Source organism: Pelophylax lessonae (genome assembly GCF_965119305.1).
Source record: "Pelophylax lessonae genome assembly, chromosome: 12".
Classification (NCBI taxonomy): domain Eukaryota; kingdom Metazoa; phylum Chordata; class Amphibia; order Anura; family Ranidae; genus Pelophylax; species Pelophylax lessonae.
The window spans coordinates 8,579,027-8,651,115 of record NC_138779.1 but is presented as its reverse complement, the minus strand read 5'-3'; the positions used below and the strand labels follow the sequence as shown (position 1 = coordinate 8,651,115).

Below are 72,089 nucleotides of genomic sequence, written 5' to 3'. Positions count from 1 at the left end.
TTCCTATGATCTGCCTTACCTGAACCCATTACTACTGAGAGGGGGTGTGACCGTCCAACCAGATCTGAGCTCTCACTATAGATACCAATTCATGTTTGATGGATGGTGGATACAGGAAACCTTCTGTATACATCCGTTGGATACATTTGAGGAGGGGATACAATACATTCTGCAACATATTTATGTGTTCATATATATATATACTGTATATATACACACACACTGTGATATCTTACTGTGAGCTCCGCAGCTAAAATATCCATGTGTATAACATTGAATAAAAGGTAATATAGACGATACAACAGCCTAATAAAATGTGCGAAATGTAGAAGATTGCAAATACATTGTCCAAAAAACAAGTGATATCAGACATAAGAATCCAATACTTGTGACCTCAGTGATGACCTCAGTGATGACCTCAGTAACTGACATGAACGATGTGTATCTAATATATAGTTCATATTCCTATCGCACACCTTCCTGGTTTGTAGGCTTGTGTATGTTGGGTGCTGAAGTGATCACCAGTTGGCAACTGGATTAGTTACAAGTAAATACATATTCGCCAGCACATGCACATTTGTCATCACATGCCTGACGAAGGGGTCCTGTGCGGCTCCGAAACCTTGCACTATTTTTCGATGTGTATCTAAGTGAAATGATAAAATAAAAATAAAAAATTAGGTAAGCAAAAGAAAAAAACAAGGTAGATCCCCAAAAAACGTAAATACAAAAGTCCGCTGTATATTGTGACAGTCTCTGTATCCCTTAGGCCCCTTTCTCACAGGCGGACCATTCAGATCCGGTCCCTGTCAGTTTTTTTGGCAGATCTGAACGGTCACCCCATGCATCTCTATGGGGCATTGGATGTCAGTGGAGACTGACATCCAATCCAATTCGTCTAATCTAGATGGATGGAAACCCTATTTTCCATCCATCTGGCGGGTTTGATTGGATGGGATCGGATGAGAACAGACAGGCGGTCCATTCTCATCCGATTCCCCCATAGAGAACAGCGGGGATCTGACAGCTCTGTCTCCGCACACAGCGCCTGACTGCTCAGCGGGGGATGGGGGGATCGATCCCCCGCTGAGAAAATTGGAGTCCGCCGATGGAGTGGCAAGTGTGAAAGCGGCCTAAACCAAGCTGTGCAAGATGCCCGCTCTTTTTCAAAAAATAAAATTCAGGGCTCCGCCACATGTAGATAATAAACGCACTCACCAGATCGCCCAGGGACAATATAAGCCTTCTGGAAATGCAACTTTGTATAGGAATTTAGAGTTCTTCCATAATTAAAGGCAGTCCACATGAAGGAGCGTCCTCCCCTCAGACAACCAATGGCAACTGGTATATAAACAAATGACAAGGTGATTGTGTGACACCGTATAATAAAATCTAAAAAAATTTAAAAACAACTCTGCAGTGGTTGTGCTCACATTTAAAAGTGCCCCGACTGGCACCAAGCTGGATAAACCCGCACAATGCCCCTAGGCAGCCAAGACCCGGGGATGATAGCTCTATAGGTGAAATGCGTAAAGATCGGGTTGCTGCCTAAATTCTATAGATGACCATCGGAGGTCATTTCCAGGAGTGGTGGAACACACGGGAGATGGGGAACCGCAGCTAGCGGCGAGGGGGAGTTCCTAATCCACCAGGTCTTGGCTGCCTAGGGGCATTGTGCGGGCTTATGGAGCTGGTGCCCGTCTGGGCACTTCCTTTTTTTTTTTTAAATCAGAAAGGGGCACTTTTAACCACTTTAGCCCCGGAGGATTTTGCTGCTGAAAGACCAGGGGGTATTTTGCGATTCGGCACTGCGTGACTTTAATGGACAATTGCGCGGTCGTGCGACGCTGTATCCAAATGAAATTGACGTCCTTTTTTTCCCACAAACAGAGCTTTCTTTTGGTGGTATTTGATCACCTGTGCGATTTTTACTTTTTACGCTATAAACAAAAAAAGAGCGTCAATTTTGCAAAAATAACAATATTTTTCACATTTTTTTATATGAAATTCCCCCCAAAAAATGTAAAAATCAAAATTTAACATTTTTGGCCAATTTGTTTTATGCTACATATGTTTGGTAAAAAAAAAAAAAAAATCGCAAAAAGCGTATTTTGATTGGTTTGCGCAAAAGTTATTGCGTTTACTAACAAAGGGAAAGATTTTTGTCATTTTTGTTGTTTTTTTTTTTAACGCGTAATGGCGGCGATCTGCGATTTTTTTGCGGGACTGCGACATTGCGGCGGACAGATCGGACCCTTGACTGACATTTTTGACACTTTTGGGGTTACCAGTGACTACAGTAATCAGTGCTATACATATGCGCTGTTACTGTAAAAATACACTGGCAGTGAAGGGGTTAACTTTATTTGAGAGGGAGGGGCTGTGTGTGTTCCTAGGGGTGTGATTCTAACTGTGATTGGCTGTGGCTTGAGCTGTAGGACCAATGATCAACGGTCCTACATAGTAGAACCGTATGATCACTATTCCTACACAGGGGAGAATGACAGGTGGCTTGTTTACATCAGCCGCCTGACTTTCTCCCTCTGCACCGACGATCGCTGAGTGAGCGGCGGACATTGAGTCCGCCGGTCACACGCGCGGGGGGGGGGGGGGAGGGGGGTCCGTGACCACGCGGGAGCGCTCACTCCCCAGAGCCTCACAGGCTAGTGACGTACCGGTACGTCGCTCTGCCTGTGAGGGGCTGACCGCCGCAGTATATGTACTTGCGGCGGTCGGCAAGTGGTTAAATGTGAGCACAACTACTGCAGATTTGTTTTTAAAATGCTTTAGATTTTATTATACGGTGTTGTAGCGGTGGTGTATTTAGGTTTTGTCAAAGACAGACAGAGGCGCCTCTAAGTGTAGACTTTATGCAACAGGTTTAGTGCCTGGTTCACACTTGTGCGATTTTACTGCGAATGCGATGCGTTATGAAAAGTCTAAAATCGCACGTATTCCCAAAATACATTGTATTCGCGACGGTCGTTCACATCTATGCGTTGCAATTCAGATGCTAATATAATGCGATAATGAAAAGGGTCTTGTGCGAGTTTACAGCGCTGCGTTGCAAATTTAGTCTCCATAGACATCAATGTAAATCGGTCTGGACTCGCATTATCAGTTCAGATATGTGCAAATTCTTATTTTTTGTTTTAGTTTTCCCCTCAGCTCCACCCCTCCTGAGCTTAATTAACATAATCAACGCAATCAGTTTTTCATTACAATCGCGCTGGTACTATTGAAAAATGCAAGGTAAACTCGCACTGCAAATTCGCATTGCAATAGCACCCGTTCGCAATCGCACAAGTGTGAACCGGCACTTAATGAATAAAATTATGCACTCACGTTAGTAAGCATATATTCATGCCCATAAAACAAGGTTCCAGTGTGGAGAAGTGTACATCATCCGGTCATGGACATCCGTCCTGCTGGAGCCGTAATCCTTTCGCCGTGGCCGGCTTGTACGGCAAGCTTGTCGGGTATTGCTGGAGGAAGCAGCGGCAGCAGTAGAGAGCAGAGCCACTGCTTCCTATATGGCTGTCACAGGCGGAGGAGGGGTGCGTTTCATATCACTCCGCCTGTGACAGAGCCGGAACTATACAGGAAGCAGCGGCTCTGTCACTGACTGCAGACATCCTAAGTCTCCCGCAGCAGCCGAGAGATCGCACGGCCCTTGCAGCCTAGTGCATGCCTATCCAATGCAGCCTAAACAGTGCCCATCAAATGCACCTTCACCAGTGCATACCCATCCAATGCAGCCCAAAACAGTGCCCATCCAATGCACCTTCACCAGTGCATGCCCATCCAATGCAGCCCGATCAGTGCCCATCCAATGCAGCCCAAAACAGTGCCCATCCAATGCACCTTCACCAGTGCATACCCATCCAATGCAGCCTAAACAGTGCCCATCCAATGCAGCCTCACCAGTGCATGCCCATCCAATGCAGCCTCACCAGTGCATGCCCATCAAATGCAGCCCAATCAGTGCCCATCCAATGCAGCCTCACTAGTGCGTGCCCATCCAATGCAGCCTCACCAGTGAGTGCCCATCCAATGCAGCCTCACCAGTGAGTGCCCATCCAATGCAGCCCGATCAGTGCCCATCCAATGCAGCCTCACTAGCGCGTGCCCATCCAATGCAGCCCGATCAGTGCCCATTCAATGCAGCCTCACTAGCGCGTGCCCATCCAATGCAGCCCGATCAGTGCCCATTCAATGCAGCCTCACCAGTGTATGCCCATCAAATGCAGCCCGATCAGTGTCCATCCAATGCAGCCTCACCAGTGCATGCCCATCCAATGCAGCCTCATCAGTGCTTGCCCATCCAATGCAGCCTCACCAGTGCATGCCCATCCAATGCAGCCTCATCAGTGCTTGCCCATCCAATGCAGCCTCACCAGTGCATGCCCATCCAATGCAGCCTCATCAGTGCGTGCCCATCCAATGCAGCCTCACCAATGCGTGCCCATCCAATGCAGCCTCACCAGTGCGTGCCCATCCAATGCAGTTGCAGCCTCTGCCTACAGTTGGTTGGAAGCCGCTGTGGCCTTGCCCCCGACTCGACTTCCTTCCTCCCCAGGAAAAAATAAAAATCGTCAGGGGGCAGTGGGCTGCATTGGCTGCAGTTCCGGGCCGCAGGTTGGACATGCCTGACGTGGAGTCTTAGGATGTCAAGGAATTTTGCCTGTTACATTTTATGTCAATCATGTACCTCTATATGTTTGGGCGGAGCTACACTCTGACGTCATCACGTCCCATCTGCCCCCCAGAAGTGCGGGTGATTTCATATCTGTTTGCCGGCAAACAAACATTTTATCAAGGCTCAAGTTGTTTGAATGTATTGTAAATAGTTTTTTGGCTTTTTAATCACTTGCCGGCCGCCGCACGACTATTTACTGCGCGGTCAGCCCCTCACAGGCAAAGCGACGTAGTACTACGTCCCTAGCCTGTGAGGGTCTAGGGAGCGAGCACGTGCCGCCGGAGGACCCCCCCCCGCGCGTGACCGGTCACACGCGATCGTCGGGTGGAGAGGGAGAAAGGCAGACGGCTGATGTAAACAAGCCGCCTGTCATTCTCCCCTGTGTATGAATGGTGATCATACGGTTATACTATGTAGGACCGTTGATCAGTGTTCCTACACCTCAAGCCACAGCAAATCACAGTTAGAATCACGCCCCTAGGGACACACTTAACCCCTCCCTCTCAAAAAAAAGTTAACCCCTTCACTGCCAGTGTAATTTTACAGTAACAATGCATATGTATAGAACTGATTACTGTAGTAATGTCACTGGTACCCCCAAAAGTGTCAAAAATGTCAGTCAAGGGTCCGATCTGTCCGCCGCAATGTCGCAGTACCGCAAAAAAAAAAAAAAAAAAAAAAAATCACAGATCGCCGCCATTACGTGTAGAAAAAAAAAAAAAAAATGACAAAAATCTTTCCCTTTGTTAGTAAACGCGATAACTTTTGCGCAAACCAATCAAAATACGCTTTTTGCGGTTTTTTTAACCAAACATATGTAGCAGAAGACAAATTGGCTGAAAATGTTAAAAAATTTTGATTTTTACATTTTTTTTGTGGAATTTCATATAAAAAAATGTGAAAAATATTATTTTTGCAAAACGGAGGCTCTTTTTTTGTTTATAGCGCATGATCAAAAAAAAAAAAAATCGCACAGGTGATCAAATACCACCAAAAGAAAGCTCTGTTTGTGGGGAAAAAAGGACGTCAAATTTGTTTAGGTACAGCGTCGCACGACCGCGCAATTGTCCGTTAAAGTAACGCAGTGCCGAATCGCAAAATACCCCCTGGTCTTTTAGCAGTCAAATCCTCCGGGTATTAAGTGGTTAAAAGTCAGCATCTATTAAATGTGGTTAATAAACTGGTGAATACAATATCACACTATTGGAGCTTTCGTTTTATATATTAGCCCTACACGGTTATGGCTGACTGGAACATCAGAAGTGGAGTTTAACTTCATTGGAAGAGGTCCCTTATTTCCAGCGTGTTCCAGTGTTAATTGAAGATCCGATCACATTACCCTGCAGAGGTCTTCAAGTGTTTGACCATTCTAGAAATAGATGGTCCACTATATCTCCAATACTAGGTGGTGGTGTCACAGGAGGATTCATTTGTCTTTGGTGACGGAATCTTTTGAAGCTTCTCCTTTTTTCGGATCTTTATACTCCACCTGGACTTTCTTTTACCATTTTTTTCCCAGAACTGATCGCCATTTATATGGGATGCCATGAGGACATTATGACTCGTAGATGGTTTATTACTATAAAGATTACCACATTGACTCACATTATTTTTAATATAATTTGTTTCACAATTTGATGGTTTATATTTAGACTAGCATTACTTTTTTGATTTATTTTATGTTTGCTACACTGAACAAAATTATAAACACAACATTTTTGTTTTTGCCCCCATTTTTCATGAGCTGAACTCAAAGATCTCAGACTTTTTCTATGTAGACAAAAGGCCGATTTCTCTCCAATATTCTTCACAAATCTGTGTAAATCTGTGTTAGGGCTCTTTCACACGGGCGGTCCGATCAGATCCGCCTGTCAGTTTTTTAGGCGGATCTGATCGGATCCTCCATGCAGCTCTATGGGGCAGCGGGTGTCAGCGGAGGTCACCTCCGCTGAAACCCGCTGCCATCCGCATCCGATCCTGTGCTGAAATCTGGACGGATGGAAACCCTATTTTTCCATCCGTTCAGTAATCGGAGCGGAGCGGATCTGATGAGAGCGGACAAGCGGTCCGCTCTCATCCGATCCCCCATAGAGGGCAGCGGGTGCTGAGACACCTCCCTCTCAGCTCTGCAAGCGGAGACGGAGCTGTCATCCGCCCGGCTCAGCAGGGATCGCGGATCGATCCCCGCTGAGCAACACGGATCCGCCTGCGGAGGCGGACCGTGTGAAAGAAGCCTAAGTGATCACTTCTCCTTTGCCGAGATAATCCGTCCACCTCACAGGTGTGACATATCAAGATGCTGATTAGGCTGGCCATACAGGTTCAATTTTCTCTTACAATTTTCTGTTAGATTTACCAAAAATCATATAATATGAGGTCAAAACTAAACAACACTTTCAATTGTATCCAATTAGGCAGGCCCTTGTACTACATAGTTGAAGGTAAATCTATAGAAAATTGTATAATGTATGGCCAGCCTTAAGCTGGATACACACTATACAACATTTGTTGTCAGATTTCCTTCAGATTTACCTTTCCTATGTAGTGCAAGGGCCGGCCAGATTGCATACAAATTGAAAGTGTTTAGGTTTGACCTCATATTATATGGTTCTGGTAAGTCTGAAGGAAAAAATCTAAAGAAAATTGTATAGTGTGTATGGCCCATTAGACAGCTTGATTATTGCACAGGTGGGCCTTAGTCTGGACAAAATAAAAGGCCACTCTAAAATGTGCAGTTTTATCACACAGCACAATGCCACAGATGGCGCAAGTTTTTAGGGAGCGTTCAATTGGCATGCTGACTGCAGGAATGTCCGCTGTTTGTACAGGGAGTGCAGAATTATTAGGCAAATGAGTATTTTGACCACATCATCCTCTTTATGCATGTTGTCTTACTCCAAGCTGTATAGGCTCAAAAGCCTACTACCAATTAAGCATATTAGGTGATGTGCATCTCTGTAATGAGAAGGGGTGTGGTCTAATGACATCAACACCCTATATCAGGTGTGCATAATTATTAGGCAACTTCCTTTCCTTGGGCAAAATGGGTGAAAAGAAGGACTTGACAGGCTCAGAAAAGTCAAAAATAGTGAGATATCTTGCAGAGGGATGCAGCACTCTTAAAATTGCAAAGCTTCTGAAGCGTGATCATCGAACAATCAAGCATTTCATTCAAAATAGTCAACAGGGTCGCAAGAAGCGTGTGGAAAAACCAAGGCGCAAAATAACAGCCCATGAACTGAGAAAAGTCAAGCGTGCAGCTGCCAAGATGCCACTTGCCACCAGTTTGGCCATATTTCAGAGCTGCAACATCACTGCAGTGCCCAAAAGCACGAGGTGTGCAATACTCAGAGACATGGCCAAGGTAAGAAAGGCTGAAAGATGACCACCACTGAACAAGACACACAAGCTGAAACGTCAAGACTGGGCCAAGAAATATCTCAAAGGTTTTATGGACTGATGAAATGAGAGTGAGTCTTGATGGGCCAGATGGATGGGCCCGTGGCTGGATTGGTAAAGGGCAGAGAGCTCCAGTCCGACTCAGACGCCAGCAAGGTGGAGGTGGAGTACTGGTTTGGGCTGGTATCATCAAAGATGAGCTTGTGGGGCTTTTTCGGGTTGAGGATGGAGTCAAGCTCAACTCCCAGTCCTACTGCCAGTTTCTGGAAGACCCCTTCTTCAAGCAGTGGTACAGGAAGAAGTCTGCATCCTTCAAGAAAAACATGATTTTCATGCAGGACAATGCTCCATCACACGCGTCCAACTACTCCACAGCGTGGCTGGCAAGAAAGGGTATAAAAGAAGAAAAGCAAATGACATGGCCTCCTTGTTCACCTGATCTAACCCCATTGAGAACCTGTGGTCCATCATCAAATGTGAGATTTACAAGGAGGGAAAACAGTACACCTCTCTGAACAGTGTCTGGGAGGCTGTGGTTGCTGCTGCACGCAATGTTGATGGTGAACAGATCAAAACACTGACAGAATCCATGGATGGCAGGCTTTTGAGTGTCCTTGCAAAGAAAGGTGGCTATATTGGTCACTGATTTGTTTTTGAATGTCAGAAATGTATATTTGTGAATGTTGAGATGTTATATTGGTTTCACTGGTAAAAATAATTGAAATGGTTATACTGTATATTTGATTTTTGTTAAGTTGCCTAATAATTATGCACAGTAATAGTCACCTGCACACACAGATATCCCCCTAAAATAGCTAAAACTAAAAACTACTTCCAAAAATAGTCAGCTTTGATATTAATGAGTTTTTTGGGTTCATTGAGAACATGGTTGTTGTTCAATAATAAAATTAATCCTCAAAAATACTCATTTGCCTAATAATTCTGCACTCCCTGTAAGTCCATAAAGCGCTTAGGCACTACTAACATGCTTAATACGCCGCCATTGTTCATCCACAATAGTATGAAACAATTCTGGGCAAGAGAACACCTTGCCCGGTTTACGGAAGCCAAAACACACATGCGTACCCGGTGCTGTGGGTTCATCAGCCAATTTTAAAGTTTCCCGCGGCTGATGAGGAAAGGGCCCTCTTCACCGTCAATATACGACGACACCAACCCCTCAGGGTGGTCTGCGTCAGCCATGTCTATCTTATGCCTCGTACACACGCACCGATTGTTGGCCGACCGATCGGCCGTCTTTTGTCCAGTGTTGTTGTGTTGGTTGGAATGTGCTCTAGACTGCACACGAATTTTGTCGGCCAACAACGACCAACTTCAGAAGTGATGTCATGTTCTGGTTTACTTTTCGTGTGTTTTTTCTTCTCTGAGCATGCCCAGTCTTGCTCATCTGATTTTTGTCTGCCGAAATCTGTACTGACTGAAGAACAATCGGCCGTTCTGGTGGCGGCCAACAAAAATTTTATAGCATGCACACCAGATTTTGTTCGGCCGAAAAGTCGCAGTCGGTTGTCGGAATCATCATACTAACAAGCCGACAATCGGCCGATCGGACGTTAGCCGAAATATCACGGCCAACAATCGGTGCGTGTGTACGAGGCATTAGAGTCCGAAGACCCTGCTGATGGAGGTGAGGGCGGAGGGTGTTTGTGGCTGGCAGCACTAGCAATGACAAAATCTACCTTAGACATCAGATTTTGCAAAAAATCTGCAATCTCTGGCTGAGACTGAACCATAAGGTCCCACAATCGCTCCCAGGGGATCTGAGGTGAATTATTATTCTGGGACTCCATGCTACAATTTTTAAAATATTTGGGCAGTGTCTCTTAAAGACCGCCAAAAATGCGGTCCCACCCCTATATATGCGGGTTCACAATCCATGGTTATTGTAAGATAATAGCAGAGAGAATGAAGAAAAACCCCACAGGGAACCCCAGGAAAACGTTACCAGACCACAGAGGAGACTTCCAGTACGATCTGTGCAAAAACTAAACTGACACTGACAGTACAGGAAGAGGAAGAGAAAACTCAGCCTCTATATTTAAGAAGTCATGTCGCATGCCTGTCCAGCCTATGGACCTCAGGAAAATGGCCGCTCATGCATTCTCAATGGGGAATTATAGAAAATGGCTGCCCATATAATCTAATGGGAATATAAAAATCATGATCCACAGCAAAATGGCAGCCCCCACGGCGCGCCATGCCCAAAAGGGGGCCCAGAACAATAGGCATCAGAAGGTCCCTGACCAGGGGCCCACTCAGGATAAATCACCTCCTCAAATGAGCGCCATAATGGCCGTATTACCACCGCCCCCCCAAGGTAAAAACCTGCTTGGGGTATAGGAATGCAGAGGGGTGCACAGGACCAATCCTCCGAGGTGCCAGGGGAACCGAGGGTGCCCCTAAGGTCCGACTATTCCAGAGCTCACGTCCGTTTCGAGACCGCCAGGGGTTTTCGGGAGGACAATTTACTCACCATACCATGGTATCAGGCGGGAGCCATTCCCAAACAGATCACCTCCCACCCGGAATGGGGGTGCTGTCAGCCAGGGGGAAGCTGCGACTCCAGGTCGTGTGCGTCCCAGCAAGACGGTCCACTCGCAGGCTCGTCCCCATCAGTCGGGACACTGTTGTGGCAAGGCCTAATTCTGGACTATAACCTGCTCACATTCGCTGGCCAGGCTGGAAGACCGTAAGGCTCTAGATTATCCAGTGCAAAACCTCAGCTGGCTATTGCTTGTAGTTCCTCTGGATCTTGGTCCTCAGGAACCAACAAGTGAAAATAAAAAATCACAAACAAACTTTTCCATAATAGCGAAGACCGAAGTCCCAGCAGGAAGCTAAGTCCTATTCCTTAAACTAGGCAGAAACAAAACTGCTTGATGATAGTAGAGTGTGTGGGGTTATGCAGGGACAGCCCCCATAGGTGTGGTTAAGCTTTTTTTCATGGCTAGTGCCTATGCCTGATGGGAGGAGCATAACCCTATAGTCTCTGAATGGATGGAGCTGCGTCTGTCAATGAACGATAGAGAAATAAGAAAGAAAAAAGGAAAAAAGTCCTTACTCCTGACTAGGCAGAAAAAAAACTGAAGTCCTACAGCAGGAAGTGATGGTATACCCTCTGGGACTGTCTCAGGGGCGTAACCAGAAAGGTTTCCGTCTAGTCCTACTGCTAAAGAGAGAACAGGATAAGCCTAAGGGTCTACAAGACATAGAGCTGTGTCTGTCAGTGAACGAAAGGGAAATATGAATTTTGAACGGAATATGTTTGGCGCTGTATTGTCACAATATTCAGAGCCCATCTCCGGGATCCACTTATAAGGCTCCAATAGCCTAATTTTTTTGGGCTTGGGCTCACCCCCCTCCTCAACCTCCATATGCAATTGCGCTTTTCACCTGCTCTGGGACATAAAATAGCAGCTAGACTCAAAATCAGTTTACTGCAGCAGATCAGGCAGCCATTGCGATTGGTTGCTAGAGGTTACAGCACATTATATCTGCTTGCTGATTGGCTGCTAGAGGTTACTGCTCACTAATTGGTTGCTAGTGGTTACTGCGCATCCTCACTGCTCAGTTGCTAGAGATTACTGCACATCCTAATTGCTCACTGATCGGTTGCTAGAGGTTATTGCACATCCTCACTACTCTCTGATCAGTTGGTTGCGATTACTGCACATCCTCACTGCTCGTATGCTAGAGATTACTGCACACTCACACTGATCGGTTGCTAGAGGTTACTGCACACCCTCACTACTTTCTGATAAGTTGATAGCAATTACCGCACATCCTCACTGATCGGTGGCTGGAGATCACTGCACATCCTCACTGATCGGTGGCTGGAGATCACTGCACATCCTCACTGATCGGTGGCTGGAGATCACTGCACATCCTCACTGATCGGTGGCTGGAGATCACTGCACATCCTCACTGATCGGTGGCTGGAGATCACTGCACATCCTCACTGATCGGTGGCTGGAGATTACTGCACATCCTCACTGATCGGTGGCTGGAGATTACTGCACATCCTCACTGATCGGTGGCTGAAGATTACTGCACATCCTTACCGCTCACTAATTGGTTGCTAGAGATTACTGCATATCCTTACCGCTCACTAATTGGCTGCTGGAGCTTACTGCACATCCTTACCGCTCACTCATTGGTTGCTAGAGACTATGATCATCATTACCGGTCACTGATTGGTTGCTAGCAGTTACCATGGGAATCTCTCTATGAAGGGTTCCCTGGACTGGAGGTTGAGAATCTCCATAAAGAGACTGCTACCTCCAGGCTAGGGGCCACTCCATAAGGAGACTTCCACCTCCAGTTCAGTGGCCGGTGGCCCCTTTATAGAGAGCCTGCTACCTCCAGTCTAGGGGCCCCTCCTTTAGGGTGACATTGAAATGAAAAGCCCCTGGGATAGTAAATCAATTCAGAGTGAAGTGACAGTAGTGCAGGAACACTGTGCTCCCCCCAGTAGTTTACAGGTTAAGGTGTCCACTCGGTGTGTGTCCTGTGTGTGGTCTCACCTGAGTTGATTCAGTTGAGCCCGATCCAGCTTTCCCCTCCTCCATAGCAGGCAGGCGCCAGTCAGGCCTGTGAGTGTGGCCATAGGGCGGCAGGCAGCGCTAGCTGTGTGATGAAGGAATCGGACACTGTCACAGTGGAACCTTGGGGTGGGTGGGTAAGGAAGCAGACAGCTGCAGACTCCCAGCATGCACTGGAACAAGAGCGGCAGCATCCCCAGTGGAAGTGAAGCTGTGCGAGGAAAAGAAGAGGACAGATTACTTGCTGTGACAGGGCTGCAGTCACCATTAGAGGCGGCAAATGTGGCCGACTGCCCCTTCTGTGGTCGGTGCCAGAAAGTCTGGGCAGCAAGAGAACCCAGCGGCTGTGGCTGCGCCCTAGTGGTAGCGCCGGCCCTGCTTCTGTGAGACAAATGGCTTGCTGTTTCTTATATTGTGACCCATGCTGAAACACAGCCATCCTGATCAACCAAGAAAGCACTGTGTCGAACTGTACTAGTGCGCTGGTTACCCCAGGAGATCTTCCTACAAGTCGCCACAAGGGGCAGTCAATATTGCCGACACCAGGGGGCTCTGAACTTATTTTGACAACACTGGTTGCACCGCAAACATACTCAGTCTCTTGCAGCTGGTGTTCTGAGCCTCCCAGACCGCTCCTTAGCACTGCTACTACTATGTAGTGCTGGGGCAGCTCGGGGGTTTCTTAAACAAGTTCAAATTGCAAAAAACGCACTGAAAGAAAAAGGGAAAATAGAAAGGAGAGTTCCTAGCTGGGTCACAAGAGCGCACACCCCAACATATACCTAACCAAGGGCCATTGCTTCTTTTACCATTCCAGAAGGGGAAGGGGGGCACCTGGCCTAAAAGGGTATAACCAGAAGGGCTACCATAGGGCACTCACCATTCCAACTGCAAGACTCTCCAGGGGGTCCAATCTTCACTCATCACAGCTGGCTTTGCCCAGAGGGCCTTCAGGGACCACAGCTGAAGATCACTGACCCACATCTTTATAGCACCCTGCTGGTTTACCAGGCAATATACCATGACACAGGGTTCTGTAACCTAGCATCAAGTGCCAACCGGCAACCTTACAGCCTGTCCTGGCATTTTTCTTGTGGGCTCCAGGTACCCCAATCCTCTGATCCTCCCCGGCTGGAGACCTTGAGAACCTGGATGAATTCATGCAGAGCTCTGCACAGTGGTGACCATCACCTTCAGACACTGGCAAGAAACTGAAGTCCTTCCTAGTGGGGGGTCAGACAACCTGGGAAATACAGCTGTCCCTGCTAGGTGGGGGGGATCCAACTGATCATACACACTGCAGTCCACAGGTCCCCGGTGTTTTTCAGGAGGTCTTGAAGCCCCCATAAATTGGGAGGTGACATTAGCAGCACCTCTCCTGATCACACCTCTTAATTCTGGGGGCTTAGACCTTTCTAGAAGCTGCAGATCACACACGGATTCCTGTGAACAGATCTAGTCTCATCCATACACCCCAGCACAAAAATCTTCATCCAGATTATAAAGAATACAAAAAGCAGACACAGCCAACAGCGTTTTTATTAGTAAATCTTGGCCGGAGTTCTCGTTTAACATTACTTTGGCATGGTGCTCCAATAAGAGACAAATCCTTCCTGAATCTCTCCAGGTCAGAGGTCACCTCGTCTGATTTCCAGCCCTCAGTGCACTGACTTCCACTGGAGAGCCAGGCCAGGTATGTACCTAAAGGCTAACACTCCATTTTCCTTGATTTAAAGGATTAGAACCCCTGGCAGCTAAGTGCCACCAGAAAGACTCCATCTCCATCTGTTCTAGGGAACTTCCCAACTTTACAGACCTCACCAGGACAGGAATAGAGGGGAAATCTGTCAGGAGGGGATTTTCTCTCACTTCCTGTTGTGTCTCCAGGCAAGGAACTAGAAGAAAATCTCCACAATGGAACACCAGCAGAAGAATTAAAAACCTAACAGGGATTTTAAATTGACTCTATAATAGATGTGGGCTGTCACTGACAGTCTCTTTGTGAAAATGCTCGCTGCCTGGCTGGCTTAACGTGGAGTTAAACCCATCGATTTATGGGTTTCCCAAAACAGTTACATTCAAGGCATGCTCTGTGAGTGATACCTGCCATGGTTGCTTGTGCTCTCAACTGAATTGTCAAGACACCTAAACGGTGTCATAACTGATCACATGTGCAACACCATGGCAACTGCAGATCAAACGGAGGCTAAGATGGCGGCTTCCTTGGAATGACCAGATGGGAGGGTTTAGTTCCCCCTTTAAGTACTCTGAATTGCAGTTCCAGGTCAAGCATGCTTCAGATGCGGGTCAGACATTATATTTATAGCTTGATCCAGGTCAGCCGCTCAGAGAACAAACGAGCCAAGTCAGCTACATAACAGCCAGGCAACGAGCATTCCTAAATGCAGGGTTTACCAATGGCAGCTCCAAGATCCTCTCGTGACCGAGTCCCGTTCACCAGCCGAAACTCCACCCAAACACAACAAAAATATGTTTGGGCTTTAAACTTTAAAATCTACAACAGACCAATTGAAGGAGAACTTTACTGATAGACCTCACTGCTGACCACCTGAAATCTCCATCAGCCAGTCAGACTTATCCGGTGTGTTGTGGGTGTAGCTTGGCCCCTCGGGGGGAGGGGGGCTGGCAGCTTGACAACTGGGTGTGTGTGGTGGCTGCACCGCGGGGGGGGGGGGGGGGGGGGTGTGGTGTCTGCAGTCTGTCACCTCGGGGGGGGGGGGGGGGGGGTGGTGGCTGCAGTCTGTCACCTCGGGGGGTGTGTGGTGGCTGATGCCTGTCACCTTGGGGGAGGGGGGTTGGTAGCTTGTCACCTCAGGGTTAGGAGGCATCTTATCTCTTGTGGTGGTTGCAGCCTGCCTCCTCGGGGGGGGGGGGGGGGGGGTTAGGAGCCTGCAGTGCACCAGTGCTGTTCGATCCTTTCCCTGGCCTGGCTCTCCTCCCTCCCATTCGTGACCGGGAAGGGAGTAGTGGTGCTAGAAGGGGAGTGGGAACTCTCTGGTGGTTGGATGAAGTTTATCACCTGCGGGGTGTCTGGTGGTTGCAGCCTTGAACCGTGGGGGCAGGGTTGTAGCCTGTCACTGCTGGGGGGTGGGTGCGATGGGGGAAGGGGTTGTGGTAGCTTGCATTCACAGGGGGAAGATGCAGCTTATCATCTGGGAAGGGGGGTAATGGTGGTTGCAGCTTGCCTCCCCAGGGGTGTGCAGCCTGGGTCTCACCAGTGCTATTAGATCTTGTCCCCGGCCTGGCTTTCCTCCCTCCTCCTTCTTTGTGACCGGAAAGGGAGTAGTGGTGCTAGAAGGGGAGTGGGAGCCCTCTGGTGGTAGGAGGGTGGCTGTGCAGGTTGTACCAAGTGGCTCCCAGCAGGCCACAGACCAGCACTGGTCCACAGCCTGGGGACCCCTGCTCTAGATAACCGGTATCAAACTGCGGCCCTCCAGCTGTTGTCAAAGGACCCATGAGACATTGCAAGGCTGACAGCTACAAACATGACTCACAAAGGCTGAGGCACGATGGGACTTGTAGTTCTGCAACAGCTGGAGGGCCGCAGTTTGACAGCCCCTGCTCTAGATTTTACACAGAGTCCAGACATCGCTTGCTGCTCACTTATCCTGGACTGGCTATAACTGTCCATATGACACGTTTTACCCGTCATCAGATAAGGGGTCCGACCACACGCAGCCCTCCGCTTAGCTGTGGAAGTCAATGAGTGCCAGGCTGGAGATCATAGAAATGGTTTCCAATCTTCCCTGGAGAACCTCAAAAACACAAAACTCAAAGCTTTATCCAGTACTGGACGGTTACAAACGATATTTACAACATCAACCCCCCCCCCCCCCCCCCCGGTCCGGTCAGCCCTCTCTGGCGGCAGGCGGAAATTCGGGGCCAACTTTCAATTACATTTAACAAGATGATTTTTCCCCAACAATCTCTATGAACAATATATAAAACAATTTAATATAAATTACATGTCACTGTGTCTGGGCTCCTCCTCCAGGCCTGACATCAGCAACAGATGGCACGATGCCCACAGATGGGAATGTCCCAAGGTTAAGGTTACGTTGGTGGTGGCAGCGTTATAGTGCAGATCCAGGATTCCCAAAACTAAACAATGAAACTTCTGGAAAACCATCCAGTGCAACGGGGGGTCTCCATGGAATATATAAAAGCACTTTGGTTTGGACCAATGATAGAGGTCGTATCAGAAGGCAAAGGCAGAAGGTCCACCCAATGTTCTCCTCCGGGAAGGCACAAACCTAAATCCTAAGGAGAAAAAGAAAACACACCTCAGTATTGATTGCTAACTTGTCAATAGAATCAACAGTCCATTTAAAGAAATATTAAAGGCTTGCTTTAAAAAAAAAAAAAAAACACATACTTGCCTGCTCTGTGTATTTGTTTTGCACAGAGCAGCCCCGATCCTCAGGCAGCTGTTTGCCGTGGGGGGGACGCCAGAGAAGGCAGCTGTTTGCCGTGGGGGGGGACGCCAGAGAAGGCAGCTGTTTGCCGTGGGGGGGACGCCAGAGAAGGCAGTTGTTTGCCGTGGGGGGGACGCCAGAGAAGGCAGCTGTTTGCCGTGGGGGGGACGCCAGAGAAGGCAGCTGTTTGCCGTGGGGGGGACGCCAGAGAAGGCAGCTGTTTGCCGTGGGGGGGACGCCAGAGAAGGCAGCTGTTTGCCGTGGGGGGACGCCAGAGAAGGCAGCTGTTTGCCGTGGGGGGACGCCAGAGAAGGCAGCTGTTTGCCGTGGGGGGACGCCAGAGAAGGCAGCTGTTTGCCGTGGGGGGACGCCAGAGAAGGCAGCTGTTTGCCGTGGGGGGGGACGCCAGAGAAGGCAGCTTGCCGTGGGGGGGGACGCCAGAGAAGGCAGCTTGCCGTGGGGGGGGACGCCAGAGAAGGCAGTTGTTTGCCGTGGGGGGACGCCAGAGAAGGCAGTTGTTTGCCGTGGGGGAACGCCAGAGAAGGCAGCTGTTTGCCGTGGGGGAACGCCAGAGAAGGCAGCTGTTTGCCGTGGGGGGGGACGCCAGAGAAGGCAGCTTGCCGTGGGGGGACGCCAGAGAAGGCAGTTGTTTGCCGTGGGGGGACGCCAGAGAAGGCAGTTGTTTGCCGTGGGGGGACGCCAGAGAAGGCAGTTGTTTGCCGTGGGGGGACGCCAGAGAAGGCAGTTGTTTGCCGTGGGGGGACGCCAGAGAAGGCAGTTGTTTGCCGTGGGGGGACGCCAGAGAAGGCAGTTGTTTGCCGTGGGGGGACGCCAGAGAAGGCAGTTGTTTGCCGTGGGGGGACGCCAGAGAAGGCAGTTGTTTGCCGTGGGGGGACGCCAGAGAAGGCAGCTGTTTGCCGTGGGGGGACGCCAGAGAAGGCAGCTGTTTGCCGTGGGGGGACGCCAGAGAAGGCAGCTGTTTGCCGTGGGGGGGACGCCAGAGAAGGCAGCTGTTTGCCGTGGGGGGGACGCCAGAGAAGGCAGCTGTTTGCCGTGGGGGGGACGCCAGAGAAGGCAGCTGTTTGCCGTGGGGGGGACGCCAGAGAAGGCAGCTGTTTGCCGTGGGGGGGACGCCAGAGAAGGCAGCTGTTTGCCGTGGGGGGGACGCCAGAGAAGGCAGCTGTTTGCCGTGGGGGGACGCCAGAGAAGGCAGCTGTTTGCCGTGGGGGGACGCCAGAGAAGGCAGCTGTTTGCCGTGGGGGGACGCCAGAGAAGGCAGCTGTTTGCCGTGGGGGGACGCCAGAGAAGGCAGCTGTTTGCCGTGGGGGGACGCCAGAGAAGGCAGCTGTTTGCCGTGGGGGGACGCCAGAGAAGGCAGCTGTTTGCCGTGGGGGGACGCCAGAGAAGGCAGCTGTTTGCCGTGGGGGGACGCCAGAGAAGGCAGCTGTTTGCCGTGGGGGGACGCCAGAGAAGGCAGCTGTTTGCCGTGGGGGGACGCCAGAGAAGGCAGCTGTTTGCCGTGGGGGGACGCCAGAGAAGGCAGCTTGCCGTGGGGGGGGGGACGCCAGAGAAGGCAGCTGTTTGCCATGGGGGGACGCCAGAGAAGGCAGCTTGCCGTGGGGGGGGGACGCCAGAGAAGGCAGCTTGGCCCCAAGCCACTACTAAGCATGTCAATTCACACACAGAGCCGCGGCTCCGCCCATCCCCTTTCTCTTCTCATTGGCTTATTGGCTGTGATTGACAGCTCCCGCTGCTACTTCAGTCAATGAGGAGTGAATCCTCGGACAGCCGAGGCAGGGATGCACATCACTGGATTAAGATGGGGCTCAGGTAAGTACTGCACAGAGAAAGTTTTTTACGTTCATGCATAGAATGACGGTAAATACCTTGATTTCTGTACAAACGCTTTAAATACTCATTGGGGCATTTCTAATTTTTAATTTTTTTTGCACATGTTAAAATCTGCATTATTTGCTGGAAAATACTTCAAACTCCCCCCCAAAAAAAAGAAAAAGTATATATTTTCTGTAAGCAGAGATCCTGGAGAACAAAATGGTGGTAGTTGCAATTTTTTAAGGTGCATTATATTTTCACAGCTGATTGTGCAACTCTGATGTCCAAAGTTGCATGACAAGTTGCCTTAGGCCCCTTTCACACTTGTGCAACTTGGGACTGCAAAGTCACATGAAAAGTCATACTCCAGGATTATCCAATGAGCTCCTTACATATCTGTGCGACTTCAAAGTTGTCCCTGCACTACTTTGGTCCGACTGATGCGTTTTGAGGTCCATAGACCTCCAGATTACACAGACATTGCTTCAAGTCCTGTCAAAGTCGCGTCAAAATCACATGACTTTTAGGCTGCACAAGTGTGAAAGGGGCCTTAAAGTCACACAGAGATGAATGGCACTCATTGGAAATCAGGGGGTAGGACTTGTCATGTGACTTTGCAGTCCTAAGTCACAGGACAATTCAAGAAAAAGTTTTCCCCTATTGGTGGGACTTTTTAGGCACTCACATGTACACAAAATTTTTTATAAAAAATTTAAGTTTTATTGAAAAATTACAATTTCATAGATATGCATAAAAACCACATCGTTATGTGGTTACGATACATAGATGATGTCTTCATGATCTGGCAGGGACCACCTGAACTTCTCACCCATTGCATAGTCAGGATGAACAGGAATGATTTTAATTTAACATTCACAGTAAGTTCCAGCAGGGATGTGATTACATTTCTGGACGTGGAGGTCAGGAGGGGGGAGGATGGTGTTCTCCGCAGTGGCCTTTTTCGGAAGCCCACTGCTGGAAACACCATCCTCCATGCATCCAGTTTTCACCCCCAGTCTCTTGTACACTCTATACCATATGGTGAATATTTAAGAGCTAGACGTAATTGTACAGACTTGGACAGTTTCCGCAAAGCAGCGGATGATTTGAGGACCAGACTCCTTGCGAGAGGATACACGAAAACAATTTTAAAAAAAGCCTATAAAAAAGCTGTTTCCAGCGACAGAGGCAAATTATTATCTCCTAAAGAAAATAAACAGGAAGATTCAGTCCTTAGAATAATAACAACATACTCAGAACAATATCCAACTATCAAAAAAATAGTATCAAAATACTGGCACGTGCTGGCCATGGATCCTACACTTGGCAGACACGTCCCAGAATACCCACACTTTACTTATAGGAAGGTACCGGCGCTAAAGGATAAACTAGTCCAGAGCGAATTTAAAGATGAAAAGAGACAAGATCCTTGTAAATACAGGGGGACCTATATGTGCGGTAGTTGCAGATATTGCAAATATATGCTGACTTCAAAAAATCCAATCTTGCCGAATGGCCAAACATTCAGGCCCAAGCACTTTGCCAACTGCCGCACTCACGGAGTGGTATATTTACTACTCTGTGAGTGCGGCTGCTTTTATGTCGGCAAGACAAAATTAGAATTTTTTAAACGTGCCAATAGACACATTAGAAGCATTGAGACATGCGACCCAGACTTGCCTCTTGGGCGGCATGCAGGACTTGTTCACCAAAGAAAATGTCCAAAAATCAGATTTCTTATCCTAGATAGAATCCACCCTAGCTCCAGAGGGGGAGACTGGAACAAGGTTCTCTTGCAAATGGAGCTACGGTGGATATATCTTCTCAGGGCCACTGAACCCCCAGGATTAAATGAAATGATATCCTTTAAACCTTTCTTAGAAGGTTTTACTTCAGGAGGAATGGAAGGATAGAATTCTTTTCAATTTTTCCTCCTTTAAATGATCCCATTCTTTTCCAATTAAAAAACAATTTGCCTTTACAGATTGTCAACAGTAGAGGTCTGCAACAATTAATATTCAAGACCACAAACATATATATATATATATATATATATATATATATATATATATATATATATGATACATGCAGGCAGGCTCTGATTCCTTTATTCCTTTTTCTTTTCTTTTCTTTTTTCCTTTTCTTTTCTTTGTTCCCAATCTCCCAGCAGATGCCTATATGCCTCCCTGAACCACCTCTAGGCTATAGGAAATGCCTTTCTTCCTCTGGCAAGCAAATTGATATTAAAGGTTAAATGATCTCGCAATGAGCCACAAGGGGGCGTTCACTTAGAAAATCCTTTCTGGATTTTATCCCCATACATTTTTCCTTTCTGCTCCATTCCTCTTTACTGGTTGAATATTTGTCAAGAAAATAGAGAAAGAACCTTATAATTTATATACACCTCATTTAAATTTCTATTTGCTCACAGCCAGACGAAACAATGACTAAATGCATGGCTACCCAGCTCGCTCCAGGTAAATAGCCCGGCACAGTAAGCGGCCGCCACCTAGTGGCGAGCCGCAACATGAGTCCTCGGCTCTGCACTAATCTCGCGAATTGCGAGACGTCCAGACGATGACTCACACTATGCCCCGCCTGCGTTCCACGCGAGCGGGTCATGTGACGTGCCGGTGGTGCGCAGGAGCCGACCGCACTTCCGCCATGCCCGATAGCCGAGCAGTGGACGAGGAGAGCGCCCGCCCCCCCCACACCAGGGACCCCACCAGGCAATCAACGGAAGGGAAACGCAAATCAATCCAGCTAAGTAAACACAGCTGTGAAGTCAATCTGACTTCACATTTAAACCCCCGAATCATAGCAGTGAGCCAATTGCTCGCTTGCTGTGAACACCGAGGGTTGTTTGTCTGGCATGATCCAGGCCGTTTACCATCTGAACAAGGTAACTGATAGGCTCTGTTCACATCTAGGCGTTTTGGGGCGTTTTTGGGGCGTTTTTCTGCTCTAGGATCAGCTCTCAAAACGCCCAACAAGACAAATCCTATTCATTTCAATGGCCCCTGTTCACATCTGAGCGTTTTGACGCTGTATACAAAACGCCCAACGCTCAAAAAAGTACATGAGCTTCTTTTTGGGCAGATTACAGGCGTTTTCCATTGATCTCTATTCAATCTAAAAACGCCTGCACAAAAATCGCGGTAAAAATCGCGGTAAAAAACGCCGCAAAAATCGCGGTAAAAAACGCGCGAAAAACGCTACGCTCAGGTGTGAATGTAGCCATATACTCCATTTTTATATTTGAAAAACCCCCCTTTTTTTTACCTTCTATCCTTGTGTTTTGGAGGTGATTATCTTATACTATTGGCTATGAAGTTACTTATTCCTTACAACCTCATATCTCCTCCTTCCAGCTGATCAGCCACTAATTTGGGATCCAGCTATCCTTACCTGGTGCTTCCTGAGAGCCACCCGCGAGAGAATGGCATAATTTTTTCCTCCACAACATATGTGTATGAGGTCTGAGTACCCCATTGTTTTGTTGTGATTCAGCCAGAGTGCAGGTTCGGAGGAGCATAAACAGCATCTGATTTTAATACATCCCGGCAGGTATATAGTGCCATTCATCACTGCATAGAATGTAAGTTACAACTCTTCTTTATCTTGAGGAAATGTCTTGTTCTACTAATTATTGTAATCTACATATGACTGCATTATTGTTATATTTGACTGATGTCTACCTAATTAATTATCTACAGACCACCACCCAGGGTCTCGTCTCCCCCCTGAAGAAGGAGTAATTGTGTAGCTCCGAAACTAGTCGGGTTTTGAGCCTTCACCCTGTACTTGTGTGGTCACTTCCTAAATGCACATGTGATGTATCTTACTTTACTTGCTTTTTATGCATATCTATGAAATTGTAATTTTTCAATAAAACTTATATTTTTTTATAAAAAATTTTGTGTACATGTGAGTGCCTAAAAAGTCCCACCAATAGGGGAAAACTTTTTCTTGAATTGTTATAGGGATGTGGCACCACCAATAGCACCCAACACAGGTACCTCTTTTTTGATAAGTCACAGGACACGTTGCACAAGGGGGGCCTTAAAGTTGCAGTGACTTCAAAGGTGTTCCTGCACCACTTTTGTCCGACTTTCATGCAACTTAAGGGCCATAGACTTCAATGTAACCCTCAAAAGTCGCTTGAGGCCCCTTTCACACTTGTGCGACTTGTCCTGCGACTTGGGACTGCAAAGTCACATGACAAGTCATACCCCACGATTTCCAATGAGTACCGTCCATATTTGTGCGACTTCAAAGTAGTCCCTGTACTACTTTGGTCCAGCTTTGATGCGTTTTGGAGGTCCAGAGACCTCCAGATTAAACCGGCATTGCTTTAAGTCCAGTTAAAGTCGTGTCAAAATCGTGCGACTTTCAGGTCGCAGAATTGGAAACGGCCTTAATGTGATGACTTCTTACCTAAAGAGCATCTTCATTATTCAGGTCCTCTTCTTCATCCTCGTCATCTTCTTTAGCTCTGAAGTGGAGGTTCCGTAGTTCTCTGCGACTCATGGAAGCGCAGGAAGTGGCCACTGGTGGGAAGTCCTAAACAGGAAAACAAAGCCAATGAGAGGTCTTCATACAAACAATACTCCAAATAAATCACAAATCCAGGGACACGCCTCATCCTTTACCTCCAAATCCCTCCCCTCCCAGACACTGCAGCTCAGTGGGGGGAGTGTCAGTGCTGTGATTCTAGGAAGCAGGGGGCGGGACTGGGTGTGGCCAGGCGATAATTAACACACTACAGGCTTGTGAATCAAAAGTACCAAAATGACCACACACAGCATAAGGGATCATAGCAGGGACTACTACCCTCATCATGGCCGGTCTAGGAAGGGTAGGAGTCATTGCTACAACCCCTTATGTGGCGTGCTTATTTTAGCTTTAGCTATTGAGCTCTATAAACAGGGTTTTTTTTTTAAACAGAGATCCTGAAGGCAAACAGCTTTTGCTGTGCATAGTTTAGAAAACCTTTAACCACTTCCTGACTATAGGACGTCCTTGGATTGAAGTGGTTATACTGGGATGATGGGTGCAGCTACAAGCGTCACCCCAATATTTTTTCTTTTCTGCCAGCGACTTCTTTTTCTTTGGTAAAAACCATCCTAGCAGTTCATTAGACGCTGGATTGCTTTTACAGGAAGTGGGAAGGAAAACCCGTATACATATGCAGGTGCAACCTACGTATGCGTTTGCTTCCGCATGCAAACACGAGGGGACGGGTGCTTTAAAAAATTTTTTTTTAATCATTTAATTATTTTTTTTTTTTTTTACACTGTCCCTTTAATTTCTTTTTTTTTTTTTAAATCACTTTTATTCCTATTACAAGAAATGTAAACATTCCCTTGTATTAGGAATAAGGCATGACAGGGCCTCTTTAGGGAGAGATCTGCGCTCAATAAGACCAAAAATCTCTCTACCCTTGAAAGCATGAGATAAAAACAAAAACAGAAAAAAAAAAAAAACTGCCAGTGTTTACATCTGGCAGAGCCGGAAGTGATTTAATGGTATTGCTTCTGCCCCCCCCCCCCCCCGGGTCATGGAGATGGCCAGGGACATATCCAGTCCACGGCCAGCTCTATGGTAATCCGCCGCCGGATCAGTAATCCAGCTTCTCTATCGCACGGGAGAGCCCAGAAAGGCACCAGAGGGCGGCCGGGGGGGGGGGGGGGGGGGGGGGAGTATGGGGTCCCCTCTCACTGCCTGTAAAAGCAATCCAGCGGCTGAGTGGCTGCTAGGATGGCTTTTACATTAGAGGGAATCGCCGGCTGAAAAAAAAGATATCTGAATGATGCCTTCAGCTGCACCCATCATCCTGATCTCTCCACTTCATCCTAGGACAGGACAGGACAGGACAGGACAGGACAGGACAGGACAGGACAGGACAGGACAGGACAGGACAGGACAGGACAGGACAGGACAGGACAGGACAGGACAGGACCTCCTACGGACGGGAAGTGCTTCAAAGTGATTGTAAAGTCTCAGGGTTTTTCTTTGCATTCTATGCATGAAGGTGAAAAACCTTCTTTGCTGCAGCTTCCCCCAGAGCCCGAGCCCGATCCAGCGATGAGCATGATGAGCCCACCCACTGTCGCTTTTCTCATTGGGCAGATTGAGCCATTGGCTTCTGCTGCTGTCAATCAAATCCAGTGACACAGGAGCAGAGCCAAGTCCCGCTGTCTGTGTCAATGGAAGCAGCAGGACTCGGGAGCGCGCTCACACAGGTGTCCCTATGGAAAGCAGCTTGCCGTGGTGGCATCGGATGAAGGGGAGGAGCCAGGAGCGCCAGTGGTACACCCCAGAAGAGGAGGATTGGGGCTGTTCTGTGCAAAACCATTACACAGAGCAGGTATTAGGCCCCTTTCACACTTATGCGACCTAAAATTTGAGTGATTTTGCCTGGAATTGAAGCAATGCCTAGGTTTATAGACCTCAAAACGCATTAAAATCGCCCCAAAGTACTGCAGGGGCTACTTTGAAGTCGTTTGCGACTTGAAGTCGCACAGATATGAACGGTACTCATTGGAAATCATGGAGTACGACTTGTCCTGAGGCCCCTTTCACATTTGTGCAACTTATCATGCAACTTTGGACATCAGAGTCGCACAACATGTCATTCCCCAGGTTTTCCAATGATAACAATTTACCGTATTTATCGGTGTATAACACGCACTTTTTCCTCCTAAATATGGAGGAAAAGGCAGCTGTGCGTGTTATACACCGATATGAAAAAAAAAAAAGTCCATAAAGCAGCGGCGAGAGGTAGAAGGGGGCGGGTGGCGCCGAGGAGAAGGAAGGATGCGCTGTCATCGGAAGTCCCGCCTCCTATGCTGACTTCTATCATAGGCGCTGGGACTTCCGATGACAGCGTGTGCGTCCTTCCTTCTCCTCTGCGCCGCCCGCCCCCTTCTACCTCGGCGCTGCTTCCCGGACTTTTTTAAAAAGTGATCCTAATAGGGTCAATGGCGCTGGCGAGGCTGCAATTACTGTCACTGCGCTGGCGAGGCTGCAATTACTGGCACTGCGCTGGCGAGGCTGCAATTACTGTCACTGCGCTGGCGAGGCTGCAATTACCGCCACTGCGCTGGCGAGGCTGCAATTACCGCCACTGCGCTGGCGAGGCTGCAATTACCGGCACTGCGCTGGCGAGGCTGCAATTACCGGCACTGCGCTGGCGAGGCTGCAATTACCGGCACTGCGCTGGCGAGGCTGCAATTACCGGCACTGCGCTGGCGAGGCTGCAATTACGGGCACTGCGCTGGCGAGGCTGCAATTACGGGCACTGCGCTGGCAAAGCTGCAATTATGGGCACTGCGCTGATGAGGAGGATGCATTCGTGGGCATTGGTGAGACTGCATTTGATTTAAAAAAAATGTTCTGAGTTCAAAGCTGTTTATTTTCAATTTCAGCTTTTTTCCTGAAATTTCGCTCCTAAAATTTAGGCGCGTGTTATATGGCGGTGCGTGTTCTACGCCGATAAATACGGTATATATGCGCAACTTAAAGTTGCAGCAGCTTCAAAGTAGTTCATGAACAAATTTCGGTCCGACTTTCCTGCAACTTAAAGGCCACAGACTTCAATGGTAACCCTCAGAAGTCGCATGAAAGTTGTGCCTAAATGTTATAGAATGCAACTTGTGTGCAACAGTTGTCCATTAAAACTGGTCAAAGCCAAATGTCGTAGCCAAATGTCGTATCCAAAGTTGCATCAAGGTTGCACTCCAAAGTCAGCGCAACGATGGAGTCGTATCAGTGTGAAAGGGGCCTAACATCTTCAGAAAAAAAATTGTTTACTCACTAGATATGTTTAATGTGGCAACGTTTTTATTGTATCAAGTATAACATTTTTTTTTTCTTTTCTAATAAAAATAAGAAACCTTTACAACCCCTTTACAGTCAGTTCACATCAAATGCAGTCCAGTGCATTTTTTTTCTGCATCAAAAACGCATGAAAGTAGGTTATATGGTTTCCAGTGGCAAAGTTCATATCAGTGCTTACAGTTCCAGTAAAAAAAAAAAAAAGTTGAACATGCTGCATGTTTCCTGCACTGGACTGTACTGGGATGCTATAAAACGCATCAAAAACACACTGGAACTCACCTAAAAACACCAAAAACACACTGGAACACAGATGTCCTTATTTAAGATTAAGAAAAAAAAAAAAGGGGGGGGGGGTGCACTGGACAGCACCAAAAATGCAACGGAACTCAGATGTCCTTAAAGGTTAAGAAAAAAAAAAAAACAAAAGGGGGGGGGGGATGCTCTGGACTGCATCAAAAATGCAACGGAACTCAGATGTCCTTAAAGGTTAAGAAAAAAAAAAGGGGGGGGGATGCACACAGGACTCCGATGTCCTTATTTAAGGTTAAGAAAAAAAAAAAAAAAAAGGGGGGGGGGTGGATGCACTGGACTGCATCAAAAATGCAACGGAACACCGATGTCCTTATTTGAGGAGGAAAAAAAAAGGGGGGGGATGCACTGGACTGCATCAAAAATGCAACGGAACAACGATGTCCTTATTTAAGGTTAAAGCGGAGTTCCACCCTGGTTATACATTTTTTTACAAAAATCCCCCCGGGACAGTCAGGGCTAGTGCATTCCACAATGGCTAGCCTCTGATCTGTCCCGGGTTGCACTTACCTTTCAGGAGAAATACTTACCTTGAAATTGTCTTCTCCAGCGCTGCCATCTCAGGTGTGGGCAGCTTGAAGCCAGCGCGATCCTCTTCCGCGTCCTCTTCGGTCCTCTTCCTCCTTCTTCGGTCCCACGATGCACTGCACCGGCCCCGACGTCACTTCCGGGTCGCGCGCGTCATCCCTCCACAGCTTCTGGGCATGCCCAGAAGCTGTTTAGAAGTCGGGGCCGGTGCAGGCGCAATGATTCCTGGGAGCGATGACGTTCAGCTCCCAGGAATCATTGCAAAAGCCAGGAAGTGACGAATCGCCGTGGCCGCCGAGGGGAGGAAGAAGGAAGTAAGGTGAGTATATTTTCTCTAAAAGGTAAGTGAAAAAAAAAAAAAAATTGCGATTATCCATTTGTTTTTCAGGTGACCGGGAGCGAGAAGATGGAGGTAAGTATAAATTTCGGGTGGAACTCCGCTTTAAGAAAAAGAAAAAAAGAAGAACAAAGGGGGAAATGCACTGGACAGCACCAAAAATCCACTGGAACGCAACAAAATTGCGCATGCACAAAGGCATCTAGACTGCGTTTCTATGGTGTGAGCTGGTCCCTACAGTGTTTTTTTTTTTCCAAAAAAATTGCGTTAAAAAAAAACCCGCTGCACAAATACTGTGTGACGTAAAAAAAATTGCAACACCCACCATTTTATTCTCTAGGGCCTCTGCTTAAAAAAAAAAAAAATTATATGTAATGTTTTGGGGTTTTAAGTAATTTTTTTTTTATTAGCCAATATAGAAAACTATCAACTGTTGCATCATTTTGATGCTGGGCATTTCAGCTTTTCCTTTAGCTCTATTATTCATTTTTTTTTTTTTTGTTAATACTACTACTCAAAAATAATGAATGAATGTAAAATAAATACACAAATAAAAATAATCATGAATAATAAATACATTCAATAAATGAATACAAGATAATAGCAATTAACCCCTAACCCTTACAAAAATAAAATAATAATAAACTAAACACACTAACCCTAAATGGATTATTAGAATTTTTTCGGGTTTGGTTTATTACTAATATTTAGAATAGTTTATTATTTTTTTTAAGTTTAGGTGTTAACATGCATATATGTAATATTACATATTATTCATTTATTAATGATGATTTTTAGTTGTGTATTTAGTTTACATTTATTTATTCATATGTTACTGCTATTTTATTTTTTTAATTTTTTTCATTTGAGCAGAAAATTGTGCAAAAACGCGCAAATGCGCACAAAAATGCATGAATGGCGCATTTCTGTTAATTTCTATGGGAATAAAAACGTGCCATAAACGCTCAAATCTGCCCGATTCGAGCTACAAAAACCGCTCCAGAAGGGTTGGCAGTCACCTGCATGAGGTCGGCATTTTCGAAGAACCTCCCCAGCGGCATGGGCTGGTTGCTGTCCTCATCGATGAACGGGGTGATGTCCGCGCCAATTCCTTTCTTTTCCGGATTTGCCGGGTCTGAGACCACCAAACTGTCCCTGCTGTCATCTGACAACCGGCAATAGGAGGCGTAATCCTTCCCGTTGGACATTTGGCGGCTGGTGAGGCGGGCGCTGACTTTCACCTTCGGGCACCTCCTGCTCCTGGCACGGTTGCTGGCTGTAGGCCGACTCTTGGCTACTGCGGGTTTTTTGTCGGCTAGCCCCCGGTTCTGGTCACTTGTGCGGTTCTTGGAACGAGTCCCAATATTGTCCATCTAGAAGAGAACACAAAAATCCACTTCACAAAGGTAATGAAAGCGGACCGAACGCCAACATTCTAATCAACCTCTCCAATGGTCTATCGCTGGGGGCCTCCAATAGTCTATCGCTGGGGGCCTCCAATGGTCTATCGCTGGGGGCCTCCAATGGTCTATCGCTGGGGGCCTCCAATGGTCTATCGCTGGGGGCCTCCAATGGTCTATCGCTGGGGGCCTCCAATGGTCTATCGCTGGGGGCCTCCAATGGTCTATCGCTGGGGGCCTCCAATGGTCTATCGCTGGGGGCCTCCAATGGTCTATCGCTGGGGGCCTCCAATGGTCTATCGCTGGGGGCCTCCAATGGTCTATCGCTGGGGGCCTCCAATGGTCTATCGCTGGGGGCCTCCAATGGTCTATCGCTGGGGGCCTCCAATGGTCTATCGCTGGGGGCCTCCAATGGTCTATCGCTGGGGGCCTCCAATGGTCTATCGCTGGGGGCCTCCAATGGTCTATCGCTGGGGGCCTCCAATGGTCTATCACTGGGGGCCTCCAATGGTCTATCCCTGGGGGCCTCCAATGGTCTATCACTGGGGGCCTCCAATGGTCTATCACTGGGGGCCTCCAATGGTCTATCACTGGGGGCCTCCAATGGTCTATCACTGGGGGCCTCCAATGGTCTATCACTGGGGGCCTCCAATGGTCTATCACTGGGGGCCTCCAATGGTCTATCACTGGGGGCCTCCAATGGTCTATCACTGGGGGCCTCCAATGGTCTATCACTGGGGGTCTCCAATGGTCTATCACAGGGGGCCTCCAATGGTCTATCGCTGGGGGCCTCCAATGGTCTATCGCTGGGGGCCTCCAATGGTCTATCGCTGGGGGCCTTCAATGGTCTATCACATGGACTTCCAAACTATCCACACATAGGGCCAGTTTACTGTCAGACTATAGGGGGCAGAAAATGCCCCAATGTAAGTTGGAGAACATTAAATAGTGCCTGTGGTCAGAATGAGGAGGAACAGTGCCCCGTCATTGGGAGGAATAGTGCCCCATCATTGGTGTCAGTGGGAGGAATAGTGCCCCATCATTGGTGTCAGTGGGAGGAATAGTACCCCATCATTGGTGTCAGTGGGAGGAATAGTACCCCATCATTGGTGTCAGTGGGAGGAATAGTGTCCCATCATTGGTGTCAGTGGGAGGAATAGTGTCCCATCATTGGTGTCAGTGGGAGGAATAGTGCCCCATCATTGGTGTCAGTGGGAGGAATAGTGCCCCATCATTGGTGTCAGTGGGAGGAATAGTGTCCCATCATTGGTGTCAGTGGGAGGAATAGTGTCCCATCATTGGTGTCAGTGGGAGGAATAGTGTCCCATCATTGGTGTCAGTGGGAGAAATAGTGTCCCATCATTGGTGTCAGTGGGAGGAATAGTGTCCCAACATTGGTGTCAGTGGGAGGAATAGTGTCCCATCATTGGTGTCAGTGGGAGGAATAGTGTCCCATCATTGGTGTCAGTGGGAGGAATAGTGTCCCATCATTGGTGTCAGTGGGAGGAATAGTGTCCCATCATTGGTGTCAGTGGGAGGAATAGTGTCCCAACATTGGTGTCAGTGGGAGGAATAGTGTCCCATCATTGGTGTCAGTGGGAGGAATAGTACCCCATCATTGGTGTCAGTGGGAGGAATAGTGTCCCATCATTGGTGTCAGTGGGAGGAATAGTGTCCCATCATTGGTGTCAGTGGGAGGAATAGTGCCCCATCATTGGTGTCAGTGGGAGGAATAGTGTCCCATCATTGGTGTCAGTGGGAGGACTAGTGCCCCATCATTGGTGTCAGTGGGAGGACTAGTGCCCCATCATTGGTGTCAGTGGGAGGAATAGTGTCCCATCATTGGTGTCAGTGGGAGGAATAGTGCCCCATCATTGGTATCAGTTAAAGGAATGTGACTCATCACTATTGTGCTGTAGAGGAGTTGTATGTCCTAGGCAGTTTTAGGAAGTTAGGTTGTAGAAGAGTTAGGTGATCCCTTGGGGTAGCAGAGGGAAGTAAGAGGAATATGGAAACAGAGGCCAGTGCTAAGGCCGGATAAATCTCACATCATTCCTTACAACCACAAAGTAAAGAAATATCGGTAACCTCCGGGGCCGATTCCGATATATCGGGGAAAGTGCAGATCGGCCCTCCATATATATTGGCTTTGCCGATAATCAGTCGATCCCTAGTTGCCAATTTTCTTTTTTAATAAAGAGTTTTATAGCTGCACTTAGTTGGCTCCTCCGGTCGTCCTCTTTTATGCTTTGAGATCGGACCGGTCTCTTGGAGACAAAAAATGCGGACCCTACTGGGTGTGGAGTCGGTGTGGAGCTGCTTTACAGCCTCAATAAAAGGTTTTTATTCTTTAGTCTGTGTATTCAAACTCTGTATTAGAGCTCCAGGATTCTGGATAAAATGAGAATCACCATTTTTCGTTTGCCTAAAATAAAGATCACGATTCTCTGCGTAACATCTTTTAGATTATACAAAAAACTGGGCTAACTTTACTGTTTAGGTTTTTTTTTTTTTTTTTTTTTTTTTTAATTCATTAAAGTGTATTTTTCCCCAAAAAACTGCTAAAATATATATATATATATATATATATATATATATATATATATATATATATATATATATATAAATAGTTTGGGGGTTCTAAGTAATTTTCTAGCAAAAAATACTGATTTTTAACTTGTAAGCAACAAATGTCAGAAAAAGGCTTAACCCCGATTCACACATATATGTGACGTCAGACATCGCATGTGATTCGGAGCGCACTGCTCTGCAAATCACATGCGATGCAAATTCAGCCACACAGATTGTATGGCTGAATTTGCATCGCATTCAGACCAAAGTCGCACAGGACCCTTTTTTTGGTCCGCACCAGAATCGGATCGCATGGGTGTTCCCACCTATGCGATCAGATGTCCGAACTGACAGTTCGCACTGCGATATGTGAAATGATCTGGGGGTGTCATTTACTTTGTATTGACACTGACGGTACTCAACTTCACTGGGAGTGAAAGACAGATACCTAATGGTTTGGACTGCTTCAAATGGGTTCTGTGTTTACACTTATGATAATGTGTACTGAACTTCAATGTCAGAGACAGGCTCTCCCTATTATCTGTGCATTGAGGTGTGATGTGGATTCTGTTAAACCTGTCTGTCCCATTGTTAAATGTTAATGAACTCACATATTGTTTCTGTCCAGATGGCTAGATAATTAGTTCAGGTTAATTATATTTCTGTATACAATTTCATCTGCATATGATAATGTAATCAGGCAACCCCTGACCTGTGTGTGGTAATCTGACCGGGGGGGGGGGGGGGAAGGTCCATGCTGTATATAAATTATGTGTGATTGTTCAATAAACAGAAGATTCCAGTACAAGCTAAGTTGTTGGCTAGCTTTGTATGGGGGCGGCTGGAAAATCTGATATCTATGTTCACGACTGGGAGGAAGCCGTATACTGACGGAAGTCCACAAGTACAATGTGGGTTGCGGTTCTGTTACAGACACCCCCAGCGATTTGCATATGGCAGTGTGAACTGCCTGCTAGCCGGGTGAGATGCGAGAACCCACAGTGGATTTGCAGGGCTCCCGCATCGCATATGTGTGAACCGACACTTCGTCTTTAAGGAGGTTAACTGCCCTCACTCACCGACAGAAGTTCATTCCTTTGATATAACAGAGGGATATGCAAACTGTGGCCCTCCAGATGTTGCAGAACTACAAGTCCCATGAGGCATAGCAAGACTCTGGTAGCAACAAGCATGACATCCAGAGGCAGAGGCATGATGGGACTTGTAGTTTAGCAACAGCTGGAGGGCCACAATTTGCATATCCCTGATCTAAAAAGAGGAAATCATACATTGCAAAGCAATTAAAATGATGAAAAAATTAGATTTTTTCATTTTTTTATTGGGAATATTATATAGCAGAAAGTAAAAAATTGTTTTTTTGTTTTTTCTTTTCAAAATTGTCGCTCTTTTTTTGTTTATAGCGCAAAAAAAAAAAAAAACATCGCACAGGTGATCAAATACCACCAAAAGAAAGCTCTATTTTTTTTAAAAAAAATGACATCAATTTTATTTGGGTACAGCATCGCACGACCGCGCAATTGTCAGTTGAAGCAACGCAGTGCCATATTGCAAAAACTGGATTTTTGACTTACCATAAAATCCTTTACTCTGAAGTTCATTGACAGACGCAGCTCCATATAATTCTTAACCATTGGGTTTTGCTGCCCCCTACAGAAGTAGAACACTAGGCAGGAAAAAGCTTTACCACGCCTATGGGGCCGTCCCTGCAGGCATAACCCCACACACTCTGCTATAGGCTTCAGTTTCATTGCAAGCAGTGTTTAGAGGTAAAATCCAAACCCACTCATTAGAGGGGCGGGTGCTGCGTCTGTCAATGAACTTCAGAGAAAAGGATTTTAAGGCAAAAATCCAGTTTTCTCTATCGTACATTGACAGACGCAGCTCCATATAATGCTTGACTATTGTGACGTCCCAAAGTAGTATTTGCATGAGGGGTGGGAAAAACACCACAAAAAAGAACGTAATTTCCAAAAGGCTAAAACTTTAGCCAACCAGTGAACATGGAGCTCAAACAGAACAACTGATGCTCATCTAGAACATACACCCTCAAAGAGACCAAAGTCTCTTTAAAACAGCAGCCTGCAAAACTTTGCGACCAAAAGAAACATCCGAAGATGCCAACACATCAATCAATTTTGTAAACGTGTGCACAGACGATCATGTCACCGCCTTGCAAACTTGTACCACTGACGCCTGATGGTGAAAAGCCCAAGAGGCACTCAGCGCTCTCGTAGAATGCGCCTTCACTGGGAAAGGTGGAACCTGACCCTTCAGTGAATAAGCCTGTACCACCGCCTGCCTGATTCATCTGGAAATGGTCGCAGAAGACGCAGTCAATCCCTTTCTAGGTCCTTCCGTAAGGACAAAGATTCTGATTTCCTGAAAGATGCAGTAGTTGCCAGGTAAACCCTAATAGCCCGAACCACATCCAAAGAATGCAAGGCAATTTCCCAAGGATACTTGGGCCGAGGACATAAAGAAGGCAGCACGTCTCCATTAAGATGGAAATCAAAAACCAGCGTAGGAAGAAAAGACTGACTAGGTCTAAGTACCACTTTATCTCTGTGGACCATCAAATAAGGCGAACGTCAGGAAAGCGCCACCAATTCAGATACTGTGTGACCAGAAGTAATAGCCACCAAAATGGCAACCTTCTGAGACAAGGTAAGCAGAGGAATCTCCCTAATGATCTCAAAGGAGGTTTTTTGAAGAACAGACAATACCAAATTTAGATCCCACGGAGGCAGCGGGGATCGCCTTGGAGGAGCCACATGGTGGACCCCTTGGATAAAAGTGTGAATCAATGCATGCGAGGCTAAAGGGCCATTGGAAAAACACAACCAAAGCTGACACTTGGCCTTTAATAGTGGCCAAGGCCAACTTCCGATCGATCCCTCTTTGCAGGAAAGCCAAAATCCTAGCCACCAAAAAAAAAGGCGAGGATGCACCTTCATCAATTCACACCATGAAATGTACGATAGATCTTCCTGGAAGTAGACTTCCTGGCCTTCAACAGTTTCAGAATCACAGAGTCAGAAAGACCTCCATCTCTCAACACCTGGCTTCCAACAGCCACGCCGTTAAAGCCAGCGACTGTAAAGCAGGATGGAAGATCGGCCCTTGAGACAGCAGATCTTCCCTAAGAGGAAGTCTCCAGGGAGCATCGACGACCAATCTATCCAGCGACGCATCACATATAAACATTAGGGCTTGGACCATTTGGTTCGTTAGCTCGGTCAAGCCCGACGAGAGCTGTTCTGTTTCCAAGCCACCTTTTAGCAACTTTGCCCATTCCGTTATGGTCTGAGACACCAGCGTGATCACAAAGATCGGTTTCAGTAGTGAGCCCACTATAAGTGGCGGGACAGAGACTCAATCCGTCTATCTACGGGGTCTCTAAAAACTGGGGACTCCTCCACCGGGACCACATTAGGCTTGTTTAGTCTGCAAACCGGATGATCCACCTTTGGTGGTACGGTCAATCTAGCGGATACTGCGTCCGCGATTGGGTAGCGCCTTTTAAAGCTCTTAGGCACCACTAACATTTGTTTGATGCGCCCCCACTGTTCATTGACAATTTTGCCAAAAAGTTCCGGAGAGAGAAAAACCTTGACCGACTTTTGGGATTTGCAGGTGCCAAAAAACACCTGCGTCCCTGACGCTGTAGAATCATCCGCCATTTCTAAAGTTTCCCGCACTGGCACTATAAGTGCCTCCACCAGCGCGCTTTCCATGCACGGCTGCTAACGAGTATTTTTTGTCCTCTCCATCAGAGTGCGATGACGCAGATCCATCCGGACGGCATGCGTCCGCAGAGGCCATAGCTACCTCAGAATCTGAGGATACAGGAGAGGCAGGGGAAGGCATAGGATGCCTTCTACTAGTGGCATTTTTTAAAACGAAATTCATTTTTGACACCAGATTTTCCAAGACTGCCGTCCCTAGCACTGCCTATAGCAGGATGAGTGAGGAAGACCTACAGGGACCCCAGTAACATACCAACAAAACGATATGGAGGAAAACAGGATCGTGCTTTGCAGAGAAAAAAACGATCTTGCACAGAAACAGGAGATGCCTGGGTTATTTACTAGAGCCAACCTAGCTTCTCCCTGCTGTCCAGCAATCGTGGACTCCAAGAAAATGGATTATGGGGAAACAACAAAAGCATGGCCACTGATGTATTTCAATATGAAAATCTCTGACATTGAAACTAAGCGGAACTACAGCATAATGGCGGCCCCCACGGCGCGCCATGCGGTCTCCAGGACCCCCTAAATGGGTCAATAACCCCCAGGGGCATTGGGGGGCCCCCAGGAGAGACCCCCACCAGGAATACCCCCGCCCAGCAGAACCGCCGTACCGGTCTCAGTACATCCACCCCCGAGAACCCCCTTCAGCGGCTGACGTAGGAACCTGCTTAGGGAGGGGGGTGAGGCCTGGGGGGGGGGGGGGGGCTGGTATCATCCGAGAGGCCAGGAGAACCAAGTGATACCCGAGGGTTCAACCTTCCTAGGGAGGGGCCCACATCCACCCGGAGACCGCCAGAGACATAGGGGGACACGTACTCACCACACAAACAGAATCAAGTGGGCATCACTCCGAACAGACTACCTCTCCACCCAGGGTGGGGGTGCTGACTGGCAGGGGATTTGCTGCGACTCAGGGCAAACCAGGTTGTATGCGTCCCGGCGAGGTGTTTCACTCGCAGGCCAGCCCCCGTCCATTGGGGCTCTGTCGTGGCGAGGCCTAGTGCTGGACTATAACCTGCGTACGCTCGCTGGCTGGGCTGGGTAGTTCTCTCAGGATCATAACTAAAAAAATAAAGTTTTACCAAAGGTTCCCAAAAAAACAAGCTAAGACCCAAGTCCAAGTCAGGAAACTAGGTCCTGCTCAGTGGCGGCTGGTGCTATTGAACTCCATGTGTCCGGCGCCGCCCATGGATAGGGGGGGCGGCGTCCCTGCGCCCCCAATATACCAGCCGCCACTGGTCCTACTCCTAAACTAGGCAGAAACAAACTGAAGCCTATAGCAGAGTGTGTGGGTGTATGCCTGCTGGGACGGCCCCCTAGGCATGGTAAAGCATTTTCCTGCCTAGTGTTCTACGCCTGTAGGGGGCAGCATAACCCAATGGTCAAGAATTATATGGAGCTGCGTCTGTCAATGAACGATAGAGGAAAATGGCCTGGTCATTAAGGGGGTAAAACCTTTCAGAGCTGAAGTGGTTAAAGTGCTACACAATCATGCACAGAAAATGTTCTTGTTGGAAAGTTCCTCAAAACTCAAAGTGACCGGTGCTCCAACTTATTAGGTAGTGCTTGATGCTGGTGTTCCACAAACGTGCTCCCCTCTTGTACCTCACTCACCAGAAAGCTCCCCCTCTTGTACCTCACTCACCAGAAAGCTCCCCCTCTTGTACCTCACTCACCAGAAAGCTCCTCCCTCTAGAGGAGTAAACAGCAATAACAGCACACAATGGCGGAAACAGCAGACCTCAGATCCTCCTCCGATTAGAACACTCCTCTTCCCTCTGGTTTTCTTGTCCCCTCGTATTTACGTGTGGAAATAGTAAAGGCAATACCCCATAGTGCAACAATGTATAACTTCTTTATTAAAAACGAATACAAGATACACTTACATCAAGCCAGCGTTTGAGCAGCATGGAAAACAAAGGAAGTCGGGGTTGTGGTACGTTCCACAGACTCTAACCGGAAGTGACTTAATGACGCTGGTAGCTCCGCCCTACTCGTTTTGTCAGAGTGACGTCATCAGGAGCGGGAGTAGTCAAGTTTATGTATACAATTGTTCTTCTGAGATGGATTAATGATTTTGTGTTTATACGATTGATTAGATACAATTTGTATTATTAGGCACTAGTCACTTGACACATTTATATTTTATTTTTAGGAACCATATAGCATATTTATTAGTATGCACACACAAAATTAGGGCACTGAGAACCTATGTAGTACAGAGTTTGAATACGCACTCTAAAGAATAAAACCATTGAGGCTGTAAAGCAGCACCACGCCCTCTACACACCACGCCCTCTACACACCACGCCCTCTACACACCACGCCCTCTACACACCACGCCCTCTACACACACATTTATCTCTGTCTCTTGTGCTATCTTTACTGTATAGTGATGGACTTTTCCCAATGGACTCTTAACCTCTTAATGACTGTGCTATACCGGAATTGATGTCCTCCTGTGATTGCGCTTCCCGCGCACCCTCTGCAGCAGGGATCTGTGATCACTGTGTCACAAATTGGGGTAAAGAGCCAAACACAGTGGCTTTTTACCACGTGATCAGCTGTGTCCAACCAGGATTTGCCGGTTATCGGCATTCCTCTCCTCAGGCTGAAAGCACGTGAGGAGAGAAGGAGAGCCGATAACTGGCAAATCCACACAGGGGACATCTATACTGATAATCAGAGGCCCCCTATCAGAGGCCCCCCCTGTCCGTTCCCTACCAGAGGCCCCCCCCTGTCCGTTCCCCACCAGAGGCCCCCCCCTGTCCGTTCCCCACCAGCGGCCCCCCCCTGTCCGCTCGCCACCAGCGGCCCCCCCCCTGTCCGCTCGCCACCAGCGCCCCCCCCCCCCTGTCCGCTCGCCACCAGCGGCCCCCCCCCCTGTCCGCTCGCCACCAGCGGCCCCCCCCCCTGTCCGCTCGCCACCAGCGCCCCCCCCCCCTGTCCGCTCGCCACCAGCGCCCCCCCCCCCCCTGTCCGCTCGCCACCAGCGGCCCCCCCCCCTGTCCGCTCCCACCAGCGGCCCCCCTGTCCGTTACCACCAGCGGCCCCCCTGTCCGTTACCACCAGCGGCCCCCCTGTCCGTTACCACCAGCGGCCCCCCTGTCCGTTACCACCAGCGGCCCCCCTGTCCGTTACCACCAGCGGCCCCCCTGTCCGTTACCACCAGCGGCCCCCCTGTCCGTTACCACCAGCGGCCCCCCTGTCCGTTACCACCAGCGGCCCCCCTGTCCGTTACCACCAGCGGCCCCCCTGTCCGTTACCACCAGCGGCCCCCCTGTCCGTTACCACCAGCGGCCCCCCTGTCCGTTACCACCAGCGGCCCCCCTGTCCGTTACCACCAGCGGCCCCCCTGTCCGTTACCACCAGCGGCCCCCCTGTCCGTTACCACCAGCGGCCCCCCTGTCCGTTACCACCAGCGGCCCCCCTGTCCGTTACCACCAGCGGCCCCCCTGTCCGTTACCACCAGCGGCCCCCCTGTCCGTTCCCACCAGCGGCCCCCCTGTCCGTTCCCACCAGTGGCCCCCCTGTCTGTTCCCACCAGTGGCCCCCCCTGTCCGTTCCGTACAGAGTTCAGGAGTGCCCTCTGTACAGAGTGCAGAGGGCACCACGAAATGGCCTGGAGGGGGCCCTGTGTGGATTATAGTATGCCTGAACATTTTTAGAGTTTGGCTGGATTCTTGGAGTTCAGATTTGAAGCGTTCGCCATCTCAGGATTCTGCTATTTGCCCTGAATGAGACCGGTTCACTATAAATTGGAGACAGACAGACAGACAGACCCATGACTTCCCCCTCATGAAATAATCGCACTCACCGAGCAGCCCTTTGTCGCAGTCTTGTCAGAAGGACGGGATTCGGCTTCGCTGTCGGAGGAGTTGTGCCCCGCGGAGAGATTTTTGGCCTTCTGGCGGGCGGAGCATCGCACCCCCTCTGTGAGCTGAAAGGAAACATTTCCAGGAGTTATTTCAGTTATCACAGCGGGATAAACCCGCTAATACATGCGTCCGTATACCGGCCAATCGCTGCTGTGCGTCTATACATCATGTAAATAATCAGGGAGGGGTGGACAGACACACATCTACAAGGTGGACAGCCGACTGCGGCGCTCTTCTCTACAGACCGCCATTATTATCGGACAGCGGCCACAAAGAACGAACGTAGCCCAAACATTCCTGAGGACAACTAGCTGTAGTGTGCGGCAAGGCCGCTGCTTCACCTTGCCACTGAAGTGAAGATAATGTGTTCCTGTTTGAATTACTCTTCATTGTTTTAACTTGGCACCCCCTTTCTCACTTGCTGTGTGCGCTAGCTCCTGTCCACTGACTCTCCACTGGAGTGGACCCCCTTCCTGGGCAGACCCCTGGCAAGCTTCCCGGTACTCACGGACACTGTTTTTCCCAAGGTTGCTCTGCCTCCAACTCCATCAGTCAGCGTTCATGGACCTCCTGGCTCACAAAGTCGACCGCCTGTGACCACCATCCAAAGCAGAAGAATGAGAGACAGCCGTCACCCTTCTTCTGGGACTTGGCCTCCCGCCCAAAGACATCCTGTCACATGTGCCCTTAGCTTTTATAACATATCCCAGAATGCACCACTGTTTGTGCCAACCCACTGGGAGAGCCACAAGAGCCTGTGTCCACTGGGTTTCCTCCACTGTCCAACAGGCTCCCCTATTGGATACAGTGGGGACTCTTCCTCAGCCCAGATGAATCACCCACTGGACACATGCAACAGTCAGAACTCCTGATCAGGGTCCCCTGATAAGCAGATGGAGACAGTAGGCTTTACCTACCTAGAACCTACCTAGGAGGGTGCTACAACAGTAATGATCACCGTTATAAGCAATTATTTTTATGAAAGGCAACCATTCATTGCCAGTGTGTACTATTGTGATAGCAGTGATTGGCCTTGTCTGTACCATGTGATCACTGCAACCAATCACACAGATCAGGGCTTGAAAAATTTGCTTGGAATATAGGAGCCAGTTTAATGAACCGGCTGAGGTTGCCCGGCACTCGAACCATGTGTACTTGGTTTACTTCTTCCGAGAGCTAAAGGAACACTCCAACCACAATGACCACTTCAGTGAAGTGGTGATGGTGGGAGGAGTCAGAAACACTGCGCATGCTGGGATATTTACAGTTATGTGCTAGGGGGCTAGTTGCACCCCTAGCACGCGACTTACTGCTGGCGGGTACTACTGGCGGAGAGTGTGAGTAGCGGCGCTGGAGGAAGCATGCAGAGCCGATGCTTCCTGTATCTCTCGGTCTCCTCACAGGCGGAGTGCGTTGGATATGACTCCGCCTGTGACAGGAAGGAGCGGGAACTACACAGGAAGCATCGGCTCCGTTCTATCACAGCTGCCACACAGACAGCCGGGACATCGCGTGGCACATTGGGGGGGTCCAGGAAACACCCGCACCTCGCCGGAGACTTGATATCTGGCGACAAGACACCTGCGGAAGTGTAGCCCAGACGCCAGGCCGGTAATTCCAGTCGCCAATGCAACCTGGCGCATGGGGTTTGTGGAGCCCTGACATAGATCATCACAACAGTACACAATATTTGGCTATGAATGAAAGCCATTCATTGTGTAGATTGTGATTAGTTACAGAGGAATAGAGGCCGGCCCAGTATAATGATCTGTCATCTGCTGTGTCCAGCGGCTGACCGATCGCGCTGCAGAGCAGCCCCCCAGGGCACCAGTGGGGCGCATGACTGGGAGGATGTCATATGTCCCCCCAGGAATAGCAGTGCTCCCGCTCAGCCGTCATTAGTCTATGGACCCAGTGGGTAAATTGGACAATTTTTTCCCCCATGAATCTATTCCTGATAATAAACAAAGCCCCACATTTTATCGTAGCCCTCTTCCCAACTGCGCAACACACACACCGATCAGCCATTACATTCTGACCCTCGGAGGCGAGGGAGGAAAGGTTTACCGACGGAGGAGGCGAGGGAGGAAAGGCTCACCGACGGAGGAGGCGAGGGAGGGAAAGGCTCACCGACGGAGGAGGCGAGGGAGGGAAAGGCTCACCGACGGAGGAGGCGAGGGAGGGAAAGGCTCACCGACGGAGGAGGCGAGGGAGGGAAAGGCTCACCGACGGAGGAGGCGAGGGAGGGAAAGGCTCACCGACGGAGGTGGCGAGGGAGGAAAGGCTCACCGACGGAGGAGGCGAGGGAGGAAAGGCTCACCGACGGAGGAGGCGAGGGAGGAAAGGCTCACCGACGGAGGTGGCGAGGGAGGAAAGGCTCACCGACGGAGGAGGCGAGGGAGGGAAAGGCTCACCGACGGAGGAGGCGAGGGAGGGAAAGGCTCACCGACGGAGGAGGCGAGGGAGGGAAAGGCTCACCGACAGAGGCGAGGGAGGGAAAGGCTCACCGACAGAGGCGAGGGAGGGAAAGGCTCACCGACAGAGGCGAGGGAGGGAAAGGCTCACCGACAGAGGCGAGGGAGGGAAAGGCTCACCGACAGAGGCGAGGGAGGGAAAGGCTCACCGACAGAGGCGAGGGAGGGAAAGGCTCACCGACAGAGGCGAGGGAGGGAAAGGCTCACCGACAGAGGCGAGGGAGGGAAAGGCTCACCGACAGAGGCGAGGGAGGGAAAGGCTCACCGACAGAGGCGAGGGAGGGAAAGGCTCACCGACAGAGGCGAGGGAGGGAAAGGCTCACCGACAGAGGCGAGGGAGGGAAAGGCTCACCGACAGAGGCGAGGGAGGGAAAGGCTCACCGACAGAGGCGAGGGAGGGAAAGGCTCACCGACAGAGGCGAGGGAGGGAAAGGCTCACCGACAGAGGCGAGGGAGGGAAAGGCTCACCGACAGAGGCGAGGGAGGGAAAGGCTCACCGACAGAGGCGAGGGAGGGAAAGGCTCACCGACAGAGGCGAGGGAGGGAAAGGCTCACCGACAGAGGCGAGGGAGGGAAAGGCTCACCGACAGAGGCGAGGGAGGGAAAGGCTCACCGACAGAGGCGAGGGAGGGAAAGGCTCACCGACGGAGGCGAGGGAGGGAAAGGCTCACCGACGGAGGCGAGGGAGGGAAAGGCCCACCGACGGAGGCGAGGGAGGGAAAGGCCCACCGACGGAGGCGAGGGAGGGAAAGGCCCACCGACGGAGGCGAGGGAGGGAAAGGCCCACCGACGGAGGCGAGGGAGGGAAAGGCCCACCGACGGAGGCGAGGGAGGGAAAGGCCCACCGACGGAGGCGAGGGAGGGAAAGGCCCACCGACGGAGGCGAGGGAGGGAAAGGCTCACCGACGGAGGCGAGGGAGGGAAAGGCTCACCGACGGAGGCGAGGGAGGGAAAGGCTCACCGACGGAGGCGAGGGAGGGAAAGGCTCACCGACGGAGGCGAGGGAGGGAAAGGCTCACCGACGGAGGCGAGGGAGGGAAAGGCTCACCGATGGAGATGGGGAGGAAACGGCCGTCACTGTCCATTCAGCACCACCGAGGACCAGAGATCACAGGACACACCGCACTCCGCTTCCACTACATTCCAAATGTATTATAAAAAGAGAATCGTTCTAGTGTCCCAGATCAACCACACTCTCCGAGTCATACTGGAACCTCTCCCAGTTCATACTGGAACCAGGACAGGATGAGGAGGACACTGGCTGGAGGCCATGGAAGGAATCCTCATTCTTCAGTGGAGCAGAAGACACAGAGATGGTCGGAAGTCTCATCACTCTTACATTGCACTACCGAATCTTCTCACCATCAACCTTCATATCTGAGATTGGTGACCACACAGCACTGCCCTGGCATTACCCCCCCCCCCCCAGCTTTATACACCACCGACTACCACCCAACTCCAGCCGTATGTCCCTGGCACCTCTATTACCCCATCAACTTATCACCATATCCCCAACTCCTCCCCTCAACTTACTCAATACCCCTCCACCTTTACTCAACCAAAACCCCACCACCTCCTCCATTACCTCAATATTCATACCTCACCAACTCCTCCATTACCCCAATATTCATACCTCACCAACTCCTCAATTACCCCAATATTCATACCTCACCTCCTCCATTACCTCAATATTCATACCTCACCTCCTCCATTACCCCAATATTCATACCTCACCCCTCCATTACACCAATATTCATACCTCACCAACACCTCCATTACCCCAATATTCATACCTCACCAACTCCTCAATTACCCCAATATTCATACCTCACCACCTCCTCCATTACCTCAATATTCATACCTCACCAACTCCTCCATTACCTCAATATTCATACCTCACCAACCCATCCATTACCCCAATATTCATACCTCACCAACTCCTCCATTACCCCAATATTCATACCTCACCAACTCCTCCATTACCCCAATATTCATACCTCACCAACTCCTCCATTACCCCAATATTCATACCTCACCACCTCCTCCATTACCCCAATATTCATACCTCACCACCTCCATTACCTCAATATTCATACCTCACCAACTCCTCCATTACCTCAATATTCATACCTCACCACCTCCATTACCTCAATATTCATACCTCACCAACTCCTCCATTACCCCAATATTCATACCTCACCAACACCTCCATTACCCCAATATTCATACCTCACCAACTCCTCCATTACCTCAATATTCATACCTCACCAACTCCTCCATTACCTCAATATTCATACCTCACCTCCTCCATTACCTCAATATTCATACCTCACCCCTCCATTACCTCAATATTCATACCTCACCTCCTCCATTACCCCAATATTCATACCTCACCAACTCCTCCATTACCTCAATATTCATACCTCACCAACTCCTCCATTACCCCAATATTCATACCTCACCAACTCCTCCATTACCTCAATATTCATACCTCACCACCTCCATTACCTCAATATTCATACCTCACCTCCTCCATTACCTCAATACTCATACCTCACCTCCTCCATTACTCCAATATTCATACCTCACCAACACCTCCCATTACCCCAATATTCATACCTCACCACCTCCATTACCCCAATATTCATACCTCACCACCTCCATTACCTCAATATTCATACCTCACCCCTCCATTACCTCAATATTCATACCTCACCCTCCATTACCTCAATATTCATACCTCACCAACACCTCCATTACCCCAATATTCATACCTCACCTCCTCCATTACCTCAATATTCATACCTCACCATCTCCTCCATTACCCCAATATTCATACCTCACCACCTCCATTACCCCAATATTCATACCTCACCAACCCATCCATTACCCCAATATTCATACCTCACCAACTCCTCCATTACCCCAATATTCATACCTCACCTCCTCCATTACCTCAATATTCATACCTCACCATCTCCTCCATTACCCCAATATTCATACCTCACCTCCTCCATTACCCCAATATTCATACCTCACCAACTCCTCAATTACCCCAATATTCATACCTCACCAACTCCTCCATTACCTCAATATTCATACCTCACCAACTCCTCCATTACCTCAATATTCATACCTCACCACCTCCTCCATTACCTCAATATTCATACCTCACCAACTCCTCAATTACCCCAATATTCATACCTCACCAACTCCTCCATTACCCCAATATTCATACCTCACCACCTCCATTACCCCAATATTCATACCTCACCAACTCCTCCATTACCTCAATATTCATACCTCACCACCTCCATTACCCCAATATTCATACCTCACCAACTCCTCCATTACCTCAATATTCATACCTCACCACCTCCATTACCCCAATATTCATACCTCACCAACTCCTCCATTACCTCAATATTCATACCTCACCAACTCCTCCATTACCCCAATATTCATACCTCACCAACTCCTCCATTACCTCAATATTCATACCTCACCAACTCCTCCATTACCCCAATATTCATACCTCACCACCTCCTCCATTACCCCAATATTCATACCTCACCAACTCCTCCATTACCTCAATATTCATACCTCACCACCTCCTCCATTACCCCAATATTCATACCTCACCAACTCCTCCATTACCCCAATATTCATACCTCACCTCCTCCATTACCCCAATATTCATACCTCACCCCTCCATTACACCAATATTCATACCTCACCAACACCTCCATTACCCCAATATTCATACCTCACCAACACCTCCATTACCCCAATATTCATACCTCACCTCCTCCATTACCCCAATATTCATACCTCACTTCCTCCATTACCCCAATATTCATACCTCACCACCTCCTCCATTACCTCAATATTCATACCTCACCCCTCCATTACCCCAATATTCATACCTCACCAACACCTCCATTACCCCAATATTCATACCTCACCACCTCCATTACCCCAATATTCATACCTCACCACCTCCTCCATTACCCCAATATTCATACCTCACCAACTCCTCCATTACCCCAATATTCATACCTCACCTCCTCCATTACCTCAATATTCATACCTCACCTCCTCCATTACCTCAATATTCATACCTCACCTCCTCCATTACCCCAATATTCATACCTCACCTCCTCCATTACCCCAATATTCATACCTCACCACCTCCTCCATTACCTCAATATTCATACCTCACCAACTCCTCCATTACACCAATATTCATACCTCACCCCTCCATTACCCCAATATTCATACCTCACCTCCTCCATTACCCCAATATTCATACCTCACCACCTCCTCCATTACCTCAATATTCATACCTCACCAACTCCTCCATTACACCAATATTCATACCTCACCCCTCCATTACCCCAATATTCATACCTCACCTCCTCCATTACCCCAATATTCATACCTCACCTCCTCCATTACACCAATATTCATACCTCACCAACACCTCCATTACCCCAATATTCATACCTCACCTCCTCCATTACCTCAATATTCATACCTCACCAACTCCTCCATTACCCCAATATTCATACCTCATCTCCTCCATTACCCCAATATTCATACCTCACCTCCTCCATTACCCCAATATTCATACCTCACCACCTCCTCCATTACCTCAATATTCATACCTCACCAACACCTCCATTACCCCAATATTCATACCTCACCAACTCCTCAATTACCCCAATATTCATACCTCACCTCCTCCATTACCTCAATATTCATACCTCACCTCCTCCATTACCCCAATATTCATACCTCACCCCTCCATTACACCAATATTCATACCTCACCAACACCTCCATTACCCCAATATTCATACCTCACCAACTCCTCAATTACCCCAATATTCATACCTCACCACCTCCTCCATTACCTCAATATTCATACCTCACCAACTCCTCCATTACCTCAATATTCATACCTCACCTCCTCCATTACCTCAATACTCATACCTCACCTCCTCCATTACTCCAATATTCATACCTCACCAACACCTCCATTACCCCAATATTCATACCTCACCACCTCCATTACCCCAATATTCATACCTCACCACCTCCATTACCTCAATATTCATACCTCACCCCTCCTTTACCTCAATATTCATACCTCACCCTCCATTACCTCAATATTCATACCTCACCAACACCTCCATTACCCCAATATTCATACCTCACCTCCTCATTACCTCAATATTCATACCTCACCATTCCTCCATTACCCTATATTCATACCTCACCACCTCCATTACACAATAGTTCATTACCTCACCAACTCCTCCATTACCCAATATTCATACCTCACCTCCTCCATTACCTCAATATTCATACCTCACCATCTCCTCCATTACCCCAATATTCATACCTCACCTCCTCCATTACCCCAATATTCATACCTCACCAACTCCTCAATTACCCCAATATTCATACCTCACCAACTCCTCCATTACCTCAATATTCATACCTCACCAACTCCTCCATTACCTCAATATTCATACCTCACCACCTCCTCCATTACCTCAATATTCATACCTCACCAACTCCTCAATTACCCAATATTCATACCTCACCAACTCCTCCATTACCCCAATATTCATACCTCACCACCTCCATTACCCAATATTCATAACCTCACCAACTCCTCCATTACCTCAATATTCATACCTCACCACCTCCATTACCCCAATATTCATACCTCACCAACTCCTCCATTACCTCAATATTCATACCTCACACCTCCATTACCCAATTTTCATACCTCACCAACTCCTCCATTACCTCAATATTCATACCTCACCAACTCCTCCATTACCCCAATATTCATACCTCACCAACTCCTCCATTACCTCAATATTCATACCTCACCAACTCCTCCATTACCCCAATATTCATACCTCACCACCTCCTCCATTACCCAATATTCATACCTCACCAACTCCTCCATTACCTCAATATTCATACCTCACCTCCTCCATTACCCCAATATTCATACCTCACCCCTCCATTACACCAATATTCATACCTCACCAACACTCCATTACCCCAATATTCATACCTCACCAACACCTCCATTACCCCAATATTCATACCTCACCTCCTCCCATTACCCCAATATTCATACCTCACTTCCTCCATTACCCCAATATTCATACCTCACCACCTCCTCCATTACCTCAATATTCATACCTCACCCCTCCATTACCCAATATTCATACCTCACCAACACCTCCATTACCCCAATATTCATACCTCACCACCTCCATTACCCCAATATTCATACCTCACCACCTCCTCCATTACCCCAATATTCATACCTCACCAACTCCTCCATTACCCCAATATTCATACCTCACCTCCTCCATTACCTCAATATTCATACCTCACCTCCTCCATTACCTCAATATTCATACCTCACCTCCTCCATTACCCCAATATTCATACCTCACCTCCTCCATTACCCCAATATTCATACCTCACCACCTCCTCCATTACCTCAATATTCATACCTCACCAACTCCTCCATTACACCAATATTCATACCTCACCCCTCCATTACCCCAATATTCATACCTCACCTCCTCCATTACCCCAATATTCATACCTCACCTCCTCCATTACACCAATATTCATACCTCACCAACACCTCCATTACCCAATATTCATACCTCACTCCTCCTTACCAATATTCATACCTCACCAACTCCTCCATTACCCAATATTCATACCTCACCTCCTCCATTACCCCAATATTCATACCTCACCACCTCCTCCATTACCTCAATATTCATACCTCACCAACACCTCCATTACCCCAATATTCATACCTCACCACTCCTCAATTACCCCAATATTCATACCTCACCTCCTCCATTACCTCAATATTCATACCTCACCTCCTCCATTACCCCAATATTCATACCTCACCCCTCCATTACACCAATATTCATACCTCACCAACACCTCATTACCCAATATGCATACCTCACCAACTCCTCAATTACCCAATATTCTACTCACCACCCCTTACCTCAATATTCATACCTCACCAACTCCTCCATTACCTCAATATTCATACCTCACCAACCCATCCATTACCCAATATTCATACCTCACCAACTCCTCCATTACCCCAATATTCATACCTCACCAACTCCTCCATTACCCCAATATTCATACCTCACCAACTCCTCCATTACCCCAATATTCATACCTCACAACTCCTCCATTGACCCCAATATTCATACCTCACCACCTCCTCCATTACCCCAATATTCATACCTCACACCTCCATTACCTCAATATTCATACCTCACCAACTCCTCCATTACCTCAATATTCATACCTCACACCCCTCCCATATTCATACCTCACCAACTCCTCCATTACCCAATATTCATACCTCACCAACACCTCCATTACCCATATTCATACCTCACCACTCCTCCATTACCTCAATATTCATACCTCACCAACTCCTCCATTACCTCAATATTCATACCTCACCTCCTCCATTACCTCAATATTCATACCTCACCCCTCCATTACCTCAATATTCATACCTCACCTCCTCCATTACCCCAATATTCATACCTCACCAACTCCTCCATTACCTCAATATTCATACCTCACCAACTCCTCCATTACCCCAATATTCATACCTCACCAACTCCTCCATTACCTCAATATTCATACCTCACCACCTCCATTACCTCAATATTCATACCTCACCTCCTCCATTACTCAATACTCATACCTCACCTCTCCATTACTCCAATATTCATACCTCACCAACACCTCCATTACCCCAATATTCATACCTCACCACCTCCATTACCCCAATATTCATACCTCACACCTCCATTACCTCAATATTCATACCTCACCCCTCCATTACCTCAATATTCATACCTCACCCTCCATTACCTCAATATTCATACCTCACCACACCTCCATTACCCCAATATTCATACCTCACCTCCTCCATTACCTCAATATTCATACCTCACCATCTCCTCCATTACCCCAATATTCATACCTCACCACCTCCATTACCCCAATATTCATACCTCACCAACTCCTCCATTACCCCAATATTCATACCTCACCTCCTCCATTACCTCAATATTCATACCTCACCATCTCCTCCATTACCCCAATATTCATACCTCACCTCCTCCATTACCCCAATATTCATACCTCACCAACTCCTCAATTACCCCAATATTCATACCACACCACCTCCATTACCCCAATATTCATACCTCACCACCTCCATTACTCAATATTCAAACCTCACCCCCTCCATTACCTCAATATTCATACCTCACCCTCCATTACCTCAATATTCATACCTCACCAACACCTCCATTACCCCAATATTCATACCTCACCTCATCCATTACCTCAATATTCATACCTCACCATCTCCTCCATTACCCAATATTCATACCTCACCACCTCCATTACCCCAATAATCATACCTCACCAACTCCTCCATTACCCCAATATTCATACCTCACCTCCTCCATTACCTCAATATTCATACCTCACCAACTCCTCAATTACCCCAATATTCATACCTCACCAACTCCTCCATTACCTCAATATTCATACCTCACCAACTCCTCCATTACCCCAATATTCATACCTCACCACCTCCATTACCCCAATATTCATACTCACCAACTCTCCATTACCTCAATATTCATACCTCACCACCTCCATTACCCAATATTCATACCTCACCAACTCCTCCATTACCTCAATATTCATACCTCACCACTCCATTACCCAATATTCATACCTCACCAACTCCTCCATACCTCAATATTCATACCTCACCAACTCCTCCATTACCCCAATATTCATACCTCACCACCTCCTCCATTACCCCAATATTCATACCTCACCAACTCCTCCATTACCTCAATATTCATACCACACCACCTCCTCCATTACCCCAATATTCATACCTCACCAACTCCTCCATTACCCCAATATTCATACCTCACCTCCTCCATTACCCCAATATTCATACCTCACCCCCTCCATTACACCAATATTCATACCTCACCAACACCTCCATTACCCCAATATTCATACCTCACCCACACCCTCCTTACCCAATATTCATACCCACACCTCCTCCATTACCCCAATATTCATACTCACTACCTCCATTACCCCAATATTCATACCTCACCACCTCCTCCATTACCTCAATATTCATACCTCACCCCACCCTCCATTACCCCAATATTCATACCTCACCAACACCTCCATTACCCCAATATTCAGACCTCACCACCTCCATTACCCCAATATTCATACCTCACCACCACCTCCATAACCCCAATATTCATACCTCACCAACTCCTCCATTACCCCAATATTCATACCTCACCACCTCCATTACCTCAATATTCATACCTCACCTCCTCCATTACCTCAATATTCATACCTCACCTCCTCCATTACCCCAATATTCATACCTCACCTCCTCCATTACCCCAATATCATACCTCACCACCTCCTCCATTACCTCAATATTCATACCTCACCAACTCCTCCATTACACCAATATCATACCTCACCCCTCCATTACCCCAATATTCATACCCACCTCCTCCATTACCCCAATATTCATACCTCACCACCTCCTCCATTACCCCATATTCATACCTCACCAACTCCTCCATACACCAATATTCATACCTCACCCCTCCATACCCCAATATTCATACCTCACCTCCTCCATTACCCCAATATTCATACCTCACCTCCTCCATTACACCAATATTCATACCTCACCAACACCTCCATTACCCCAATATTCATACCTCACCTCCTCCATTACCTCAATATTCATACCTCACCAACTCCTCCATTACCCCAATATTCATACCTCACCTCCTCCATTACCCCAATATTCATACCTCACCTCCTCCATTACCCCAATATTCATACCTCACCACCTCCTCCATTACCTCAATATCATACCTCACCAACACCTCCATTACCCCAATATTCATACCTCACCAACTCCTCAATTACCCCAATATTCATACCTCACCTCCTCCATTACCTCAATATTCATACCTCACCTCCTCCATTACCCCAATATTCATACCTCACCCCTCCATTACACCAATATTCATACCTCACCAACACCTCCATTACCCCAATATTCATACCTCACCAACTCCTCAATTACCCCAATATTCATACCTCACCACCTCCTCCATTACCTCAATATTCATACCTCACCAACTCCTCCATTACCTCAAAATTCATACCTCACCTCCTCCATTACCTCAATACTCATACCACACCTCCTCCATTACTCCAATATTCATACCTCACCAACACCTCCATTACCCCAATATTCATACCTCACCACCTCCATTACCCCAATATTCATACCTCACCACCTCCATTACCTCAATATTCATACCTCACCCCTCCATTACCTCAATATTCATACCTCACCCTCCATTACCTCAATATTCATACCTCACCAACACCTCCATTACCCCAATATTCATACCTCACCTCCTCCATTACCTCAATATTCATACCTCACCATCTCCTCCATTACCCCAATATTCAAACCTCACCACCTCCATTACCCCATATTCATACCTCACAACTCCTCCATTACCCCAATATTCATACCTCACCACCTCCTCCATTACCTCAATATTCATACCTCACCCCTCCATTACCCCAAATTCATACCACACCAACACCCACCATTACCCCAATATTCATACCTCACCACCACCATTACCCCAATATTCATACCTCACCACCTCCACCATTACCCCAATATTCATACCTCACCAACTCCTCCATTACCCCAATATTCATACCTCACCTCCTCCATTACCTCAATATTCATACCTCACCTCCTCCATTACCCCAATATCATACCTCACCTCCTCCATTACCCCAATATTCATACCTCACCACCTCCTCCATTACCTCAATATTCATACCTCACCAACTCCTCCATTACACCAATATTCATACCTCACCCCTCCATTACCCCAATATTCATACCTCACCTCCTCCATTACCCCAATATTCATACCTCACCACCTCCTCCATTACCTCAATATTCATACCTCACCAACTCCTCCATTACACCAATATTCATACCTCACCCCTCCATACCCCAATATTCATACCTCACCTCCTCCATTACCCCAATATTCATACCTCACCTCCTCCATTACCCCAATATTCATACCTCACCTCCTCCATTACCCCAATATTCATACCTCACCACCTCCTCCATTACCTCAATATTCATACCTCACCAACACCTCCATTACCCCAATATTCATACCTCACCAACTCCTCAATTACCCCAATATTCATACCTCACCTCCTCCATTACCTCAATATTCATACCTCACCTCTCCATTACCCCAATATTCATACCTCACCCCTCCATTACACCAATATTCATACCTCACCAACACCTCCATTACCCCAATATTCATACCTCACCAACTCCTCAATTACCCCAATATCATACCTCACCACCTCCTCCATTACCTCAATATTCATACCTCACCAACTCCTCCATTACCTCAATATTCATACCTCACCAACCCATCCATTACCCCAATATTCATACCTCACCAACTCCTCCATTACCCCAATATTCATACCTCACCAACTCCTCCATTACCCCAATATTCATACCTCACCACCTCCTCCATTACCCCAATATTCATACCTCACCACCTCCATTACCTCAATATTCATACCTCACCAACTCCTCCATTACCTCAATATTCATACCTCACCTCCTCCATTACCTCAATATTCATACCTCACCCCTCCATTACCTCAATATTCATACCTCACCTCCTCCATTACCCCAATATTCATACCTCACCAACTCCTCCATTACCTCAATATTCATACCTCACCAACTCCTCCATTACCCCAATATTCATACCTCACCAACTCCTCCATTACCTCAATATTCATACCTCACCACCTCCATTACCTCAATATTCATACCTCACCTCCTCCATTACCTCAATACTCATACCTCACCTCCTCCATTACTCCAATATTCATACCTCACCAACACCTCCATTACCCCAATATTCATACCTCACCACCTCCATTACCCCAATATTCATACCTCACCACCTCCATTACCTCAATATTCATACCTCACCCCTCCATTACCTCAATATTCATACCTCACCCTCCATTACCTCAATATTCATACCTCACCAACACCTCCATTACCCCAATATTCATACCTCACCTCCTCCATTACCTCAATATTCATACCTCACCATCTCCTCCATTACCCCAATATTCATACCTCACCACCTCCATTACCCCAATATTCATACCTCACCAACTCCTCCATTACCCCAATATTCATACCTCACCTCCTCCATTACCTCAATATTCATGCCTCACCATCTCCTCCATTACCTCAATATTCATACCTCACCAACTCCTCCATTACCCCAATATTCATACCTCACCAACACCTCCATTACCCCAATATTCATACCTCACCAACTCCTCCATTACCTCAATATTCATACCTCACCAACTCCTCCATTACCTCAATATTCATACCTCACCTCCTCCATTACCTCAATATTCATACCTCACCCCTCCATTACCTCAATATTCATACCTCACCTCCTCCATTACCCCAATATTCATACCTCACCAACTCCTCAATTACCCCAATATTCATACCTCACCAACTCCTCCATTACCCCAATATTCATACCTCACCACCTCCATTACCCCAATATTCATACCTCACCAACTCCTCCATTACCTCAATATTCATACCTCACCACCTCCATTACCCCAATATTCATACCTCACCAACTCCTCCATTACCTCAATATTCATACCTCACCACCTCCATTACCCCAATATTCATACCTCACCAACTCCTCCATTACCTCAATATTCATACCTCACCTCCTCCATTACCTCAATATTCATACCTCACCATCTCCTCCATTACACCAATATTCATACCTCACCACCTCCATTACCCCAATATTCATACCTCACCAACTCCTCCATTACCCCAATATTCATACCTCACCAACTCCTCCATTACCTCAATATTCATACCTCACCAACTCCTCCATTACCCCAATATTCATACCTCACCAACTCCTCCATTACCCCAATATTCATACCTCACCACCTCCTCCATTACCCCAATATTCATACCTCACCAACTCCTCCATTACCTCAATATTCATACCTCACCACCTCCTCCATTACCCCAATATTCATACCTCACCAACTCCTCCATTACCCCAATATTCATACCTCACCTCCTCCATTACCCCAATATTCATACCTCACCCCTCCATTACACCAATATTCATACCTCACCAACACCTCCATTACCCCAATATTCATACCTCACCAACACCTCCATTACCCCAATATTCATACCTCACCTCCTCCATTACCCCAATATTCATACCTCACCACCTCCTCCATTACCTCAATATTCATACCTCACCCCTCCATTACCCCAATATTCATACCTCACCAACACCTCCATTACCCCAATATTCATACCTCACCACCTCCATTACCCCAATATTCATACCTCACCACCTCCTCCATTACCCCAATATTCATACCTCACCAACTCCTCCATTACCCCAATATTCATACCTCACCTCCTCCATTACCTCAATATTCATACCTCACCTCCTCCATTACCCCAATATTCATACCTCACCTCCTCCATTACCCCAATATTCATACCTCACCACCTCCTCCATTACCTCAATATTCATACCTCACCACCTCCTCCATTACCTCAATATTCATACCTCACCAACTCCTCCATTACACCAATATTCATACCTCACCCCTCCATTACCCCAATATTCATACCTCACCTCCTCCATTACCCCAATATTCATACCTCACCTCCTCCATTACCCCAATATTCATACCTCACCTCCTCCATTACCTCAATATTCATACCTCACCAACTCCTCCATTACACCAATATTCATACCTCACCAACTCCTCCATTACCCCAATATTCATACCTCACCAACTCCTCCATTACCTCAATATTCATACCTCACCAACTCCTCCATTACCCCAATATTCATACCTCACCACCTCCTCCATTACCCCAATATTCATACCTCACCAACTCCTCCATTACACCAATATTCATACCTCACCCCTCCATTACCCCAATATTCATACCTCACCAACTCCTCCATTACACCAATATTCATACCTCACCTCCTCCATTACCCCAATATTCATACCTCACCAACTCCTCCATTACCCCAATATTCATACCTCACCACCTCCTCCATTACCCCAATATTCATACCTCACCAACTCCTCCATTACACCAATATTCATACCTCACCCCTCCATTACCCCAATATTCATACCTCACCAACTCCTCCATTACACCAATATTCATACCTCACCTCCTCCATTACCCCAATATTCATACCTCACCAACTCCTCCATTACCCCAATATTCATACCTCACCTCCTCCATTACCCCAATATTCATACCTCACCAACTCCTCCATTACCTCAATATTCATACCTCACCAACTCCTCCATTACCCCAATATTCATACCTCACCAACTCCTCCATTACCTCAATATTCATACCTCACCAACTCCTCCATTACCCCAATATTCATACCTCACCACCTCCTCCATTACCCCAATATTCATACCTCACCACCTCCTCCATTACCTCAATATTCATACCTCACCTCCTCCATTACCTCAATATTCATACCTCACCAACTCCTCCATTACCTCAATATTCATACCTCACCAACTCCTCCATTACACCAATATTCATACCTCACCCCTCCATTACCCCAATATTCATACCTCACCAACTCCTCCATTACACCAATATTCATACCTCACCTCCTCCATTACCCCAATATTCATACCTCACCACCTCCATTACCCCAATATTCATACCTCACCAACTCCTCCATTACCCCAATATTCATACCTCACCTCCTCCATTACCCCAATATTCATACCTCACCAACTCCTCCATTACCCCAATATTCATACCTCACCTCCTCCATTACCCCAATATTCATACCTCACCAACTCCTCCATTACCCCAATATTCATACCTCACCACCTCCATTACCCCAATATTCATACCTCACCAACTCCTCCATTACCCCAATATTCATACCTCACCTCCTCCATTACACCAATATTCATACCTCACCAACACCTCCATTACCCCAATATTCATACCTCACCTCCTCCATTACCTCAATATTCATACCTCACCTCCTCCATTACCCCAATATTCATACCTCACCACCTCCATTACCTCAATATTCATACCTCACCCCTCCATTACCTCAATATTCATACCTCACCTCCTCCATTACCCCAATATTCATACCTCACCACCTCCATTACCTCAATATTCATACCTCACCCCTCCATTACCTCAATATTCATACCTCACCTCCTCCATTACCCCAATATTCATACCTCACCACCTCCATTACCCCAATATTCATACCTCACCACCTCCATTACCTCAATATTCATACCTCACCCCTCCATTACCTCAATATTCATACCTCACCCCTGTACCTCCTCCCTCACCTCATCCGTCACCCCTGTACCTCATCCGTCACCCCTGTACCTCATCCCTCACCCCATCCATCACCCCTGTACCTCCTGCCTCACCTCATCTGTCACCCCTGTATTGTACCTCATCCCTCACCTCATGCGTCACCCCTGTACCTCATCCCTCACCTCATCCGTTACCCCTGTACCTCATCCCTCATTCCCGTACCTCATTCCTCATATCATCAGTCAGGTCATCCCTCTCCCCCGTACCTCATCTCTGATCAATCATCAGTGTTCTATAGTGACGGTAGGTAGCACTTCCCCCTCCCCCCCTCATACTGCAGAGACTCATCTATGATCACCCGGGGGGGACCCCCTATACTCCCCCCTCCCCCATCCTCGGTGCCCCTCCCCCTCTCACCTTCCTCTTCTTCATGGATCTCTCCGCTCCTCCGCCGCCAGAACTCTCCGAGAACTCCGCAAACTTTCCCCCGGCGGCCCCTCCCTGCAAACTTTCTACCAGCGTCACCCGGGGAGCCTGCCTGCGTCTGACGTCACCACGCGGTATCCTAGAGACGCGCTCACCGGGCGGCCATCTTAGAGAAGGGCAGCGCTCTGTCTATGGCAATGCACGCAACGTGCCAGGAGACGCCCGGGAATCCATGATTGAACCTGTCAAGGGCTAAACGAACCCCCGTGTAGGCCGGTGTTGTAAAATTTTGTCGGACCCGTGAAAAAATCGGACCTCGTCACTTCCGGTTATGGGAGTCTCAAGTGCGCATGCGCACCAGACATTATCTTGGTTTGGTAAACTTATAACACAGAGTTGAATGAGAGGAGGCGGGGCTGAGGTGGGACGGAAGACACCGCCGCGTCATCTGCAGAGCTGAATAGAGGAGGCGGGACGGAGGTGCGGCCGTGTAATATATGCAGGGCTTAAGCGACTCCTTGTTTTATTATCTTTACTAATTATCGTATTATTTACCCTTAGGATTTCATTACATTTAGTATTTCTTATTTTGCATTATAGAAATACTAAATGTCATGAAATCCGAAGGATAAATAATACGATAATTACTAAAGATAATAAAACAGGGAGTCGCTTAAGCCCTGCATATATTACACGGCCGCACCTCCGTCCCGCCTCCTCCGCCAGCTCTGCATATGTGCCTCCGTCCCGTCGCACCTCAGCCCCGCCTTCTCTCAATCAGCTGTCCGTTCTCTGTTATAATTTTGCCAAACCTCGAAAAATGTCTTCTGCGCATGCGCACGGACGACTCCTATCAACTGTTTTGTGACGCTCTGTCACCGGAAGTGACGAGGTCCGATTTTTTCACGGGTCCGACAAAATTTTAGAACACCGGTGGGAGGTTCAGTCTGTGTGAAGTGAGTTCTATGTGTGAGGGGCCAGAGCCTAGGCACAGCCTCAGATCCAGAGCCTAGGCACAACCTCAGATCCAGAGCCTAGGCACAGCCTCAGATCCAGAGCCTAGGCACAACCTCAGATCCAGAGCCTAGGCACAGCCTCAGATCCAGAGCCTAGGCACAGCCTCAGATCCAGAGCCTAGGCACAACCTCAGATCCAGAGCCTAGGCACAGCCTCAGATCCAGAGCCTAGGCACAGCCTCAGATCCAGAGCCTAGGCACAGCCTCAGATCCAGCCTCAAGGCCAGAGCCTAGGCACAGCATCAGGTCCACAGCCTCAGGATCAGAGCCTATGCATAGTATTAGATCCAGCCTCATGTTCAGAGCCTAGGCACAGCCTCAGATCCAAAGACTAGGCACAGCCTCAGTTTCAGAGCCTAGGCACAGCCTCAGTTTCAGAGCCTAGGCACAGCCTCAGGTCCAGAGCCTAGGCACAGCCTCAGTTTCAGAGCCTAGGCACAGCCTCAGATCCAGCCTCAGAGCCTAGGCACAGCCTCAGATCCAGAGCCTAGGCACAGCCTCAGATCCAGAGCCTAGGCACAGCCTCAGGTCCAGAGCCTAGGCACAGCCTCAGGTCCAGAGCCTAGGCACAGCCTCAGGTCCAGAGCCTAGGCACAGCTTCAGTTTCAGAGCCTAGGCACAGCCTCAGATCCAGCCTCAGAGCCTAGGCACAGCCTCAGATCCAGAGCCTAGGCACAGCCTCAGATCCAGAGCCTAGGCACAGCCTCAGATCCAGAGCCTAGGCACAGCCTCAGGTGCAGAGCCTAGGCACAGCCTCAGAGCCTAGGCACAACCTCAGATCCAGAGCCTAGGCACAGCCTCAGATCCAGAGCCTAGGCACAGCCTCAGATCCAGAGCCTAGGCACAACCTCAGATCCAGAGCCTAGGCACAGCCTCAGATCCAGAGCCTAGGCACAGCCTCAGATCCAGAGCCTAGGCACAGCCTCAGATCCAGCCTCAAGGCCAGAGCCTAGGCACAGCATCAGGTCCACAGCCTCAGGATCAGAGCCTATGCATAGTATTAGATCCAGCCTCATGTTCAGAGCCTAGGCACAGCCTCAGATCCAAAGACTAGGCACAGCCTCAGTTTCAGAGCCTAGGCACAGCCTCAGTTTCAGAGCCTAGGCACAGCCTCAGGTCCAGAGCCTAGGCACAGCCTCAGGTCCACAGCCTCAGGGTCAGAGCCTAGGCACAGCCTCAGGTCCAGAGCCTAGGCACAGCCTCAGTTTCAGAGCCTAGGCACAGCCTCAGATCCAGCCTCAGAGCCTAGGCACAGCCTCAGATCCAGAGCCTAGGCACAGCCTCAGATCCAGAGCCTAGGCACAGCCTCAGGTCCAGAGCCTAGGCACAGCCTCAGGTCCAGAGCCTAGGCACAGCCTCAGGTCCAGAGCCTAGGCACAGCTTCAGTTTCAGAGCCTAGGCACAGCCTCAGATCCAGCCTCAGAGCCTAGGCACAGCCTCAGATCCAGAGCCTAGGCACAGCCTCAGATCCAGAGCCTAGGCACAGCCTCAGATCCAGAGCCTAGGCACAGCCTCAGGTGCAGAGCCTAGGCACAGCCTCAGAGCCTAGGCACAGCCTCAGATCCAGCCTCAAGGCCAGAGCCTAGGCACAGCATCAGGTCCACAGCCTCAGGATCAGAGCCTATGCATAGTATTAGATCCAGCCTCATGTTCAGAGCCTAGGCACAGCCTCAGATCCAAAGACTAGGCACAGCCTCAGGTTCAGAGCCTAGGCACAGCCTCAGATCTAGAGCCAGAGCCTAGGCACAGCTTCAGGTCCACAGCCTCAGGATCAGAGCCTATGCATAGTATTAGATCCAGCCTCATGTTCAGAGCCTAGGCACAACCTCAGGTCCAAAGACTAGACACAGTCCCAGGTCCAGAGCCTAGGCACAGCCTCAGTCTCAGAGCCTAGGCACAGCCTCAGTTTCAGAGCCTAGGCACAGCCTCAGTTTCAGAGCCTAGGCACAGCCTCAGTTTCAGAGCCTAGGCACAGCCTCAGGTCCAGAGCCTAGGCACAGCCTCAGGTCCACAGCCTCAGGGTCAGAGCCTAGGCACATCCTCAGGTCCAGAGCCTAGGCACAGCCTCAGTTTCAGAGCCTAGGCACAGCCTCAGATCCAGCCTCAGAGCCTAGGCACAGCCTCAGATCCAGAGCCTAGGCACAGCCTCAGATCCAGAGCCTAGGCACAGCCTCAGGTCCAGAGCCTAGGCACAGCCTCAGTTTCAGAGCCTAGGCACAGCCTCAGATCCAGCCTCAGAGCCTAGGCACAGCCTCAGATCCAGAGCCTAGGCACAGCCTCAGTTTCAGAGCCTAGGCACAGCCTCAGATCCAGCCTCAGAGCCTAGGCACAGCCTCAGATCCAGAGCCTAGGCACAGCCTCAGTTTCAGAGCCTAGGCACAGCCTCAGATCCAGGTGCAGAGCCTAGGCACAGCCTCAGATCCAGAGCCTAGGCACAGCCTCAGTTTCAGAGCCTAGGCACAGCCTCAGGCAGGTTTCCCATGCTAGGACCGGCCACCAAGCATGAAAAGTACCATTTTCAAAACCCACAACCAAGGAACTGAAACCTCCAATCCTGCACCCCCCGCCCCCCCCCCCCCCCCCGCTGTACAGAAGATCTCAGCACCGATATCCGGGCCCTCAGCCTCTCCTTACTACTCATTCCTCTCCCACCACCTGCAACATGTCACTCCTCTCCCACCACCTGCAACATGTCACTCCTCTCCCATCACTTCCATCCGGTTACCAGGAACAATCCTCCCAGCAGAGAGACCAATGAGGAAAGAATCATTGAAGAGGCGCTGGGACTTTGCTGTGAGATCAGAGAAAGGAGTGAGAGGAGAAAACCATGGGGAGATCTCACATCAGATGAAGAGAATCGCTGGAAGGATGGAAGAGTCCAAACTTCTTCATTATTCCACATTAAAAACTTCCAACAAGTTTCGGGGGTCAGAGAAAAACTCCCTTTTCATCAGAGCTGAAAGTGGCATAAAAACTCTCCCTGCAAGGAAAAGGCATAATGTGCTAGCATGTATTGCATACTAGCACATTAGGAAAGACTTACCTTGAAACAAAGCCTTCCAGTGACACGGCTGTCACTGCTGCAGAGGCTTCCATCTTCACCCGGTCATTCTTTCCGGTTCGCTGGCTGTGGATTTTCGAATTGCCAAGACGCGATGACGTCACTCCTGTTCATGCGGGCGCACGAGTCACTGCCGCAGCACAGAGCTCTGAAGGAACAGTATGGGTATACTGTTCTGGGATATACTGGGGTATACTGGGATATACTGGGATATACTGGGGTATACTGGGATATACTGGGATATACTGGGGTATACTGGGATATACTGGGGTATACTGTTCTGGGATATACTGGGGTATACTGTTCTGGGATATACTGGGGTATACTGGGATATACTGGGATATACTGGGGTATACTGGGGTATACTGGGGTATACTGGGATATACTGGGGTATACTGGGATATACTTGGATATACTGGGGTATACTGGGATATACTGGGGTATACTGGGGTATACTGGGATATTCTGGGGTATACTGGGGTATACTGGGATATTCTGGGGTATACTGGGATATACTGGGGTATACTTGGGTATACTGGGATATACTGGGGTATACTGGGGTATACTGGGATATACTGGGGTATACTGGGATATACTGGGGTATACTGGGATATTCTGGGGTATACTGGGGTATACTGGGATATACTGGGGTATACTGGGATATACTTGGATATACTGGGGTATACTGGGATATTCTGGGGTATACTGGGGTATACTGGGGTATACTGGGATATTCTGGGGTATACTGGGATATACTGGGATATACTGGGGTATACTTGGGTATACTGGGATATACTGGGATATACTGGGGTATACTGGGATATACTGGGGTATACTGGGATATACTGGGGTATACTTGGATATACTGGGATATTCTGGGGTATACTGGGATATACTGGGGTATACTGGGATATACTGGGATATACTGGGGTATACTGGGGTATACTGGGATATACTGGGATATACTGGGATATACTGGGGTATACTGGGATATACTGGGGTATACTGGGATATACTTGGATATACTGGGGTATACTGGGATATACTGGGGTATACTGGGGTATACTGGGATATTCTGGGGTATACTGGGATATACTGGGATATACTGGGGTATACTTGGGTATACTGGGATATACTGGGGTATACTGGGATATACTGGGATATACTGGGGTATACTGGGATATTCTGGGGTATACTGGGATATTCTGGGATATACTGGGATATACTGGGGTATACTGGGATATACTGGGGTATACTGGGATATACTGGGGTATACTGGGATATACTGGGATATACTGGGGTATACTGGGGTATACTGGGATATACTGGGGTATACTGGGGTATACTGGGATATACTGGGGTATACTGGGATATACTTGGATATACTGGGGTATACTGGGATATACTGGGGTATACTGGGATATTCTGGGGTATACTGGGGTATACTGGGATATTCTGGGGTATACTGGGATATACTGGGGTATACTTGGGTATACTGGGATATACTGGGATATACTGGGGTATACTGGGGTATACTGGGATATACTGGGGTATACTGGGATATACTGGGGTATACTGGGATATTCTGGGATATACTGGGATATACTGGGGTATACTGGGATATACTGGGGTATACTGGGATATACTTGGATATACTGGGGTATACTGGGATATACTGGGGTATACTGGGGTATACTGGGATATTCTGGGGTATACTGGGGTATACTGGGATATTCTGGGGTATACTGGGATATACTGGGATATACTGGGGTATACTTGGGTATACTGGGATATACTGGGATATACTGGGGTATACTGGGGTATACTGGGATATACTGGGGTATACTGGGATATACTGGGGTATACTGGGGTATACTGGGATATTCTGGGGTATACTGGGATATACTGGGGTATACTGGGATATACTGGGATATACTGGGGTATACTGGGGTATACTGGGGTATACTGGGATATACTGGGGTATACTGGGATATACTGGGATATACTGGGGTATACTGGGATATACTGGGGTATACTGTTCTGGGATATACTGGGGTATACTGTTCTGGGATATACTGGGGTATACTGGGATATACTGGGATATACTGGGGTATACTGGGGTATACTGGGGTATACTGGGATATACTGGGGTATACTGGGATATACTTGGATATACTGGGGTATACTGGGATATACTGGGGTATACTGGGGTATACTGGGATATTCTGGGGTATACTGGGGTATACTGGGATATTCTGGGGTATACTGGGATATACTGGGGTATACTTGGGTATACTGGGATATACTGGGGTATACTGGGGTATACTGGGATATACTGGGGTATACTGGGATATACTGGGGTATACTGGGATATTCTGGGGTATACTGGGGTATACTGGGATATACTGGGGTATACTGGGATATACTTGGATATACTGGGGTATACTGGGATATTCTGGGGTATACTGGTCTTGGTATACTGGGGTATACTGGGATATTCTGGGGTATACTGGGATATACTGGGATATACTGGGGTATACTTGGGTATACTGGGATATACTGGGGTATACTGGGATATACTGGGGTATACTGGGATATACTGGGGTATACTTGGATATACTGGGATATTCTGGGGTATACTGGGATATACTGGGGTATACTGGGATATACTGGGATATACTGGGGTATACTGGGGTATACTGGGATATACTGGGATATACTGGGATATACTGGGGTATACTGGGATATACTGGGGTATACTGGGATATACTTGGATATACTGGGGTATACTGGGATATACTGGGGTATACTGGGGTATACTGGGATATTCTGGGGTATACTGGGATATACTGGGATATACTGGGGTATACTTGGGTATACTGGGATATACTGGGGTATACTGGGGTATACTGGGATATACTGGGGTATACTGGGATATACTGGGATATACTGGGGTATACTGGGATATTCTGGGGTATACTGGGATATTCTGGGATATACTGGGATATACTGGGGTATACTGGGATATACTGGGGTATACTGGGATATACTGGGGTATACTGGGATATACTGGGATATACTGGGGTATACTGGGGTATACTGGGGTATACTGGGATATACTGGGGTATACTGGGGTATACTGGGATATACTGGGGTATACTGGGATATACTTGGATATACTGGGGTATACTGGGATATACTGGGGTATACTGGGATATTCTGGGGTATACTGGGGTATACTGGGATATTCTGGGGTATACTGGGATATACTGGGGTATACTTGGGTATACTGGGATATACTGGGATATACTGGGGTATACTGGGGTATACTGGGATATACTGGGGTATACTGGGATATACTGGGGTATACTGGGATATTCTGGGATATACTGGGATATACTGGGGTATACTGGGATATACTGGGGTATACTGGGATATACTTGGATATACTGGGGTATACTGGGATATACTGGGGTATACTGGGGTATACTGGGATATTCTGGGGTATACTGGGGTATACTGGGATATTCTGGGGTATACTGGGATATACTGGGATATACTGGGGTATACTTGGGTATACTGGGATATACTGGGATATACTGGGGTATACTGGGGTATACTGGGATATACTGGGGTATACTGGGATATACTGGGGTATACTGGGGTATACTGGGATATTCTGGGGTATACTGGGATATACTGGGGTATACTGGGATATACTGGGATATATGGGTTTACTGGGTATACTGGGGTATACTGGGGTATACTGGGATATACTGGGGTATACTGGGATATACTGGGATATACTGGGGTATACTGGGATATACGGTATACTGCTGGTGGTATACTGTTCTGGGATATACTGGGGTATACTGGGATATACTGGGATATACTGGGGTATACTGGGGTATACTGGGGTATACTGGGATATACTGGGGTATACTGGGATATACTTGGATATACTGGGGTATACTGGGATATACTGGGGTATACTGGGGTATACTGGGATATTCTGGGGTATACTGGGGTATACTGGGATATTCTGGGGTATACTGGGATATACTGGGGTATACTTGGGTATACTGGGATATACTGGGGTATACTGGGGTATACTGGGATATACTGGGGTATACTGGGATATACTGGGGTATACTGGGATATTCTGGGGTATACTGGGGTATACTGGGATATACTGGGGTATACTGGGATATACTTGGATATACTGGGGTATACTGGGATATTCTGGGGTATACTGGGGTATACTGGGGTATACTGGGATATTCTGGGGTATACTGGGATATACTGGGATATACTGGGGTATACTTGGGTATACTGGGATATACTGGGATATACTGGGGTATACTGGGATATACTGGGGTATACTGGGATATACTGGGGTATACTTGGATATACTGGGATATTCTGGGGTATACTGGGATATACTGGGGTATACTGGGATATACTGGGATATACTGGGGTATACTGGGGTATACTGGGATATACTGGGATATACTGGGATATACTGGGGTATACTGGGATATACTGGGGTATACTGGGATATACTTGGATATACTGGGGTATACTGGGATATACTGGGGTATACTGGGGTATACTGGGATATTCTGGGGTATACTGGGATATACTGGGATATACTGGGGTATACTTGGGTATACTGGGATATACTGGGGTATACTGGGGTATACTGGGATATACTGGGGTATACTGGGATATACTGGGATATACTGGGGTATACTGGGATATTCTGGGGTATACTGGGATATTCTGGGATATACTGGGATATACTGGGGTATACTGGGATATACTGGGGTATACTGGGATATACTGGGGTATACTGGGATATACTGGGATATACTGGGGTATACTGGGGTATACTGGGGTATACTGGGATATACTGGGGTATACTGGGGTATACTGGGATATACTGGGGTATACTGGGATATAACTTGGATATACTGGGATATACTGGGATATACTGGGGTATACTGGGGTATACTGGGATATACTGGGGTATACTGGGATATTCTGGGGTATACTGGGGTATACTGGGATATTCTGGGGTATACTGGGATATACTGGGGTATACTTGGGTATACTGGGATATACTGGGATATACTGGGGTATACTGGGGTATACTGGGATATACTGGGGTATACTGGGATATACTGGGGTATACTGGGATATTCTGGGATATACTGGGATATACTGGGGTATACTGGGATATACTGGGGTATACTGGGATATACTTGGATATACTGGGGTATACTGGGATATACTGGGGTATACTGGGGTATACTGGGATATTCTGGGGTATACTGGGGTATACTGGGATATTCTGGGGTATACTGGGATATACTGGGATATACTGGGGTATACTTGGGTATACTGGGATATACTGGGATATACTGGGGTATACTGGGGTATACTGGGGATATACTGGGGTATACTGGGATATACTGGGGTATACTGGGGTATACTGGGATATTCTGGGGTATACTGGGATATACTGGGGTATACTGGTATACTGGGATATACTGGGATATACTGGGGTATACTGGGGTATACTGGGGTATACTGGGATATACTGGGGTATACTGGGATATACTGGGATATACTGGGGATTGGGTATACTGGATATACTGGATATACTGGGGTATACTGGGATATACTTGGATATACTGGGGTATACTGGGATATACTGGGGTATACTGGATACTGGCTGGGGTATACTGGGATATCCTGGGGTATACTGGGATATACTGGGGTATACTGGGGTATACTGGGATATTCTGGGGTATACTGGGATATACTGGGATATACTGGGGTATACTTGGGTATACTGGGATATACTGGGATATACTGGGGTTATACTGGGGTATACTGGGATATACTGGGGTATACTGGGATATACTGGGGTATACTGGGATATACTGGGGTATACTGGGATATACTGTTGGGAATATACTGGGATATACTGGGGTATACTGGGATATACTGGGGTATATGGATCTGGGATATACTGGGATATACTGGGGTATACTGGGATATACTGGGGTATACTGGGGTATACTGGGATATACTGGGGTATACTGGGATATACTGGGGTATACTGGGATATTCTGGGGTATACTGGGATATACTGGGATATACTGGGGTATACTTGGGTATACTGGGATATACTGGGATATACTGGGGTATACTGGGGTATACTGGGTGGGATATACTGGGGTATACTGGGATATACTGGGGTATACTGGGATATTCTGGGGTATACTGGGATATACTGGGGTATACTGGGATATACTGGGATATACTGGGGTATACTGGGGTATACTGGGGTATACTGGGATATACTGGGATATACTGGGGTATACTGGGATATACTGGGGTATACTGGGATATACTTGGATATACTGGGGTATACTGGGATATACTGGGATTACTGGTATACTGGGGTATACTGGGATATTCTGGGGTATACTGGATTTACTGGATATACTGGGATATACTGGGGTATACTGGGATATACTGGGATATACTGGGGTATACTGGGTATACTGGGATATACTGGGATATACTGGGGTATACTGGGGTATACTGGGGTATACTGGGATATACTGGGGTATACTGGGATATTCTGGGGTATACTGGGATATTCTGGGATATACTGGGATATACTGGGTACCTGGTATACTGGGATATACTGGGGTATACTGGGATATACTGGGATATACTGGGGTATACTGGGATATACTGGGGTATACTGGGGTATACTGGGATATTCTGGGGTATACTGGGGTATACTGGGGTATACTGGGATATTCTGGGGTATACTGGGATATACTGGGATATACTGGGGTATACTTGGGTATACTGGGATATACTGGGGATATACTGGGGTATACTGGGGTATACTGGGATAGGGGTATACTGGGATATACTGGGGTATACTGGGGTATACTGGGATATTCTGGGGTATACTGGGGATATACTGGGGTATACTGGGATATACTGGGATATACTGGGGTATACTGGGGTATACTGGGATATACTGGGGTATACTGGGATATACTGGGATATACTGGGATATACTTGGATATACTGGGGTATACTGGGATATACTGGGGTATACTGGGGTATACTGGGATATTCTGGGGTATACTGGGGTATACTGGGATATTCTGGGGTATACTGGGATATACTGGGATTATACTGGGGTATACTTGGGTATACTGGGATATACTGGGATATACTGGGGTATACTGGGATATACTGGGGTATACATACTGGGGTATACTGGGATATACTTGGATATACTGGGGTATACTGGGATATACTGGGGTATACTGGGGTATACTGGGATATTCTGGGGTATACTGGGGTATACTGGGGTATACTGGGATATTCTGGGGTATACTGGGATATACTGGGATATACTGGGGTATACTTGGGTATACTGGGATATACTGGGATATACTGGGGTATACTGGGGTATACTGGGATATACTGGGGTATACTGGGATATACTGGGGTATACTGGGGTATACTGGGATATTCTGGGGTATACTGGGATATACTGGGGTATACTGGGATATACTGGGGTATACTGGGGTATACTGGGGTATACTGGGATATACTGGGATATACTGGGGTATACTGGGATATACTTGGATATACTGGGGTATACTGGGATATACTGGGGTATACTGGGGTATACTGGGATATTCTGGGGTATACTGGGATATTCTGGGGTATACTGGGATATACTGGGATATACTGGGGTATACTTGGGTATACTGGGATATACTGGGATATACTGGGGTATACTGGGGTATACTGGGATATACTGGGGTATACTGGGATATTCTGGGGTATACTGGGATATTCTGGGATATACTGGGATATACTGGGGTATACTGGGATATACTGGGGTATACTGGGATATACTGGGGTATACTGGGATATACTTGGATATACTGGGGTATACTGGGATATACTGGGGTATACTGGGGTATACTGGGATATTCTGGGGTATACTGGGGTATACTGGGGTATACTGGGATATTCTGGGGTATACTGGGATATACTGGGATATACTGGGGTATACTTGGGTATACTGGGATATACTGGGATATACTGGGGTATACTGGGGTATACTGGGATATACTGGGGTATACTGGGATATACTGGGGTATACTGGGGTATACTGGGGTATACTGGGATATTCTGGGATATACTGGGATATACTGGGATATACTGGGGTATACTTGGGTATACTGGGATATACTGGGATATACTGGGGTATACAGGTCCTTCAGAGCGCATGTGCCGGTGACCTCACTGGCTGCTGCTCACTGGAATATCTCCTAGATCAGGGATCCTCAAACAAAGGCTCTCCAGCTGTTGCAGAACTACACATCCCATGAGGCCTTGTAAAACTCTGACATTCACAGGCATGATGGGAATTGTAGTTCCCGACCAACTGGAGGGCCATAGTTTGAAGACCCCCTGTCCTAGATAGTGCAGGTTTAGGAGATATTCATTTTACCTACAGGCAGGGGCGTAACTACAGGGGTTGCAGGGGTTGCAATTGCAACCGGGCCCCATGCTCCAGGGGCTGTGCGGCTCCCCTGTACACCTGGATAGGAGGGGTGGTGGGGGCAGCATGTAGAGAAATCAATGTCCTCCTTTTTCCTCCTGTAGCTGCAGGAGGAAAATGGAGGAGATTGGTTCCTCTGTATGCTGCCCCCGCCACTCCTCCTATCCAGTTCACTTGTGTTCTGCTGTCTCTGGGCCCCTGTGTGCTCCCCTGCCCCCCACCCCCTGTGTGCTCCCCTGGTCCTCCCTACCGTGCTGCTCCCCCCCCCCCCACTGTGCTCCCTTCCCTCTCCTGCCGGCTGCTGCAGGGGATGTGTCACAATAGAGAACCAGGAAGGGGTCTGTAAATATGTAATTTACCAGCTCCTCCCTTTTCTGAATGGACAGAGTCATAGTCAGTCACATTGTAAGAAAATAAAATAAAATGATAAAAAATAATACAATTAAAACACCAAAAAATTAAAACGACTAACACCAGTGGGGGAACTTCCAGGATCACAAAGGTCACACTTGCGACCGGGCCCTGGCATTCCACCACCGTGGGGGGGGGGGGCCCAAGATGGCAGGAAGGGGGCCCACTGCAGGACTTGTGAAAGGATCCCACTGCGGGACCGTAATAAAGGGCCCCCACAAGGAGAGTAAAGGGCCCCAGGATCAGTGGGAAGAGCCCCAGGTTTGAAGGGAAGAGCCCCCGGCCAGAGGTTCGGGGGGCCCTTCATGGTTTCTTGCACAGGCGGTCCATTCTCATCCGATTCCCCCATAGAGGACAGCGGGGATCTGACAGCTTCGTCTCTGCACACAGAGCTGTCATCCGCCTGCTAACGGGGATCTGCGGATCGACAACCTGAGAGAAGTTTGTTTGAAATGTTTACAAAGTTATTAAAAATAAAAAAGGAAAAAACCCCATGTACATAAGTATTCACACCCTTCACACTCAGAATTGAGCTCAGGTGCCTCCTGTTTCCATTGATCATCCTTGAGATGTTTCTACAACTTGATTGGAGTCCACCTGGGGTAAATTCAGTTGATTGGAGATGATTTGGAAAGGCACACACCTGTCTATATAAGGTCCCACAGGTAACAGTGCATGTCAGAGCACAAACCAAGCCAAGAAGTCCAAGGAATTGTCTGTAGACCTCGGAGACAGGATTGTATGGAGGCACAGATCGGGGGAAGGGTACAGAAACATTTCTGCAGCATTGAAGGTCCCAATGAGCACAGTGGCCTCCATCATCTGTAAATGGAAGAAGTTTGGAA

At 47.9% G+C, this 72,089-nt stretch overlaps 1 protein-coding gene across 1 annotated transcript; it reads right to left on the bottom strand.

Annotated features, from left to right (window-relative positions):
- Window positions 1-16,624: 16,624 nt before the first annotated feature.
- On the bottom strand, window positions 16,625-58,281 carry LOC309568706 (UPF0688 protein C1orf174 homolog). Its single transcript, XM_082274450.1, has 5 exons — window positions 58,131-58,281; window positions 39,504-39,626; window positions 28,965-29,318; window positions 23,367-23,492; window positions 16,625-16,941 (listed from the first exon to the last, which is right to left on the bottom strand). Exons 1-4 carry the CDS (start codon window positions 58,143-58,145, stop codon window positions 23,367-23,369), a joined length of 618 nt encoding a protein of 205 aa, XP_082130576.1. The 5' UTR covers window positions 58,146-58,281; the 3' UTR covers window positions 16,625-16,941.
- Window positions 58,282-72,089: the final 13,808 nt, after the last annotated feature.

Bases quoted from the DNA above. Each gene is read 5' to 3' on its own strand.
- LOC309568706 (XM_082274450.1), bottom strand. The intron at 29,319-39,503 runs GTGAGTGCGATT...GTTCTCTTCTAG, and splicing joins CTGCGACAAAGGGCTGCTCG to ATGGACAATATTGGGACTCG. The intron at 23,493-28,964 runs GTGACTGCCAAC...TTTCCTGTTTAG, and splicing joins AAAATGCCGACCTCATGCAG to GACTTCCCACCAGTGGCCAC.